At 47.7% G+C, this 69,061-nt stretch overlaps 6 protein-coding genes across 6 annotated transcripts; all 6 read right to left on the reverse strand.

Annotated features, from left to right (window-relative positions):
* Positions 1-11,639: 11,639 nt before the first annotated feature.
* Positions 11,640-13,498, reverse strand: HOXA5 (homeobox A5). Its single transcript, XM_009946185.2, has 2 exons — positions 12,937-13,498; positions 11,640-11,890 (listed from the first exon to the last, which is right to left on the reverse strand). Exons 1-2 carry the CDS (start codon positions 13,496-13,498, stop codon positions 11,640-11,642), a joined length of 813 nt encoding a protein of 270 aa, XP_009944487.1.
* A 2,163-nt stretch (positions 13,499-15,661) lies between these two features.
* HOXA6 (homeobox A6) lies at positions 15,662-17,702 on the reverse strand. Its single transcript, XM_086467799.1, has 2 exons — positions 17,267-17,702; positions 15,662-15,921 (listed from the first exon to the last, which is right to left on the reverse strand). The coding sequence occupies exons 1-2, from the start codon at positions 17,700-17,702 to the stop codon at positions 15,662-15,664; spliced, it is 696 nt and encodes a 231-aa protein (XP_086323925.1).
* Positions 17,703-24,711: 7,009 nt separating this feature from the next.
* HOXA7 (homeobox A7) lies at positions 24,712-26,453 on the reverse strand. Its single transcript, XM_086468127.1, has 2 exons — positions 26,078-26,453; positions 24,712-24,995 (listed from the first exon to the last, which is right to left on the reverse strand). Exons 1-2 carry the CDS (start codon positions 26,451-26,453, stop codon positions 24,712-24,714), a joined length of 660 nt encoding a protein of 219 aa, XP_086324253.1.
* A 7,095-nt stretch (positions 26,454-33,548) lies between these two features.
* HOXA9 (homeobox A9) lies at positions 33,549-35,454 on the reverse strand. The gene is made up of 2 exons (XM_086468114.1): positions 34,908-35,454; positions 33,549-33,787 (listed from the first exon to the last, which is right to left on the reverse strand). The coding sequence occupies exons 1-2, from the start codon at positions 35,452-35,454 to the stop codon at positions 33,549-33,551; spliced, it is 786 nt and encodes a 261-aa protein (XP_086324240.1).
* Positions 35,455-42,101: 6,647 nt separating this feature from the next.
* Positions 42,102-44,634, reverse strand: HOXA10 (homeobox A10). Its single transcript, XM_086468195.1, has 2 exons — positions 43,821-44,634; positions 42,102-42,376 (listed from the first exon to the last, which is right to left on the reverse strand). Exons 1-2 carry the CDS (start codon positions 44,632-44,634, stop codon positions 42,102-42,104), a joined length of 1,089 nt encoding a protein of 362 aa, XP_086324321.1.
* Positions 44,635-54,272: 9,638 nt separating this feature from the next.
* HOXA11 (homeobox A11) lies at positions 54,273-56,680 on the reverse strand. The gene is made up of 2 exons (XM_086468101.1): positions 56,020-56,680; positions 54,273-54,505 (listed from the first exon to the last, which is right to left on the reverse strand). Exons 1-2 carry the CDS (start codon positions 56,678-56,680, stop codon positions 54,273-54,275), a joined length of 894 nt encoding a protein of 297 aa, XP_086324227.1.
* Positions 56,681-69,061: the final 12,381 nt, after the last annotated feature.

Here is a 69,061-nt window from a genome sequence, read left to right on the forward strand (position 1 = left end):
CCGGATCAGGAAATGGAAGGAGGGCGAGCGGCCGCGGGGCAGGTCCGCGCCCGCGGACCCACCGCGGGGGCCACTCCCGGGAGCCCCTGCCACCATGCCTCCTCCCCCGGGCCCGCCGAGAGAGCGCCCCGCCGGGGGCTGCCGAACGCCCCTGCCCCGTGGCCGCTCCTCACCAGCATCCCCGGCTCCTCCGGGCCGCGTCCGGCAGTCGCGGTGTCAAGCGAGATAAAACTAATCCGGCTCTGACAGTCTTTCTCCCCCCCGCCGCCCCCCCCCCTCCCCCCCCCCACCCCCCAGCACTTTTTGTTCCTGCGTTCCCCCGCGGGAGAGCGTAGGAAGCGGGGCGAGGAAGCGGCGCGCAGCCCAGCTGCGCGGTCCGGAGGGAGGCAGGCGTTGCACAAGGCGTTGCACAATCCTTTTGAACAAGCCCCATCTCCAAACGCCTGGAGTCCGGGCTGAGCGCAGGCAGAGGGCGGCAGCGGCTGCCGGGCACAGGCCACCGGCAGCCCTCCGGGGTTGGCCACCGGCAGCCCTCACGGGGGTCTGGCCCCAACGCCCCGCCGCTGCGGACCGCGGGCGGCCGGGAGCCCTGGGGCTAGCGCTTCGCGCCCCCGAAGCCCTGCTAATTGGAGGAGTAGATGCAAAAGTTAGTACGACGGTGGAGGAGAGGCCGAGGAGAATCCTTGAGTGGCTTGGGGGGTGTGAGGGTTATAGCGAGGCTGAAAATAACGGGGGGGGGGGGGGGAGGGGGGAAGGGAGAGAGGGGAAAGCGGACACGAACGGTATCGAATACTTCCTACCCGGCGGTCGCAGGGCTCGCTGCGAGCATCCCTCCCCGCGGAGGAGCGGTTTCCAAACTACGAATTTAAGTGCCTCGGTTTGATATGCCTCATCTTGGGTTTATTTCTGACTTTTCTGTTCCACGAGGAATGGCTTAGCACCTTCGTAGAAGTAACTCGCAGACCCTGGCGTAGGAGGGAGAGGGCACTCGGCCGCTTCTGCGTTGCTAAAACTGAGAGTGTTAAAGTTATTTGAGGCTCAGAGAGAAAAGAAGCAACCGCCCTGACCTTAGGTAATTGAAATTTGATGGTTAAACTAATTACGCTCGTATTCTAAGGAGAAAAAATTACTTATCGAAAGTCAGCTAGTCTGGTAGATTCGGAGTTAGAAGCGAACTTCTCGGATTTTTTTTCCCTCCTTTTCAGGAAAGCATATAAACACAGAAATGTTTACCGCACCCTTCGAGAATATAATTGCTGAGCGGGTAATCTCATCTTCTGGTATGGGAAAATACATCTAATATATCAAGCGTAAATATGATACGTTTTAGATCTTGCCCTCCTAAAGATATTACATTAACAGTTACCCTGGTTTAAATTCAGATTATTGTCCTTTGCTGTTTTATAGATAATGGATACATGCAATAAAATTCTATTTGAATATATATCCTATCTAACAAGACACACATTGTATCGATTTATATTTTATCCACACACACACGCACGCACATTGCAGGAGACTTGTAATATGTTAGAACATTTCCAGCACTTGGGTATACTGGGGTACTTATCTAAACAATCACTCATTTCCTCCTCCTATCGAATGTCTAATTTGTAAAGAGAGTTAAAACACATTTACTTACTCATTTCCAACAGCACATCTATGGAACTCTTTAACTGGGGTAATAGATAAGTTTCTCTATTTACTGTGCATGGAGAGGAAATGCGGTTACACACACGAACACAGAGACAGCCGCAACTGTTCAACAACACACGTTTGACAGGAAATGGGAGATTGTTTTATTTATATTTAAAAAAAAATCAAAAACCAACAGCAACCCACGTTGTAAAAGAATAAAGCTCCCACCTACACGACTGTAAAAAATAAAAGACTGCCAAAGCGCACCGCAAGCAGACAGCATTTTCCCGGCGTGAAAAGATACATGCACACATATAGATACACACGTACAAATACCTGCTGACCAGCACCAGATGAATTACACTGGGTTATCGCAAATATTATCCTCGGCATAAGTCCTGAGACACTGTGGCCAGAGCACTACAGCAGGCTGCTGTGCTCCCAAGCCGCGTTAAAACACAACGAAAAGTGGTGTCTCGGTTTGTAAGCTGAGCGATATATTGAGCGAGCTGACCGGGCTCTGTTTAGTATTATTTACCGTGATTAGATCTCAAAGTATACTTGTTTCACTGCGCCTCTTTCTACCGTGGGGCTCTGGCGCTCAGTTACAGAGAGAAGGATGCAATTTTGTATACGACTGTAAATCTGCAAGGTGACCTGAGCTGCTCAGCTGAAGTCTGTTTTTTTCGTGTGGTTCTATTAGTCTGCGAAGATGTGCTGAGGCAGGACCTCCAAAAGGCCTGTTCCATGTCTTTGTGGTTTTGTTATCATAAACAAGAACCCAGCCAAGACCACCAAGTGTTATCTTGCACACGGCCATTTCGACATTTTACTGCAAGATTTATGGCTGTAATAAACAATCTCAGAAACACTTTTTTTCCCCGGTACTTCCCTTTAACAAACTTGTAGCATCATCCTAAACTCTCAAAGAAAGAAAAGGAGAGGAAAAAATAGGCCAGCTCCTTTATTTTTCCAGAAGGACTAAGGCTCGGTTTCACTGACGAAGGAGACTTTAATCAGTTAATAAAGGAGCGAGAGTTTCCTGGCCGAGGCTAGCCGAGGAGGAGATGGGGTCCCCACCGGAATTAAGTTGAGAAGGAGAGAGTCAATTTTCATGCACCAAGAAGAGGCAACCTCATACATACCCAAAGAGGGGGAAAAGGGGGATCCCCCTTTTCCTTGTGAAACAGGCAAGCGCTCCTGCTACCCTCCACGTGCGCGGCTAAAACGTAATTACGCCAAAAGATAAAATAATAAGAACAGCAAGAATACTAATAGCAGTAGCAATAATAATAATAACAATAATAATAGTAATAGTAATAAGTCAAGTCAACCTTTCGCCGTGCCCGGGCATCCTCCACCGAGAGCGGTAGGAGGAGGAAGAATCGCACTAGCAGCCTGGTTTGAATTTGATTTGAACCATTTTGAATATATTTAGCCTCAGCTTTCCCCTCTTGAATGCGAGGCTGTCCCAAGTTTCAAAGTGACCGAAAAGTGACACCGTGTGCATTTTGTTTCTTATTAATCTTACACATTGACAGTCTTTGTTAAATAACAAGGCGTGCCCTTCACCAGGCGACATTTTCATATTTGTTAGACGCGGTGACCTGAAGTTCACCTCGGCCTTGGACTTAGTTTTTCTAAAAGGTCTATAACAGTGTCTTTTAGATAGCAGGGTGCTTTGCCCAGGTCACTACTTCTAAGGGAAAATTAAGAAAAAATCGCGGGAAAATGTAAACGTTATGGAATGTATCGACTGTATTCCATCCTTTGTTCCTGGGAACGATACAGCCCCCGAGGCTACTCGTGCCTCCGCGGGCGGGAGCGCTCCTTCCCTACGCTCGCTGCCGGGGCAATGCTCGCAGCTTTGCCCCAAGTTCAGCATTTGGGAAAAGCGGGGACTTTTCCGGCACCGGGGCTCCTCTGAACAACGTGATGGTTGGCGGGTTTTGCTCGCTCTGTCCTGGCGCGGTTAAATAAACACACGTAAAATGTGATTTGTGCCCGGATTTTAAATGAATGGTCTTTTGAGCAGACCTTCCACGCCAGAGAGCAGTGTGCTGAATGCAGAGAATGAAAGGACAGAAAGGGTTCGTCTCAAATTATTAACTGTTCTGCTCCAGGTTGCCTTTTTTTTTTTTTTTTTTTTTTAAGGAACAATTTAAATAAGAGTTCTGAAGAGTCAATATTTATTGAAGACGCAGCTTCAACTTCTTTGAAAACATTCTCACTGATATTTTTATTCTAAGCCAGACTGAAAATACGGAATTCGAGCCACTAATTGTTGTGGTGAGGAAACAAACGGATTCCAGTCACCTACTCTTGAGTAAGCCAGTTATAGTAACAGCTTTCGTTCTGGGTATATCAAGGACGCATTGTTATTCTTGGAAACAATCCGTCTGCTATTCTCTAACAAAATAGATATTTGGCTACGGTTTTTAGCTTGTTATCAGGCTTCGCCGTTACACCAAATAAATACTCTTGATGTGAAAGGTTATATACTATCTCCAGCGAGGACAGGCTCCCCAAATGTGTAATGCCAGGGCTCGCTACAAGTGAGCAACAGCAGCAACTTGCGAACAACATCTGCACGCCGAGCAATCACTTGCGTTACACATTTCCCAGGCTTCAGCAGGTACTTTAGGCAAAATCTCCAAGAATCACTTTGGCTAATCTGAAATCTAACCTCTGGCATACTTGTTCCCAAGAAGTAGCGCTCGCTTGCCATGATCCAGCTGTGTCTCTGGCAGATAATTCACGCGTACCAGCTACACAGAGGCCGGTGTAGCCTCCTGCCTTGGGGGTGGAAAGACAGCAGTGCGTGGGTGGGGGTAAGGTGCGCTCGTTCTCGGACTTCCTCGTCGCCCTGTCCCTCCTCCACACCTTTCGTATCTGCCTACGAATATCTGGGAATACCTTTCTTTCTTCCATCGACCCCTCATCCTCACCAATTCAGCCCAAATCCGTTTGCAGTGATATCCCCCAGAATGAAATTCCCCGTGCAATATTAACCAGTCCCTACAGACCCGCCTAACCGAGGAGCTAGAACTTCGGCACTGAGGCAGCACTGGGAACAAAAAATCCCAGCAATGTGAGAATAACCCTCTGCGCAAAGAAATTCCACTAAACTTTTTCTTTGGGGGGGAGGTGGGGGGTGGAATGGAGGGAGGGAGGGAAAACAACACCAACCCTCCCTGCTCCCCGTTTCGCTGGGAACTGCTGCCTGGGGTAATTCCGGAGGGCTGTGACAACCCTCCAAGTCACGGAGCGGCACAGGGCGCCAGCTTCTCCGCAACATTTTCCATCGCTAGCTCAACACGGCCCCACCGCTCCGCATTTCAAACGAGCTCCTTCGTATACAACATATAGCCCGTATTATCTCCAGCATGTCCTGTTTAAGAGCAGTTTAGCGGTCGCTACAGAAATGAGAGGAAAAACAAAGATGCGACTAGGATCGATACACGCGTTAATAGCTTCTCCCCTATCTTATCTTCCTGCCATTTTGCAAAGTGAGAAGGCGTAACATTAAACCTCTTAAAGCAGGTTATTATATAATAAACAAGGGTGAAACACTTTGCTACCTGACTTTCGGAGGAGGCAGCGTCGGCGGCTGCTGTGAGGGTAACACGCGTGTTTACCTGCCGCGGCTGAACCCGAGATATTCAGACACAAATGTGGCCGATAATTCAAGATGAAATACAACGTGTATTACTCTTGAAAAGAGGAATTTTCTATCCTTTCCTCGGTAATTGAGGTCATTCAGCCAGTAGGGTTCACCTGGAGTCCATACTGTGATACACACGTAACTCAAAGCTATTTTATCTTTTGTGCTGATAGTCAAGATCTCGGCTATAACATTGACATCAAACTCTGTCTGGGCGAATGACTAAGAGTGGTGCAAAACGTAAACTTTTGACCCTCAACTTTTTGACCTGCAGTTGTAACGCCCTTAACCACAAAGATATACAAAAGCTATGCAGCTTCTTTTAGGAGTAAGAGACTCGCACTGTTTGTTTCAATAGTTCTGCCGTTTCCCCCAGCTTTCTAAGGGCTTTTTTTTTTTTTTTTTTTCTTTTTCCTTCTTCTTGCTGTTGAGAAATCGGATACTTTTGCATTTTTAATTATTGCTTTTTTTTTTTTTTTTTCCTTTTCTTTAATCTCGCAGCTTTGTAAAGTGCTGTTAGATCAGTTCGCACAGCCTTTCGGCAGCGTTGGAGGGAAGGCTGTTACTCAAAGGCGCTATATGGTTACAATTGCAGGTGAAATGCTGGGTAAGTTCTGGGCGTGAGGTTGGAAGGAATGTAGCGACGAGCGTTGGGGGAAAAGCTGCAGCTCTCTGCTGCGAGAGTCTTAGTCATTTCTCCTTGATTTAAACATAAAGAAACGACTCTAATTGTTTGCGAAGCCTTGTCTAGGCAAACGAGTTGACTGTGAACTTGGTCTAAAGCGAGCTCTGCTGGTGATTCCTAGGGTGTGCAGATTTATCTTTTCTGCATTTACTTAACCTGGCAGTGAACTGCACGGGCTGCCATTTGTTATCCAGAGACAGACTTCACCTCAAGCAAGGACTGCTCCACAAAATTGCAATAATTACCCAATAACCTTCATAGCAAATATTATTATTGAAAAGACATTTTTTTGAGGAGGGGATATAGGAAAGATTCCTTATGCGTGCTATAAGGCAAAATCCTTGCAAATTTTACATGCTCTCTGTGTCAGATTTGATATTGTTTGTTTGTGTAGCTACAGGAACATGTGACCGTGATGGTCCATGAGTATTTGCCTTCCAGAGAGACATTAGTGAGGATGCTTTAATTTGAAAGGGATAGTATTTTCAAAGATGACCAGGTGGCTGTGGGAGCTGTTTTTGCGCTCTGGCTAGCAACTCTAGCAACAAATCGAGGAGATTTTAAGGACAGGAAAGAGAAAGAACTAGGAAAGTAAAGCGATGTCTTAACTTGGTCAGGAGATTTACTTACGTCTGCATTTAATGCGTTAAATCTGTATTTGCGGGGAGGGAAAAGGCATTGCTCCAGTATCCAGGGTTTGAAATCGAAACCTCCTGATCCGCCCCTCATGATCTGTTCCATTCAATTTCCCATGGAGCAGATTGCAAACCCCTCTATTGTCGCCCTTCCACAGATACTCACTTATTAAATGTAAGGAAATGGCAGAATAATAATTTCCCCGTAATGTTCTGCAATTAGGGCGTTTGCAGGGTTTAGACAAGGCTGAAGAGCTGTAATTTACGGATGATTTTCCATCGGATTGTTGTACTTCTGGTTTGGAGAAAGTAGTTATGCCTTGCGAAGTCACTAGTTACACACATTAAGAGAGTTGCTTAATCTTTAATTGGCTTTACGCTTAGACATGACACACTACACTCAAGTATTTCTTTCAAAGGATTAGGTAAACTATATTTCAAATCGCAGAACGCCACTTGCCATGCCTAAAGTAAAACAAACTCGCACGCATTAATCCCCCAAACACAGCAGAAAAATAATGTGCGCAGATAAGACCTCTCTCCTGATTCCCAGCGATTATTCTCCATGACATTTTCCCTCGGAAAACAATTAGGACCTGGGAATATTTTGGTAGAGCTCGGCAGTCTGGGGGTTGTTTGAATTACAAATTTCAAAGCGGATTAGAAAATCTTAATGCGTTTCTGGATTTGAATGGTTTAAACTGTCCTGCTTAGGACAGGACAGGGCCAGAAATATGGAGAAGTTGTCACTTCTAGCTAACTTTCTTTTGTTGCTAGAGAGTTTCTTGCAGTACGGGCAGATTTATGTGCTTGTGGGATTGAGGATATTTTTCTTTTCCGTAGTTCTTGAATCTCTGTACTGCTTTATGTGGTGCATGCTCCAGAGCCACATTCAAAAATGTGAAAACATATAGTAGCAAAACTTTTCGCTGTAGACAATGAAAAATTACAATTCACAATGATATCCAGGTTCCTAAAATATTAGTTGAACGGGTGTGCGTCTGTGCTTGTATGTTCAGCAGATAATTCAAATAACGCAGTGTTGTTGAATATTGAATAATCGCGAACGGTTTGTGTCTGGTATCATTCTCGTTTATAAGAGAAGGATTTTCCTTAGAAAAGGACCCGTATATAAACGAAGCCCAAACTTTTAAAGGGCTTTCATGCCTTTGCCTCAAACTATAAAATTTTATGGCATTTAATATAACATAATACACGCCTATCATATTTAACTTTCTGGTATTCCTATTGACAAAAATGTGACAGCTAGTGTACTATAAAATCTCCAGCTGTTTATTACGGAAATGCTTTTCAAACGTGCATTCAGATATGCACTTTTAAAGCCTTTCCCATTTTTTTAAATATAAAGTATATGTATATGTGTTTATTTAGTGCTCATAGGAAGCATACGCAGACACAAAGGCTTCGTACTCCATTTAGCTTATACAGGGGGTTGACTCAAAATAGTAAGTATTTGTAAAACTCTGAGATTTTTTGACCTGAGCCAACCTTACATACTACAGTTTCTTTAACATTAAAGGCAAATAAATTTTAAATAGGGATCTATCAGCAATGTGCAGACCTTGCAGAGGTACACAACAACCTTACCCTCCTCTACCCGTGTGCCTTTCTCTCATTTTTGCTCACAGCAGCAGACAGCCTAAACCGCAATATTCAAACAGGATAGCACCAGCAAAATAAAACAAAGCCGATCCCCCAGCTCGCATCAAAGCACCCTGTTCTTTTGCAAACCCGACTTTATGACACATGAAGGAAAACAACGCAATCAGCTGAATCTCTGCTACTCCAGACCTAAGCAGAGAGATACTCACAGCTAGTTTGTATGTGTGTGTATACATATATATATATATATATATATATATATATATTTCGGAGGCAATTCTCAAATTTCTTCCCTAGCCTCCAACTACTTGGTCTGCACCCCCGAGATCACTTGCCTAAGTAACAGCTCTGAGGGTAAGGATCAGGCTTTAATGCTACCCAGAGAAAGACAGAGTTCCTTTCACCCTTTCATTCAAGTCCTGGAAATTCAAAGACTAAAGTTAAATCCGGCCATAAAGTTTATTGCTGAGTAATCACACTCTAGTGAGAACAGTCCACTTAAATAAAAAGAATGTTGAAGTAAACACGCAGCTGGGGCCTACCCCACAATGGCAGCCAGCAATATAAGGCAGAGAGGGAGAGAGCAGAGCTAGGGGGATATTTACAATCTTCAATAAACCAAGCCCGTATTTCATAATTTGCAGCACTCTAATGACCTGTAGTCTCTTGTATTAATGCTACAAGTTACAGTCAATTGGTTCACTTAAAAAAAATAGTCACAAGAACGTATATATGTATACACACGTACACATCCTTTGTATACATAAATACACCGATATTAGACCCACATATGCATGTGCACGGCTTTATACAGGCATACACATAGATTTGTACATGCATGCACACACACACATATTTAAATATATTTATATTTTTGCCATTACATATAGGATCTGGAAAAAGTTATACCAACATTATAAATGCACATCCCCAAAACACAGTACACGCTCGCAGATGGACACATATACGTAGCTAAAGCTTTCTGCACAACTCAGTGCAGAAAATAGGAACCTTAAGCGCGCCAGTACAGTCCGTGCCATTTTAATACTAGCTCTGATGTGCAACATATTTCACCAATCCAAAGATTATTACCGTATCAGCACGCCTCCAACTCTATCATGCCTACAGAAGACACTGCCCAGATAATATCAAGCCCTATCTATTTTGTTTCCCCTTTTTTTTAATCGCCTGCAGTAACTACTCTTTGCTAAACAAAACCTCTCCAAACTTGGAGAGTCTATTGGAGCAAAGGAAGTAATTATTTTCTGCGGTAGTCAAAGTGATTAAAGCTAGGCCCCAAAATCCATCTCTGCCAAAGTCGCTTATTGTGGTTTACTTTGATTTGATCATTAAAATAAGAGAGCTAGCTGCTGCGAGTGAAGGGATGGGGGGGTTTTGCAGCGCAACCTGGATCATTAGTGGTTGATCCTGCCTCTCGGGCTCGGTGGGACTGTCCTGAAAAGCTCCAGGCGAGAGGAAGGGAAAGAGAAAGAGAAAGAAAGAGAGAGGCGAGAGGCAGCGAGAGCAAGCGGGAGTCTCGGCTTCCCCACTGTACAAATAAACTTTAAGGAACTTGTGCACAAAACTTACCTTTGACTTGCAAGGAGCCATTTTTCATACAGTATTGAGAACTTGTGGTTTGGATACTTCTGTCCCTAACCCTGACAATTTGAATGGCCAGGAGGCACACGTAGCCTGCAAAAGAGTCAAATGAAGTCCAGCGTCAGTGAGATTATATGTTATGTGGTATATAATGTTGGATGTCAACTCCCCAAAACCATAAAACTTACTTTAATGGCACCACGTGACTTTTTATAGCCAGTGAGCCTATCTGTCTGTGCTATGGATGATTTTACGATCTAATTCATAGACAAAACCCTATTCATTTGGCACCCAAATGTCATATAGCCGGAACTGGGGCTTATAAAGTTTACTGTTTTATAACTTTTAAGGGAAGGCATCAATGTAACCAGTCAGTAAATGTGCAAATCTTTAGTTGCTCTTAGAAGCTCAGAAGAGTTAACCATTCAAGCTCTGATGGGGTAAGTAACATTACATTTATAGCAAACTAATTGTAGTGAAGAAAACCAAAAATCTTTAAAGGGCAAAAACTGGGAATGTGGCTAGCGAGGGTTACTGATAGATGCAGAGGGCTCGGACGTGGCTGTCCTGCAAATATACTTAATGAAACCACAGGAGGAATTCTAGAGCGATGCAAACACGTCTTGGAGTTAGCAGCGTGTTTTAACAAAGCACATGGGTGGTGGGTTTTTTTTCCCCAACCATCAGCAAACAGCTAACAGTTGATTCACCCACAAAGGGTGTTGATTGTGGTCCTGCGATAGCAGCTTTCCACCTAGCGAGAAACCAGTAAGGAAGAACTTATTGTCAAACTTTCAATTAAAAATACTGATAGCGGACAATCGTATCATCTACTATTTGCAATGTGCAGCAGGAGCCAGGTAAAATATTATTACGAACTCTGTACGGGTTAATTTTTTTTTTTTTCATAGGCAAATCAGGAAGCACAACTTCTTGCTTTGCACAAACCAGATCACGAAAACTTTACAATAGAAAGTTTATTTTTTTTTTGATTTCCAGTCAGTTTTTTTTAAAAACAAATACAAAAAAAAAAAAAAAAAAAAAAAAAGCTGATCACAGTTTGCTCAAACAGCCAGACTTTGACTATATTTGTAACTTTGTTCACAAAAAACATACATCACAGAAGCTGCGCTTAATAAGAGCCACTTCTAAGAGTTCGTGCAAAGAGTCATATACAAAGGCACAGCAAGGACATACTGCTTGGAATCACAGTTTTCGTCACAGATTCACTATTCACTACACGTAGGACAAGTTCAGTTGATTTCATCATTTCACCTCTACAACAGCATTAATTACACAGGAATTATATAGGTAGTTTGAATAAAAATATTTTTAACAGCTTGGAGCTATACAGACATTAACACTTGACCACACATGCACAGTTAAGCAGGTTGAGTGCAACACATAACATTTGTACTAAACCGGGGGAGGGTTTCTTTCTCTCTCTCCTTTTTTTTTAACTTCTTTTTTTTTTGTTCTTTTTTGTTTAGTTTTGTTTTGTTTTAACAGTTACTTCAAGTAACACAGCTCGCTTCATATAAATAAGTTAAAACATCTATTATTTTTTCAAGACAAAGCCATTCAAGACAAAGAAATGTACGATAAAAGCAGATCTACTTATACACGCGAGAGAATGGTAATAAACAGGCTCATGATTAAAAGATGAATAAGGGCGACAAGAACAGGGTTTCTTCACAGAAGTAACACAAGGAAGTTTTAGAAAGTCAACTTAGTACTGACATGAGACGCAGGGTCAGCTAATACTGCTCAGTACTTTTAATTGATCAAATGCTTAGGGACGGAATGCCCCTCCTGCAGCTGCCATGCTCATACTTTTCAGCTTATTATCCTTTTTCCATTTCATTCTCCTGTTTTGGAACCAGATCTTTATTTGTCTCTCTGAGAGGCAAAGAGCATGTGCTATTTCAATCCTTCTTCTGCGGGTCAGGTATCTATTGAAGTGAAATTCCTTTTCCAGCTCCAAGGTCTGATAGCGGGTGTAAGCAGTCCGAGCCCTTTTCCCTTCTGGTCCCCCTATGTTGTCTGGAAGAGAAAAGTACATGATTTAGATTCTCAGCAGCCACTCGGAGCCTTCGTGTCTTATTGCAGCTACCAGCGACCAGGACCGTTATGCTCAGTCCTGCCTGGTTTTGTTTCTGGTTTGGATAAACGCTCAACAAGTTTCCCCCTCCAGCCCCTTTTAGGAAAGGCTTGGGGGAGGGGGATTTGGTGGTCTTGGTAAGTTTTCGCCTAGATTTGGGGTTCGATTTTTTTTTTTTAATTGAATTTTATTTTTTGTTTTGAAGACTAATCCACCCCCACCACCACCACCCACCCACCCCCACACGCACGCCTCCCCCAGATAAGCTGGTTTGGAGGATGCCTCTGCTACTGGCTGGGTTTGCGGGGCTGGGAGAGCAAAGCTGAAGCGTGCAGCCCTTTCCCACGGCTGAACCGGGGAAGGTTCTGGGAGGCAGCGAGCCCCCGGCTGCTCCCCCAGCAGCGAGGGCAGGGCAGGTACCCGGGGCTGAAAGTTGCTCCGCTTCCCCGCGCCCCTCAAGCCCTCTCTCTCCCGAGTTTGGGGCGACTCACCCCCCCCTCCCCCACGGCTTCTCAGCAGTGAAAACTGCCCTCCTCGCCCTCTCCTATTCTCTTTTTGATATGGCTCGGCAAAATAAATGGGGTCAGCCGCGCCGTTCCCACTGGAGGATCCCCCTGCCAGAGGAGAGCCGGGAGCAGCCTCTGCTCCCGATCCCCCTTCGGGAAGGCGCTTTCTGCTCTCCCGCTGCCCGCCGGGGCCGGCGCTGGGGGCCGGGCGGGCTGTGTTTTTGGGGCCAGGCGGTATTTTTTTCCTTTTCTTTTCTTTTTTTTTTTTTTCTTTTTTTCTTTTTTTTTTTTTTTTGGAGGGGATTCGCCCAGAGAAGGGAACGGGCTTCCCGGCGAGCAGAGTTGTGCTGTGCGCGGAGGCTGCCCGTTCTCACGCCCTCCTCTCCCCCTCTCCCCGACCTTGCTCGGCGCAGCCACCCGGTTTACATTAAATCCTCCTTTTCCTCCAGAGAAATAAAGAAAGAACAGGGTATTTGCTTTACCATGACTTATGTGCAGTTTTCGCATCCAGGGGTAGATCTGGGGCTGTGAAGGCTGGGCTGTGCTTTGGTCGGTCGGGGCACTTGCCTGCTCGCTGCTTGCTGGAGTGTCTTCCTCAGTCCCAGACGAGGTGCCAACCCCGTCTCTGCTGATGTGCGTGTTGCTGCTGGAATTGGACGAAGTGCTGGTGGAGTTGGCGAGGGAGTTTTTCACCCCGTGGTGACTCTCGCTGACAGGCGAACCGGCCACGGCGGTGCAGGGCAGAGGGTCAGGGGGAGGCGAGTGGGAAGACGTCGCGGGCTGGTTGTACCTGGGCTCTGTCGAGGCAGAGGTGGTGTTGGCCGGGTAACTGCGGGGTCTCTCATTGGCACCAAAGTGGGTGGAAGCAGAGCGCCCGACGCTGAGGTCCATGCCATTGTAGCCGTATCCGTACCTGCCGGAGTGCATGCTGGCGGAGTCCCTGTATTGCTCGCTCACCGAGCTGTGATCTCCATAATTATGTAACTGGTAGTCCGGGCCATTTGGATAGCGACCGCAAAATGAGTTTACAAAATAAGAGCTCATTTGTTTTTTGATATGTGTGCTTGATTTGTGGCTCTTGGTCGTTTTGTGCGTCTATAGCACCCTTGCACAATTTATGATGAATTATGGAAATGACTGGGACATGTACTTGGTTCCCTCCTACGTAGGCACCCAAATATGGGGTACGGCTTCACATCACGTGCTTTTGTTGTCCAGTCGTAAATCCTGCCTGATGACCTCTAGAGGTAAACTCGTGCACTGGTGGGGGAGCTGGGAGGGCGCGGGCGGCCCGGGGCGCGCCGCCGCTGCGCGCCGCCGCCGCCGCCGCCCGCCCGTCCGCCGGCCTCCAGCGCCACCCGCTGGCGGCGCGGGGGATGGCGGCGGCTCCGCGGGGTCGGCCCGGGGTGACGGCCCCCGACGGCGGCGCGGAGCGGCGCGGAGAGGCGCGGAGCGGAGCGGGGCACGCCGACACCGCGCCCGCCGTCGCCAGCGGCACCGGGAGCGGACGACAGGGCCGGCGGGGCTCGATCCCGGCCCCGGCCGCCGGAGAACCCTGGTGCGGGGAGAGCTCCGCTTTGTGCCTGCCGTTCTCCTCCCTGCGAGTCTTATTTGCACCGGTTCACAAACCCTGTACGATCCATCCTCGGGTGGTGGCAACGCTTATCTCCCTGCCCTTTCTATTTTTTTATCCTTTTTTTTTTTTTTGCCCCCCGCTTTTTTCCGTGCCGGAGCTTTCAAGAGGCACCCGGGTCCTGCCGCTGTGAAATGGCAGGTACCTATGAAAGATAAATACCGTGCAGCGTTTTACCAACTAGGGGGTCAAATTCCAGGCGGCTTTACGGCCGCCGTTATTTTTCCGTCTCTCGGGGAAAAAAAAAAAAAAAAAAAAACCACGACAAACTCTAAATGCAGCGGTGGCCATTTTGCATTAGTATTTTTCAGATTTGGCTTTTTAAATATTTAGGGCGGTAGCCCAAATTGCGCTGCCTTCCAAACAAAAGAGCCTCGATGCGTATACAAGTGTATTTGTACTCGGCTTCACACTCACACTCACGTTCACACACAATATAATATGTATAGATACAACGTATATATTAGTATTTCGCTGCGCTTATTTTAATATATAGAACTCGAAGTGGAAGCATTTTATGGCAGCTATTTTTCTTTAGAGTATCTATTTATTTTTTCCAGTGCAAAGAAATGCGAATGTGAATTAAGATACCACAAAAGCGGGGAAGAAGATCCCCGAGTTAATGACAAACGCTTTTCTTTTAATAATTAAAAAAAAAAAAAAAAAAAAAAAAAAAAAAAAAAGGAAAGAAAGAAAAGAAAGATCGACCCAAGCCCAAGAAGCTCCAAGAAATGTAGCCCATAATTCAAAGCCTGTTCAGCGTAGAGCTGAGCTCACTGAAACCTCAGTGTAAGCTCAACGGGAACCACAGAAATTCTCCCTCTTCGAAACCTTTTCCCTCTCTTCCCCTGAAGTTTAACGCCGAGTTTTTGCTTTAATACCAGTAGTGCAGATTAGGCAGTTTAGCGGCATTTTAAAAAATCTCCCTGCAATTCATCTTCGCTTTAACTGGAAGTTTATACCCACGGTCTTACACAACGATTTTTTAAAAGGCTTTTTCTTCTTTTTGCTATTTAAATATCTTATACATGCGTAAAACTTTTTTTTCTCCCCTGCAGACCATAAGCTCCCAAACACAGCATAACGAGACGACCCGACGTAGCGGGAGTTCACAAAAACATAAACCCAAGATTTTCTAAAATCTCTCGTATTTCTACAATATGAACATTTCAAATTTAAAAAAAAAAAAAAAAAAAAGGAAAAAAAAAAACCTAAACAAAAACAATCACTCGCTTATCTCTTCTCACACAGCCACGCCAGGGACACTCACCCATACACAGATGCTCACCTCAAAGATTCAAAAATCTGGGCCACTTCTCTAATACTTTAAGCAATGCCATCTACGTTTTGGAAAGGTGGTTATATACATACATGCCTGTAGCTTAAAAGCTAGGACTTCCTCATATATTAAAGTCACAGATGATTGCAAGTGTACATCTTTTAACCAAGCCTTTTGGGAATTAATAGACTGTGACAAACCTACAGGATTTCAGTAGCAGAAGGAACACAAGGTAAATAATAATAGCAATAGTAAGCGCTAAGGAAAGGCCTGGTAGAGTTTATTAAACGTGGTTCTACTCCCCTGACTTTTCCTCTGTTTCTTCGCTGCTGGGCTGTGTGGAATTTATGAATTTGTTTTCCTTTTTCCATTTCATTCGCCTGTTTTGAAACCATATTTTAATCTGGCGTTCAGTAAGGCAGAGAGCGTTTGCAATCTCAATACGGCGTCTTCGGGTTAAGTATCTGTTAAAATGAAATTCCTTCTCTAACTCTAGCGTTTGGTATCTGGTGTAAGTTTGCCTCCCTCGTCTCCCATGAGTTCCATATACTGTACCTGTAGAAGTAAAGACAAAACGATCGCATTGGACAGGGCCCAGTGATTTCAGACCAGAAGAGCGGTTAGTCTATTCTGCCTCCTTTTGCAGGCACAATCACGGGGCGGGGAGGGGGTGGGGGGGCTGCTCTGGTTTCCTGAAGGCTTCTTTTTTTGTCCCTCTTTTCCTTTTCTCCTGCCTGACCAGCTGTAAATGCGGATATGCAGCGTGCTTACGGCGGTGGGGTAACTGGGATACAAAGAGGCTTTAAGGCGGACCTAGGGAAAGTGGGGTAGGTAGCACCCGTGTGAATCGCTGAGCAGCGTCTACCCTCTGCGTGTGGAGAGCCTGTGTGCACACACACACGCACATGCAGACACACACGTGTGCGATCAGGGGAGCTGCACACGTGTGTGTGTGCGTGTGCACGCATACGCGGCTGTGTTTACACAAACACACTCTATCGCCATGGCTGTGACTACAGAGGGTCTGTAATTTCGGTATAATTATAGACATCAGCTAAAGATCATAGAAGAGCCTTTGCCATTTGCTCCGGAATTTATTGCCCTCGAATGCAATGCAGCATCAGAATGGCCTTGCTAAAAGTTTAACTTTCCAAAAGGAAATGCGACCCATAGTCCAGCAAACGTAAACTCGGGAGGAGGGGAGTCATTAGCAAACATTGGAAGTAAACGTCTTAATATGGGACTATTAAAAATAAGTGCTACCCCAGTACAACCCTCCCCGCCAGCACCACTCCTGGACAGAATAGTTCAATTACGTGAAGTTCACTTGTAAGTCAGAGAAAATCCGCGATGCCATGGAAGTGCGCCCACGGCCCCAGAAACGTGCTCTCAATATCCAATACTTACAGGCTAATGAGCTGGGGGAGGGGGGCGAGGAGGAATGTGCCACAAATGCATTGGATCCTCGGTGCAGAGGGCATATTCCCTGCATCGCTCTCTGACAATGAAGAAGCAGAGCAGAGGCTTTGGGGTGGCTTTAGGAGAGTGATAAAACTGCTCTGTCCCTTTTCTCTCTCTCTCTTTTTTTTTTTTTTTTTTTTTTTTTTTTTTTTTTTCCCTGCTCGCTAAGGATTCCCCAGTAACTTTCACCAGTGAGCCCACAAGCTGGGCTCTCAGCCACCGTTCCCAGGGTGCCAACGTGCCAGGTCTAAAATAACCTGGGAAGGTTTCATGTTACACATTGCCCTGCAGGAATCGTGTCTCTCCAGCAGTCTGGACTTTATCTAAGAACCACCAACAACCAAAAAAAAATCTTGGGGAAAGAAACTTTTCCTTCCTCCTCCCCCCCCCCCCCCCCCCCCCTTCCCCTCCCGCCCTTGATTGCTCCGAAATGCCTTACCAGCGCAGGAGTTCATCCGCTGCATCCAGGGGTAAACAGGGCTCGTGTACTTCCGGTCGGTGCCTTCGTCATTTACAATTTTGGCTTGGACGCCGCTGGATTTGTACTGTTGGTCGGGAGAAAAGTGCAGGTAGTCCCCGGGCCCCCTCTGTTTGCCACTGCCGGAGGGAGAGGAGCTACTAATTTCCTTGTCCGAATAAAAACAAGAGGCTCCGTACTCATAGGAAGCCCGATTGCAAGCAATGACGGTGTTGGACTGTTGGTAGAAACAAGGTGAGGTGTAAGTCTTGTCCTGCAGGCTGCTTGCCCCGTACGAAGCCGGAAAATGCCTGAGAGCATCATAACCCGCCGGGTAGAGGGGGATCTGCCCGAGGAAAGAGTCCTGGCCCCCGGGCAGGCTCCCCGGGAAAGTGGGATTCACGAAATAGGAACTCATTTGCTCTCCCCCTCTCCCGGACCGTGATTTGTTGTGTATTAGTACATCTGGCGATAACTATTAGGAGTCATCGAAGTGGTTTGTTTCTGGATGGCCGAGCGCCAAAAGCGACAGCAGAAAATAGGAGCAGCTGACGGCGGGGCGGCCAATGGGAGCGCGCGCGGCGCCCGCTCCCCCGGGGCCGCCGCCACCGCGCCGCCAACTTACCGGCAGCCCCGGCCCCGCCGCGCCGCCCCGCGCACCGCCGCGCAGCGCCGCGGGGACCGGCCGCGCCCCCGGGGCGGCACCGCCCCTCCCGAGGAGAAATATCCCGGTAGCAGTAATAATAATAATAACAAGCGCAATAATAATTCCCGGCAGGAGCAGATAGCGCGACAGCCGCGGATGGGGACACCCCCCCACACCCACCCCCCCCGGCGGCTGGAGGGGTGGGTGTAGGGGAGCGCCCTTAAAAGTTGGTGGCTCCACGACAGGCGCATCGCCCCCGAGGGAGCTGCGCAGCCCCGCGGGCAGGGTGGGCGAGGAGCCCCCGGCTCTCCGGAGGAGGTGGATGCTGCGAAGGGAAAGTTTGGAGCGGAGCCCCGCGGAGCGCCGCGCAGCGCGGGGGGGCCGGGCCGGCCTCTCTCTATTTTCCCATCGAGATGCCACAACCGCGTCCAGGAGTTTTTAGGCGATTTTTAGGCGATTTTTTTTTTTCTTTTTCTTTTTCTTTTTTTTTTTTTTTTTGGAAATCGCCCCTGCGCTCAGGCTTCCCTTCGGAGCTCGGGGAGCCCGCGCTAGGGCCGAAAGCAGCTTTGTGAGAGAGGCTAACGCGTCCTGCGTGGAAGAGGTCTCGTATCTTAATGAACACCCCCATAATTAACGCGGAGGTTGTGGATGGGGCAGGAATCGGTGGCCTTCTGGGGAGGGGGATTTTTGGTTTGCACCAAGTGCCCGAGAAGGCCCCGGTAAGGGCTGGGCGGGCTCCCGGCGCCCACCAAGCAGCCCAGATAAAGTTCCACGTGTCTCTTCTCCCCGAGTGCCCCCCGCCAGATTCGAGCTGGGGGAACCAAACATTCAAATTCAAAAACGAGCCAGTAGGACTATTCCTAATTAATACAGCCCCGCTAATGAGTCAGCAGAAGCCAATCGGTTTCGTCGTTGCTCCGAATAATTTAATTAAACGCGGATGTGTGTCTTTAAGAGGGAAAAAAAATAATACACGAAACAAACAATTCCACATTCATTTTTCAACATGGCAGTTACCCCATAGCGGAAATATAATTCTTGGCCCAGGGCAGGGACAGTAACAGTGCTGATGAAATTCGCTGAGGCGCTTTTAATTCAGCCGTAACCCTGCAGTTGCTGGACATAACATGAGGTTGTTCATTCCAAGCTGTGTTTACTCATAATCCGTGCCCATTACAACAGATTGAATAGCCTAATTTTAAACGCGCTCTGACGGAAAGTGACATTCGTACGAGCCCCGTTTCCTGAAGTTGCTTTCAAAGGAGAGTTTTGTTGTTGTTAGGAGACTATTTGTCTCATTTCCGGGGGCAGATTACGATACCTATAAAACAGTAGTGAGTTAAACCATCGCTCCACAATAGTTTGTATTGTTCACAGTCTCAGCTGGACTTTCACATTCAGATGTTGATTGCCTCCAATTTATTTTTTTTTTCAACTTGCTTAACCGCTTCAGCCCGGATAATCCATAAACACACCTGGTAGAATTACGGCTCACTAGCTGTGTGCTTTTGGAGGTCATTTCAGAAACGTGTATTTCCTGAAAACCAGGCTTCTCCAGAAAGTTTTTTTTACTCAGTGCGAATAGAGTTTAAAAAGGAGGGAACACCAGCAAACAAGGGCACAGCACGCCAAATACAAAGAGGTTTTTAAAAGAGCAGATTTTCGCCAGCATAGTTCAGAACGAAAAAGCATCGTGGAAAAATGAATACTCGGGGCAAGTGAAACCCACCGGCCTTACTTTAAAAAGTTGTGGACAGACGGTCTTTTGTTTGAATCCATCACACAGAAACCGAAATAAAAAACATCGCGCCAGGCTTAGTTATATTTACATTTTATAGCATCGGTTACGGAGTGATTTCTCTTTTTTCTCTCTTTTTCTTTTTGTTTCTTTCCCTTTTTTCAAGTTATTGTTTGCGTCGAAAACAAACTGTCGAAAGCCCGACCGCAAGCAGCGAAAACATTTCTTCGTTGATCCCATAATATTGAAAGGAATGAAATGTGCCCGTTTGCCCGGCTGGGTCGTGTTAGAGTAGTTACAGTGACAGCTAAACAATCTGCACTGCAATCTCCGCTTCAGTCACATTCAGGCGTCCTCTCCGCTCCTCCCCCTACCCCCAGAAAACCCCGAATTACAATAATCTGTTACCCCCTAGCTCTGCCGGGGAAATGCCCTGCCCGGACACGTTTCGCAGCAGTTTCCCTCCACCATTTCCCATCCCACACACCCCCTCCCGCTCTAGAAAGCAGAAAGCCAGCCGCTGCATTTTGCCACCGCAACAAAGTCACACTTTGCGATACCCGGGTATTTCATTCGCCTTTTATTTGTTTTCGGAATTCCCTGCACCCCCAGCACCTCCTCCACCAAACACTTCGCCGAAAACCCGGCCGGCAACCCCAGACACCCTCGGATACAGGTGCGGGGGTAGCTACCCTCTTAATCTTAAAAGCCTCCTTCTCCTCGTATATAAAACCACTTACAAATCCTTCTCGTGCTCGGCAGCGTCACCAGAACCAACCTTTAACTAATAGCTCTTAATCCAAACAGTTTGGGCAAGGCGAACCGTTGTTTAGACTGGCGGGGGACCGGGAGCCTGGCCGGGGGGACGCGGGCGGGTCCTCCCCAGCCAGCTCCCACTGTGATATTTTACAGTTGACACACACCGAGGGGAAGGGGAGGGGGCAGAGCCGGTCCTGCGGAATATCTTGCCCGGGGGCGAGCTCCGATGCTTCTCTAGAAAAAAAGGTAGGCCGGATTTCTTTTCTTTTTTTTTTTTTTTTTTTTTTCTTTTATTTGGGTTTCCCCCGAGCAGCGCAGGCTCCCAGCGCTGCCCTTCCCAGGGGCTGCGGGGGCCGCTCCGCGCCCGCCTCCGCCATTCCGCCACGCCGTGGCAGCACTGAGCACCCGCGGCCCCGCAATAAATAATGCGGCGCTCGCTGCAGCCCCAGTCCGGCGGATACCGCAATGCAATGCAAATGCAACGCTTTATCAGCCCGGCGGCACAAGCAGAGCCGCGGCCGACCCTTAACGCGCTCCGAGCCGTGAGGAGGCGGGAGCGGAGCGCGGCGGCGGCGGATCTCGGGGGCGTCGTCCTCGGGGCCCCCGAGATCCGCCGGCACATACTGCGGGGCACCGGCCCGCCGGCTGCCGCTCCCCCCGCCCCAGCGCCGCACCGTAACAGTCACAACAAGGAAAGAAGGGGGGGGGGGGGAGAAAGGCAAAAAAAAGCAGCTCCGTCTCCGGCGCTGAAATCGGTTCAGCCGCTGCAAAGCCCGCTCCGCGCAGCCGAGGCGCGCAAGCTGCCCGCGCCGAAGAGCGCCGGGAACGCCGTTCCGACGGACCCACGGCGGGGCACGGGGGTTTTGCAGGCGGCGCTTGATCTGATAAAGAAAATCAAAGACACATTCGCGCTGTTTCCCCTGTCTAGAAATAACCTTTCTCCTGGGCATGCCAGGGGAGCCAGGAGACATTGCGCTGACTGGTGGTTTGGTTTTGGGTTTTTTGGGGTTTTAGGTTTTGTTTTTTTTTTTTCTGAAATAGTAAAAAAGAAATTGCATCTAAATTTCATCTGCCGCAAATGAACCTCACGTTAATGCTGCGAAACAAACAAACAAATGTTTGGGGTTTAATTTTTTTTCCCTCATGCTGGAAAAAAAATCCCCTCCGATTGACGCTGTGAATCTGAATTCTTAGAAAATAACCTCAATGTCACAGCAACCCCCCGGGCAAATGCAAACAGATATAAACTCCCTGAAAAACAAAATAAAACAATCCACGGCTTCCTTGCTAAATAATAGAAAGTAGACATTTTATTTAGGCATATATTTGCATGCACTGGTTAAGTCGAAATCAACTGAGCTGCAGCCACCTCTATTTTTGGCTGGTAACATTTCCATCCGGTTTAATTGCACATGTCTAATATTTAAACGTATTAAACCATGTTTCCCTGCTTACGGTAGTGTCATATACATTTCTCACCTTTTAGGTTCTGGCTCACAGGAGCCCCTGCGACTTTGACAGCTGTCGCTTTGGCTGCACAGGAGACGAATCGCCCTCCTTTTGGTGCCAGAAGAAGCAGGAAATTAGCCAGGTTGCAAGTTGAAAATCTGCCACGCCAGTGCTTTGAATCCAATATGCCACACCTTCCAGCGGGGGAACTGGAAATTGCCATCCCGGATCTGTGTTCTAGGCGGCTGCTTATGCCGAACCTCCGCACACTTTGTTCACTATTGCCTTACAAAGAACAAATGAAATGGGGATTGAAAGCCAGAGAGATCCGAAGCAGGACAGAGCTCAGCAAAAGAATGCGGCTCTATTCTCGCAAGGGAAATTATAAAAAAGTTCATGTTCACGGTTACCATCCACATGACCGACAACGACCAATGGAAAAACCGAACAACTCATAAAGTTGTATTGCAAAGTTGTAAATTTTCATAAACAACAACGGATTTATGGCCTTTTCCTCATCACTAAGAAGAGGCAGGTCTTAGAGAGGCGCCATCTTACCACAGAGGCAGCCCTGGAGTTTTTTAAAAGACCTGGAGTTTGTACTAATTTTATTAAAATTACAATTAGTACGTTGACCAGGAACGGAGTGCAGTAGAAAAAGGGAACTTCTGAGCAAATGATGCTCTGGTTCTACCTGTATTTACTCGGCCGAATAAAGGGACTTTTCGGACGAGGTTTTTTTGTGATTTTTTTTTTTTCCTAAAAGATTGAAAATATTAGACCTCCTTGACATTACGTAGTACCTGGGAAAAATTACACATTTTTATAAAGCGGGGAGATTTTTCCCTTTTTTAATGTCACCCTGGTGCCCCCCGCCCCTCGAAAGCCGCAAGCACAAACCACACACGTACCCGACCAGATCATTTACACTTGGAAGTTTCGCACCGCACTTTCTGTTCATTATACAATATTATTTCACCGCCTGCGATTTCGACTTGATCGCCGGCCGCCTGGACTGGGGTTACGATTGCAAGAGGACACGGGAACACGGTGGAAGGAAGCCCTCCCATAAAAAAGGCTTTCCGCTTTATTAATCAACTGCGCTAGGGAAAAAAAAAAAAAAATCACGAAGTCTAGATAGAGAAATTGACTGATTCCTATCAATTCATCACCTCGGATTTTTTTTCCCCCTTCTGATTACGGAAAAACAAAAGAGATTTATATGGTCTAATTTCTTTATTTGTCTGTGTAAATTATTTTTTGATGCTTCCTTCGAACCGTTTCCCTAATAAAGAAACACATTTCATTGTCAACAAGCATATTTATTTTCTGTGTAACATAAAACACATTTATCGTGGGAGATACTTGTACACGGTATCACTTCCAAAGAGAGTTCACAGACATTTTTTTTTCCACTTCCAATACTTACACGGCATATCCAAATGTTCACAACGAACACATCGAAACACATTGTAACGTACAATTGTTGAATAAACTTTAGCCAAACCTTCAAGACGGATTTATACAGAGTTCTTAACAATACATCATGCTACAAAGTTTCCAAATTAATTACATACTTCCCAATTTATGACATGATCTTACAAATGAGCTCCAAGACGAATATAAATGACAAAAAAAAAATCGTTCAAATATACAGTATCTGCTATTGTAGGAAAATTCACGGTATTACATATTAACACGTTTGGATACTCAGGACAAACAGGTTTTTTTTTTTTTAAAGGTGGTTACATGGTCATTTAAATCCACTTTTCAAAGAACACTTTCCGCTATATTAAGTAAGATCAACCTAGAATAAGAAAACGGCCTTTAGCAGAGGCAGCCGAAGGTAAAAGCCAAAGGGAAATATTAAACCGCTTTGTACAATATTGGCATGTTTGCTTCCTCACTCGGAATAGTAAAGAATCGAGAACAAAGATATATTGCAGCATATGGTTTTCATTTATAATTGCTTTGGAATAAATATATTATTTTAAATTTAAATATATTCAGCCTTTCCGGTACCAAATTCTATACCAAAGCTATTGATGCGTGCTTTTGAACGACTACACTTACATTTCTAAAAGCATTTTGCGATTCACATTAGTAATGTTATCTTCTTTTGACTACTAAAATACAGCATACTTTCGAAGATAGGTAGGCGGAGCAAGATATATAGGTAGTCTGGAAAATAGGTAGTACAAATCATTGCTGTAGATTGTAGTGGTTTGTGGAAGATCTTTTTTTTTCCCCTTTACTTGCTGTTTAACCTTTTGTTAGTGTAGCTGTTAGTTATGATACTTTTCTAACAATAATTAAAAAAAAAAGAAAAAAAAAAAAGAGAAGTGCAGAGCTACTTATTCAAAATTAGGTAGTTTTTCTTAATGCGAGCCTAATGCACTTTTCCCCTTACACATGATTGGGACTACTGAGTCAGGTAGTTACTTCGGAAGGTCACGGATTACAATCTGTGCAAGCAGCAGCTCTCCCACTGAAATGTCCCCTGGACAAACCCACCCAGGTTTGGGTGAACGAAAAAACAGATGATTGTAGGATGCTCTTAGGAGATATTACAGAAAGGTTCGGCACAGGGAAGGTTTGGGGAGTACGGGAGAATGGAGAGAAGGCTGGAAAACCACCCCAAGAAACGTTTTCATGTTTGCAAACGCTTGCTTGCAAGATGATTATTAAAGGGAACTGATTTTTTTTTTTTAAATAAAAACAGTGAGTCTTTCTTTTTCTTTTTCTTTTTTTTTTTTTTTTCCCCTTTAAAGGGAGCTTTTCCAACTGTCATGTGCATACATTATACTAAGAGATTGCTTCCTCGAGTGGGACTCCTTAGTCCTCCTCCTCTTCGTCTTCTTCCACTTTCTCCACAGAGGCTGCTGCTGACGTGGGCTCGTTGGGAGCCGGGGTGCTAGAGCTCTCTTCCTTGTGCTCCTTCTTCCACTTCATCCTCCGGTTTTGGAACCAGATTTTGATCTGCCTCTCCGTCAAGCAGAGAGCATGGGCGATCTCTATCCTCCGCCGCCGAGTCAGATAACGATTGAAGTGGAATTCCTTCTCCAGCTCCAGGGTCTGGTAGCGGGTGTAGGTCTGGCGCCCTCGCTTCCTATCTGGACCTGAAAACAGGCACACACGGCCAGAAGTTAGGCAAGAAGAGAGATGGAAAGATTTCTCTGGGTTTTTTTTTTTTTTAATTATTAATATTTTTTGAATAAACAAACAAACAAAAAAGCGGCCGAGTGAGAGTGAAAGGTCCCCTTCTCTCACTTCCACCCGCCCCCCCCCCACACACACACACTTTGCCCTAACAAAGACATTTCAGCCACACGACCTGCCCTGCTCAGGCAGGGCGAAAATTAAGTTCCTCGAGACCTAGCAAAAGTGGAGAGAAAGCATTCAGGAGAGGAGGTGGGGGAGGAAATTGCTTTTGGGAGGAGGAACTTTCCCCCCAGGCGATGGATTTCCCTAAAACCTTCCAGACTTCCATGTTTCGCAAGGGGAAATAAAAAGCTGGAAGGCTGGGCTGTATTTATTTTATTTTAATGTCGGGAGATCCCTCCACCCCCCCCACCCCACCCCGCCTGGATCGTAAACAATACATCGCATTTAGCTCCAAAAGAGAGCTCTCCTTTTTCACACACTGTCGCCCCCACCCCACACCCCGCACACCCCCACCCCCCACCCCCCCCCGTTTTCCTGTTTAGTACATTTCTATAGATCCTTATCTCCGTGGAAAGGGCAGAGGGGGGGAAACGAGAGGGGCACGTCTCGGCAGCGTGGGCTGGCAAAGTCCTCAGCAGCCCGTCCCCCGCTCCTGAGCGCCCCTCTCCCCTCCGCCTTCCCCAGCCAGCGAGGCTTTTTTTTTTTTTTGCCCAACTTCGGCAGAGGGCAGGGGAGACGGTTACCCGTGGGGGCTCTGGGTGCCCGCAGCCAACTGTCCACATTTCTATAGCAAACAGCGCAAATCAACTCAATGCTAAAATTCCATAGCAAATGGAGTTAAATAAATTTACGAGGCTAGAACCCATTAATTGGGCAATAAAAAGTTTTATGATACTCATTTACATACAATGCCACGGGCTTTCTACGCAATGGCGCCTCGGCTATAATTAAAACCATAAAGGCTGTGCTGACAGTAATTCTGGCGACACGCTTTGCCTGGCTGCCACGGCTCCGAGCCCTCTCCGCTCGCCCCTACCTGAAGACCTCATCCAGGGGTATATCCGGAAATTAGGCTCAGCCTGGTTGTGCAGGTTGCTTTCCTCCGCTTTCTCACAGCTGGGTTTGGTTAGCTCATTGCAGAGGACGGGAATGTTCTGATCAAAAGAGGAACAATGCAGGTTGTAGGCATCAGAGCCCAGGCTGTATCCGGAAGAGAACGGGCTTTGATATATGGTACTGTTCACATTGTACAAGCCGGGCATGGAGGAGGCGAAGGCACCCGCGCCTGGTCCATAGCCGCTTCTCTGGGAGTTGCTTGCAAAGGAGCAAGAAGTAGGCTCTGCATTTTGGAAAAGAGAAGCCCCCGCCGTATATTTGCTAAAAAGCGCATTCACATAATACGAAGAGCTCATAATTTTGACCTGTGATTTGTTGTCCGGCAGGCTTCAGTGTCGGTTTTACGAGGTAGCGTGATATATGATAACATTACACCCCCAGATTTACACCAAACCCCATTTTCTTTTGGACTGAGCTGCCTCGAGCACGTGACCGGTCATATGACGCCGCCCGCCAATCCCCGCCCGCCTCACAGGTGGTGCCGGCCGCGGCCCGCCGGTGCCCGGCCATGGACGGGCCGGGGACGCCGCCGCCGCCGCCGCCCGGCAGCGCCCTCCAGCCGCCGCCGTCCCCTCGGCCCCCGACGGCGCCGCCGCGGGGAGGGGGGGGGGCTGGCGCGCTCAGCCCCCCGGGGAGGGGGGACAGGCACACACCATGCGGTCCTTTAGACGGACTGGTGGGGGGGGGTGTGTTGGAAAAATAAAATAAAATAGAAACTCTGAAGGAGGTTGCTCGTCACCCTCGCGTTGTTTTTTTCCGCAGCGGGGGGGGGGGGAGGGAAACCGGCAGCGGGGTTTTGTGGGGGTACCCCGGCCACCGGGCCTGGCCTCGCCGGCCCCCGCCGCACCGCCGGCGGCCCTAAAGGGCTGCCCGAGCCTTGAAAATTAAAGCGTCCCCCCTGGAGTGGGCCCCGCTGACTTATCCCCCCAGGAAAAAATACGGTCACTCTCCCCGGAAAAACAAAACAAAACAAAACAACCCACCCTCACACACACACACAAAAAAAAACCCACAACAAACCAAAAAAACCCCCACCAACCCACAACAGGAAAAAAAAAAAAAAAAAAAAAAAAAAAAAAAAAAAAAGAATGCGAGGACTCAACTTTCTGAACGCTTCAAAAAAAGGAAAAAAAAACCCACCACAACAAAATAACCCCAAACCCCCAGAGTTGAAGAAATCGCCTACAAATGGCTTCAAAGCCCAGCCGCCTGTTTAATGTCCCTTTTACCTTTCTGTCCTACCTACCTTACAGTCCTAAGCGTGAGGAGGCAGCGGTACGCCCAGATGACGGGGAGCGTTGCTGCTTTTCTAAACACTGGGCTCCCCAACAATGCGAATGGCTCTTCATTGAGGATGCTGCACCGTGCCCTTCCTTTAAACGGATCGTAAAATGAGTTTCCTTCCCTCAGACAGGCAGTCCTGGTAAAGACAGCTTTTACTGCCTGCCTGTATTGCACATCATAAACTGGAAGGAGCACAATGGAATTGCCCCGGAAATTCTCCTTTCAATTATAGTTTGGTGCCCCGTGTACAAAGACTTTCTCACCAGTTAAAATTGTTCTTGGCGATATTTCGCACGGACCCTAAACTTTACGTTTTATAAACGTGGGACACCCTCTCCCCCCACACACACCTCCAACACACACACACGCACGCACCCTTTGGGACCCTTTATGCACGGTTATTGCAGCCCCGTGAATATAGGTTACTGACAGAAGCAAGTAAATTCTCTAAAGCCGGATCCCTGAGATATTGGTGCTTCAGAGCACGCAAATGTGGCGGCTGTGCGTAGATATTTGCCAAGTGTTAAGTACGTGAAAATGCAGTTGTTATTCACAGGCGCCAGGGAGAAGCTGGGGAAAGATCCCCTTTCGGTTATTTCCTCAAATTCGCCAATATTAGACAATATCCCTGCGGTCGCAATCGTGATGTAGGAACACACGAAAGGCAGAAAAGGCTGCTGGAAGGGAATAAAGGCCCAAGAAGTTAAACGAGTGCGATGCAAAGAAGACGACGACCAAGAAGATCAAAGAGGCTGAAGTAGATGACATTAGACCAATAAATTGCTTCTCTGGTGACAACATACCAAGATGCAAGAAGAAAGAAACAGCAAATATAACCAATGTCTAGACTTAAATATGGATAGCATAGGACCGAATAGATGAACTGGGTGGCTGTATTTCGAGATCTCAGATTCTATACAATTTGCACGTTTATATATTTTTCTTTGTGTGTGTGTGTTTACTGCCGCCACCTTCCTTTTTAAATTTTACTTTCAGCCTTTTTTTCCTGCTAACCCTTAAGATTTCTCAAAAAGTCTTCACTGAATAAATCTTAAAAAGACCCTCAGACATGGATCCCAGCCACTTTATTTATTCTCCCCACCCTCTGCGTGTTAGGCATAACGCTGCCTCTGAAATCTCTCGTTTTGTCGGTCACAAAACCAGGCTGGATCCGCGCGCCTGAAAACTCACTTTTCATTTGAATTTTTTTTTTTTTTTTTTTTTTTTTTCCAGTAGAGGAAACGGCGAACGGGCGCAGATCGCAGTGTATCGGTCACCGCAATATTCTCACACGCTTTAAAAATAATCCCCTAGGCGGGATTGACTGTATTTATTTTTTTCATCTGAGCTCTGGACTACCTCTCTTTGCCGTCTGAGCTTTTCCGGGAAGTAAAAGGTAGTGATAAAACGGTGCTCATAAGTTATAAGCGACCTGGGAGCACTACATGATTATGGCTTGTGTATTAAGCCGTATCTTGATGTGGTTCGTACTAGAGAAGATTTTGTTGGTTTGGAATCTGTTCTCCTCGTAATTTATCCACGATTACAATGGAGCGCACTGTGCCAAGTTATTACTTAGTATGACGACTCATAAACACTTTTTAATTTCAATATAATTTTACTGCCCTAGGAAAAAAATAATTAATCATAATAAGTTTAGCAATGCCATTGTAGACAAATATTTGATAGGAAGCCTCTTGTTAGAAAGCAGGGAGTGGCTGCTACTCTTTATCCCTAGAAAGAATTAAATCTTTGAAACAGTGCAGGGAAAAAATAGTTCAGTGCTCACATTCCTTCCCGATGCTGAATTTCGATATAAAGAGATTGGCTCTGATTTAAGGAAATGTAAATAAAACACAGAGAAAGTAGTTCTGTTACGGAATACTATGCAGAGATTTGCTTACTTGTCTGGCTTAAACTTGAAAAATACAACGTTCGTACTTCAGCCCACATTTTATGCTTCCTTTTCTCCTGCCTTTATTTTCCTTCCAATTACTTTTTCCCTCTCTCGTTTGGCAACTGCCATCCGAAAATACTTCACTATTCCCCGCTAAGCCTCATTCTCAAGACGCGAAAGCCAACAAAAGCAAAAGGGGAAAAAAATACGAAAACGACTCGAGGAAATCCAAACAGAAGGCGAGGAGAAGTTAGGAATGACTTTGAGAGACACGTCAAGTTTGCAGAGCATCAGCCTGCTCGCATCTGCATCGTATAACTACGACGGGTCCCATAGAGCTGAAATTGCAGGGGACACAAGCAAGGCTTTTTATTTGTATCAAAGACAGCTGTTGAGGAATTTCACTCGCCGGTAAATAATTTTCAAAAGAGATGTTTGCGGCGCTGCCGCTTCCTCGCACGGCTGTCTCTCCAGCACGGCGGAGCGGAGAAGGGCATTGGAAAATCCTTCGCTTCGCCGCCCCCCCCGCCCCTGGCTCCGAGGGCGAAGCTTTTCGGGGACTCTCCTTCCGGGGAGAACCTCCTCCATCCTGCCCGAACCCTTCAATTTCCTTTTTTCTCCAAATATTTCCTTTCTCACCAGCCCTTCGGGAGATCAGGACACCCTGTTTTCAGGCTCAGGGCTTCGCCAGAGAAAGGCGAAGATTTGGGGCAAGGGAAAGAGGAGCTGGCAGGCCGGTGCCAGGGCTCCATCCGCCTCTGTTAGCTAATAGGAAATGTGTTTTGAGAATAGTAAAGGTATGTCCTTGGTGCGGAGCAACCCTTAGTTTAGCCATGAAAGCCCGGAGCGTGGCTGGGCGGTAAACGCCACCCTAACGGCGCCCGGTGGCAGCGGGCCACCCCTCACCGTGCTCCTGGGAGAAGGGGTAAAACCCCCCCTCAAACCTATCGGCCTCTGTTAAAACCGAACCAGCGGCTCCAACCCCAGTTATGCTCCCATAAAGTCGACATTTTAGGAGCTTTCGGGGAGGTGGCCGAGTGCTTGATGGCGGGCGGGCGCGCGCTCTTTCGCGGGCGCACAGCGCCACCTGCCGCCGCCTGCCCGCCACTGCCGCCGCAGCCGCCGCCGCGCCGCGCCGGCCCCACGGAGCCAGCGCCTCTGCCCGCCAGCGCACGGGAAGATAAATGTCCACCGCCCAGCCTGGATTTAAGCAGGGGAAGGCCAATAAAAGGTTGTTATTTCCGCTCGCCCGCTTTATCTAAAACAGCCAGACAAAACAAATGAAAAGGCTTTTGTAGAAAATCTTAATTGTGGCTGGACAGTTGTAAACTCATTAAGAGCCGAATTCCAGACAGTTTGCAGACCCGTCATTTATTACACACTCTTAATGCTGATTCTTTGAAGTTGCCTCTGTCTGCAACAACAGAGGGCGTCCCAGCATCCCCAAATACTGGCTCAGGGATCAATTAGGGGCTTTTTGTGTGTGTGCACACCAGAACGAGCTCCCTTTTGCTAATTGGAACTCATCAAATCTTACCCCGGATTTCTTTTTTTTTTCTTTTTCCTTTTTTCTTTTTTAAGGTGAAGCCAAAAGCATTCTTTTTTTTTTTTTTTTTTTTTTTTTTTTTTTTTTTTCTCCCGCAGTTCTGCACATCTGTAAATTTCTTGCCGGCTCCCTAAGTTTTGTCTTTAGCCCTGCAGCGTTTTACACCCCATAAACGGTTACAGCAGTCATTTTCTTTTATTGCACTGTATGGCTCTGAATTTTCCTAACAACAACTTCTGCCAAGGCCATAACTGTGTTCCGTCTTATTTTGCCTTAAACACATACAAATATGTAAGTGTACCTCCGCAAAACAAGAAGGCTTTTATTGTTATTCTACATATTTGCAAACAAGGGTCGGCGTGGCGCAGAAGTGTGCTGCGGCTCATATTATGGAGGATATCTACTCTGAGCAGTAAGATGTCCGCCCCAAAAAAAAAAAAAAAAAGGGTACATTTCAGCAAGCTCACAGACTTCGCTATTTTCTTTTGTTGCTGAGCTTGGTTTGGCTTGGGGCGGCGGGGGAGGGGTGGGTGCAATGGGGGTGTGTGTGAAAATCTTCCACTCCAAAGAAACCTTCTTTCTGTTTTTTAAAAAATAAATCCTATTTTGTCTTCTCTGCTCTAGCCTCCTGCCAGCCCAGCTCTTTCCTTCGGCTAAATCAGTGAGTAAAATTGACACCATAAATTCTACTATAATTGTCAGTAAAATTTTATCTGTATCTGTATCTATCTATACATACATATATAATGCGAGGCGCTAGTAAAATGCAACGGGTTGTTTTTATTTGCCACGGGACATTTAAAAGGGAGAAAAAAAATCCCAAACATGAACGCAATGAAGGAAAAAAAATGGGTGACGTTTGAAATAACATATTTTGCATGCGCAATTGTCTCCAGAAGGGAATTTAAAATGAACGCGCTGGTACGGCGAGCCTTCTGACAGAGCTTGTAGAAGAACACTGGACATTTTCTGGTGGAGGCTAATTAACCATCTCAACTTAAATGTCGCTGTCTGACCTGATTTACATTATTGTCCGCACTAAAGAACGTCGGACATTTTGGGTTGGTCTTAAATCCCCCCGCCCCGCCAAGCGAATTTATTAAAACCGCGTTAACTGGGCGCTGTGGCCCCGCTGCCATCCGAAGGGGCTCCCTCCTCGCACTGCTAAGCACCAGTTTACCAATTTCTATCCAGGAGGGGGGAACTGTGCCTCCTCTCAGCGAAGCAATGGCATCTAGGACCTGAATTTGCCCATTTAGGGCGAAAATAAGCCCAAATTTTCATCACCTGGTGTCTGCGTCTATAGAACCGTGGGTTTGCCTGGGCTGAGAAATAATACTGCTGCTGGCTTCGCCTCTGCAGCTGCCCCCAGCCCTGCCCCGTCTGCTGGAGAGGTTCGGTGTGCCGTGGAAGAACCCCTCCTTAAAAATCTTAAAACATCACAAAATATAAAAGAATCAATATATTTTATTTGGCAAAAAGTTAAATATCATTTCAACACAACGATTTGGTCAGTAGGCCATGAGGTAACTATTTCAAAATAGACAGTGTACGTTCTGCATCAACATAACTTCCCAGATTTATTATTTTAAATTGATACAAATTTACAATAACCAAATGTAGGTTTTTATAGTGTATAATTTATTATCAATAAAATTCACCTTCATTACAATAACCATCAAATCATTCGATTAAAATTAAAACGTAAACCATAGGTAGTTACCCTTTTCACATATACGTATAGCTCCGAAATCTGATAACTGCTCACTGGTGCAAAAACAATATTTAAGCTAGTCTGTTTATTTACTTTTTTTAATATATAGATTATATATACAACCGACGAAGACAGTACTATATATATATCAACTGTGCATACTAAAATGACTTGCTTCAATATTTTGAGAACCGTAATTCCTAGACATCCCGGACGAACTTTTTTTTCTACTTTTTTTTTTTTTTTTTGCGTTGGGATATATATATAATATATATTTTACAATCAAAGGTTAACTGTCTAATTATACAGAAAAGACTTAATACACTACAGAGCTATACTCTATGCAATTTTTATAATAAACAACCTGAGTTCAAATTGAATTCTAGCTTACACCATTACATCCGGTACAGCACCCAAGCACATAAATTGAGTCACAAACATAATTACCACAATAAAACACAGTGTTCAAGTATTAGAGCAGAGATCTCTCTGCCGCGCAAAAAGCGAATAAAATTAACTACGTAGACTAAACTATACAGTCCGTAAATACTTGTGCATTATGAAAAGGTAGTTTTTTTCTTTTTTCTTTTTTTTTCTTTTTTCTTTTTTCTTTCCATAAGTGAAGAAACAGGTAGATTTATACAAGCCAGCTAAACAGCCTTTTCGTGCTAATGCCCCCTTTTTCTTTCCTATTAGAATATTAAGAGTCTCACTGTACCTCTCCTGGCAAACTGGCCTCTGTGACAATCAAGGTACAATCATAATCAAAATTTGCCAAGGGAAAAAAAAATGAGGCCTGGACCCAGACTCATTGCATGGCAGGGCTCGAGGGGAGGATTTTTTGTTTGTTTTGTTTTTTAACTCTTTTATCTTTTTTTCTTTTTTCTTTTTCTTTTTTTTTTTTTTTTTTTTTTGCTTTATGCATTTTCAATTTAACCCGCGCGTCACCATCATTCGTCCTTCGCTCGATCTTTGTTGATTTTCTTCATTTTCATCCTCCTGTTCTGAAACCAGATTTTCACTTGTCTCTCAGTTAAATTGAGGAGTCTGGCCACCTCGTATCTGCGGTCCCTAGTGAGATACATGTTGAACAGAAATTCCTTCTCCAGTTCCAGCGTCTGGTGCTTGGTGTAAGGGCATCGCTTTTTCCTGGTGGACCTTGCGTGGAGCCAGTTTGCAGCTGGATTATCTGCAATGAAAACAACAGGAGAAGTTCAGGCTCGGGGGGAGGGGGGCGGGGGGGGGGGGGGGGGCGAGGAGGGGGCTAGGGAGGGAGATCCACGCAGAACCAGCCGCGTATGTGTCCCGATATTGGGGTTTAGGACGTGGCTCTCGTTTCCTCGGGCACAGAGGATGGCGAGGCACAATGGACTCCAAAATACAGACACATGCAGAGGTCACACGCAACCACACGCGGCAAAGCCCCGCCGCCCCCGCCTCCCCTCGCCTTTTTTATTGTTTGTAGGATGCAATTTTAAAATACTCTTTCTCCTCCTCTCTCTCTCTCTCTGCTAGTTCCCTCCCTCCTTCCTGGCCTCCCCACACACATCCCCCTCAAACTGCCAGCCCGAGGAGTGACCCGCCAGACCAACGTGTCATCGGAATTTTTTCACTTTTCATTTCGACCTTCTCCCGTGTCATCACCGGCCAGACCCAGGGATCTGGCGAGTCAGTCTACAGCTGGCATAATTAAAACCTCGCCCGTTTAGCACCCTTGTTCGCACGGCGTTAATCGCGATAGCAATCCCGAGGCGCTCTGCCACCAGTCCCGCAGCCCTGGGAGCATCCAGCTCGGGGTTTTCCACCGAGGAGACGGTGGGTGGGGGGTGGGGACACCAAGTCAACGGCGAGGTTTCTGCTCTCGGCCCCGCAACAGCCGCCCCGGCCTGCGAGCCGTCTCGAAAAGATCAGATTCACATCCAATGCTTTCCAGGCACACTCTGCCCGGCATTTGCCCACGCCTGGGAGCGCGGCGAGGCAGGAGGATGCGAGCAAGTCCTGCGGAGTTTGCTGGGGTGGCTGGGGCGGGGGCGGTCAGCTTTTGCCTTTCTTTTTGGTTTTGTTTTGCTTAAGTTGCAGTTGTAGGGTGGGGTTTTTGTTTTCCTTTCAGCCTGGAAAGCCCGAGCCATCCTAGATCCCGTTCGAGCCTGCGAAAGGCAGTGCTGGCTTGTGCAGATCGCAGACCCCGGCGAGCTGGAGCAGCGGCGGCAGCAGCCGGTGCTCGGCCGCGTCATTAGCCCCAGCGCCTCGGCACCTCCCCGCGGCCGGCGCAGCGCCCTGAAGTCCATTACCCTCGCAGTCCCACTTACTTGGATCGATCTGTGGTTTCTCTCCGTTTGCCTCACTTTCTCCATTGCTTTCAGAGAATGCGCCTTCGTGGCTTTGCTTATCCCTATCAACTGGAGGAGAACCACAAGCATAATCAGAGAGAGACAAAGTGTGAGTGTCAAACGTGGTACAGTCAGCCCTCCTGGCCGCCAGCGGTTCAGGTTTAATGCCGTAATGCCTGCCGGTAGGTAACCCGGGGAAGGACAAGGAGCCCGGCACAGGCTCAAGCCACGAACGCATGTACCTGCCGTCGGGCGGTGCCACGGGCGCCTGGTGGTGCGCGTAGGGGTGGTAGACGGCGGGGACGCCGCTGGCGCCGGCGGGGTGCGCGGGGCTCCAGGGGGGGCCGAAGACGGGCGCCTTGGGCTGGAAGCTGCAGGGGGCCAGCTCGGGGTGCTCGGCCAGCGCCGCCGGCCGCGGCGGCGGCCCCAGCGGAGCGGGGGCGTAGCGGGGAGCCGCCAGCTCGTCCCCCTCCGGCACCAGGAAGGAGTCCACGTAGTAATTGCTGAGGGTCCCGGGAGCCGACATGGCGGGCGCGGGCGGCGGACCCGCCGCGGTTCGGGGCTGCGGGTTTCACGTAACAACTTGGTGCTGGCGGAGAAGTAGAGTCAGTAATAAGTTGAGGGCAGCCCGGGCGCCCATTGGCTGCCCCGGTCACGTGGCGGGGGAGCAGAACAATAAAGTATAAATCAGTCCGCGGGCTATTAATGGGTCAGTGTTTTCCAGCCATAATTTTTATAGCGAGGCCATATGTTTTTATGCAAAGGGATATTTGAGTTATACGGCGGGGTTTGTTTTAATTGCGGCCAACTGAGATTAAAAGATCAGATTCCGTATTACAGCCCCCCCTTCCCTCTTTCTTTCTCTCTCTCTCTCTCTCCCCTCTTTTTTTTTTTTTTTCCTTTTCGTTTAAGCGGACTATTTTATATCATAATTAATCATCCCATCAGTGGGTCGTGTTCCCCGCGAAAAAAAAAAAAAAAAAACACCACCCTTGTGATCGGAGACCTTCACATAAAATTATACAATAATTGAAGCAATAAAAAAAGCAAAATAGCAGTTGCGGTATACTGTATTTAAATATATATTTATTATATTTCATAAGGAGTTATTGTTTCGGGAGCCACGGGGTTGTTATTAAGTCAGTAACTATGAGCGCGCTCATTTGCATCGCTGTGTTTCACAGCAATAAAAATTTACGAGTGCTTGGAAAGGTTAAATTATACTATTGTGTTTAGTTTGGGAACTCACTGTAAATAATACCGTTCCGTTCGGTTCAGAGCTGGCAGCGGGAAGTCAAATTCAACGTATCCCCTTTCCGAAACCGCGCTGCCGAGCCGGCCCTCCCCGCCCGGCCAGAGGAGGACCGGGGCAGGCGCTGGCTCGGTATTTATGTTGGCCGGCATCAAACTGCACTTCACCACCCCACCCCGCCGGGCAGAGTGCGGCAGTGACCGAAACACCTTCCTCGTCCTCCCCGCCGCACCGCCGCGCCTGCCCGCCCCTGCCCTTGGACGGGGCCGCCGCGGCCGGGGACCCCCCTCGCCGGGCCGGGAAGAGGAGCCGGGGCTGGGCGGTGCGGAGCGGAGCGGAGCGGAGCCGCCGTCCTGGCCGGGAGGGACGGAGCGCGGGCAGAGCCCAGCGGCGGTATTTATCACGACGATTAATTCTTTAACTATGCAGGGAAGCAGCGGGGGGAAAGGGGAGAAAAAGCCCCGTCTCCCCGCTGCCGAAAGGCACCCTGCTTCTCAGGGCGGCTATCAAAGGGGCGCTCGCAGCCGGCCGTCCCGCGTTCTGGTGAATCAAATTTATGTGCAAATATAGTTATTTATTTGCTGGCACCTCATTTGACTGCAGGACACACGCTAGCGGCATCGGAAACCGAGCGGAGGGTTACAGTCCTCCGCAGAAGGAGGGGAGGGTGCGCGGGGGGAAAGTAAGAGGCGGCCAGATCCAAGTCCAGTGTTAGGAATTAAAGTCGTGGCTGAGCGCCTTGCAAATATGCCTGGGATTCCCTGTTTTTTCTCCAGCGGACGCTCACGCTGTTTATCCCCGTGGCTGACGAAGGAGCGCGGTCAATGGGATGCAGGGGGCACAAAAAATCTCCGCGAGAGGCTCAATTTACTCGAAATATCTTTTATTGAAAATAGAGCCCAGCAAATGGTAGGGACGGCTGAGTAGTAATTAAAATCACGTGTAAATATTGTGCATGCGAAAGTGTGGTTCTAATTAGTTTTACATCGCTATGTGGGCTGTCTCTCTCCCTCTCTCTCCCCCCCTCTCTCCTTCTCTCTTTTTCTTTTCATGTTTTCCCAACAGTTTAATCCGAAATCTTACAGAGATCCTATTTTAACAACGCGCTCTCCCCCCATTCAGGATTACAAAGGCCCATAATGAAACTATTATCTCCCATTAGAGTTCGAAAATTACGGAACAGTTGCAAGATCTCCACAAACAAGGAGCCCGTTATTTTCTAACAATTTAAAAAATGCAAATAAAGCTCTCCTCTGCTACTTTTTGTGGCCATTGTATAGACACTCCGTAATAGAAAAAAATAATTGTATTTCTTTCCTGGAAAGACGGAACTCGACGTCACTTGTATTTATTATTGAGAGTCAGCTGTGGTGAAATGTGATTGTAGAACTTCCTTTTTCCATTCAGAAAAAATAATCTTAGCTGCAGGAGTCCTGGATGTTTATATTCGAATTTGGGTTCTCAACTTGCAGCGGGTTTCATTTTTTTGGTTCCTCACCAAAAATAATAGCAAATGAGTAACAATAACAATAACGTTTAAAAGAACGTGCCTGCATTTTTATTTCCCTGTAAAATCCTGCGTTTGTTCACTGCCAGCATCCAAGCGGCAGGAGAGGATATACAGAAAGCAAGAGATAAAATATAGCAAATAATTACAGACATTTTTCACGCGGTCACGTTGCTGATAATAACGCTGGGGTATTCGCCTCTCTTTTAGTCCTTTTAGACCCATTTCCCCAAAAAGTACATTTTACAAAAGAGCCACGAAGGCTAGTTGGGGCAGCTTGGACTTTGTACGATTTGCGTTGCAAATTACTGAAGGTTTTGGTGGCTTACACTGTCGGAGGCAAAAGACCCCCCAAACGGGGCAGAACCAGACGTTCACTTTGAACTGCGATAAAAAATCGTAATTCCCAGGAACGAAGCACCGCTGGAGCGATCGTGCCCGAATAAAAACGCTCCCTGCTCTCCATCCCGCTCTAACCAAATTAGCAGAGCTCCCATTCCGCTAGGTCTCACCCCCGGCTGCAGCAGGAAGGACCTCGTCCGTTTTAGAGCGAGGGACATCTGCAAGCCCTGCTTCGTTAGCCACGCACCGCGGAGGTGCGGAGTGGACGCGAAAGCGGGGCAGGAATCCGCGGGCGTTGGCGATCTCTCCTGAACGGGAAGTTCAGGATAGCCTTTCCCCAGGGTTTCCTGCCACTGCAAACCTCTCTCACGGAGCCACCAGTGCTACGAATGCACGAAGGTGTTTTGGCACAGCGGAGAGAAAAAATGATTCAGAATTTGGGGGAAGCAGTTCAAAATCAGGAGAATGCGATTCAAATAGGAAATAAAGGGCAGATGCAAACGCATATACAAACGGCATACAGCATGCACGGATATATACACTGTAAGTACGCGCCCCGTATGTGCACAGACCCAGCAGATAGCCCCTCAGGCGCACACTGTGTGTAGCGACAGACACAAGCACTTAAATCTCATTGCAATGTAGAGCTCTGCTTCTGCCCCAGCCGAGGACGTCTCCTTCTCTAAGGGAACCAGCTAGGATGGGTCTAGCTAAAATCCTCTAGTCAAACGCCTCTGAGTTCCTGCAACCCAGCCTGGAGTTTCGAAAAAGTTTACCTTGTATTATTATACCTTGTATTATTATTGTTATTATTGTTATTGTTATTGTTATTGTTATTGTTGTTATTGTTATTATTATTTAGGCAAAATTAATCACGGTCACTAAAAAATATTGACAGAAATACCCCCCGAAGGGGTGAGTTTCCTGCCCTCTCCCCCGCCGGCCTTTCCGCTGCGCAGGGTGCCCTGCTCCGCCGCCGTGCCGGCGCTGGCTGCCGGACGGAGGGCCCGCCGGGAGGCCGCCCCTGCCCGCGGTCGCGCTGCGGACACAAAAGGCGGCGGCGGCGGCGGGCCCGGAGAGGTCGCTGTTGCCCGTTCCGCCGCCGCGGAGAGCGCCCGCGCCCGCGCCGCAATCGTGATCGTAACCGAGGCCTTGCGGGCCGCGGGGCAGCCCCGGGGGAGCGGGCCATACAGGCGGCGGAGGGGGGCCGGCGGAGCCCTGCGACAGGCCCCGGCGGGCACCAGGCACCCCCTCCCATGGGGGGCAAGAGCCGCCGGCGGGGCCAGGCACCCCCGCCGCCAGTGGGGTCCGCTCGGCCACGGGCTCTGCGCTCCGGGGCCCTGGTTTTGATGGTGCGCGGAGTGGGGCCGGCAGACTTGATCTTTCCCCAACCCCTCCCCCAGGCAGGCTTTTGGCGTTCTGGTTTTTAATAAATCCAGACAGAAAAATAAAACCAGCCCACCCCCCACCCCACCCCCCGTCCCCCGAGCTCGACCCACGCTGAGCAGAATGCAAAAACGCACCTGACCTTGAATGCAGCCTACCAGATATATTAAAATCCCGCAAGCAGGCAGGGACTCGCTTAGGAGCTAGCTAACCTTGAAGAACTTGTCAAGCTTCCCCCCTCGGCTGCCGTGTTTATCTGAGGAATCAAAGGAAGCTCCGATGCAGATGGGGAACAATGGCATTGGGACTTGACGCCTACAGATCACTTCAGCGCTAAGATTTCTTCGGGCAGAAAGGACCCTCGCACCAAGCATACCTGGTGATGATATCAACTGAAGTAATTAAGGCAGTTTCGTGCTGTAGAGAGAAAGGTGGAGCCCCAACAACATGAAACTACCTAAACCACAGAGCAGTTCTCAGGCGCTAATTATTACTTTCCCCATTGCCGTGGTCCTTAACGCAAGGATCCCGCTACGAAAATAAAACCAGAAACGTGACTAAAACATCCCTCTCGCCCGCCCGCCCGCCCGCCCCGCCGGCGCCCCTCCACGCCTCCCGGCCAGCCTTGGGTGGGTTAATGAAAACAAGAGAAAAATATAATAACACACACACACACACGGGCAGCTTTCGCCTCTCCATGCAGATGCAATCGAGAAGAAAAAGGCCGCTCACGACAACGTTACATCATGAAAAGCTAACGGCTCCCAGTAAGCCCGGGTTCAAAGTCTGTCCCCCCTCCTCCCGGCATACATACACCCTGCAAGGAAGCATTAGTCGTCGCTCTTCTCCCAGACCTCCTTTTGCCTTCCCTTTGTGCAAGACTCTATTAGCTAAACATGCAGCAAGGAAGGGAGGATGCGGGGGAAAAAAAAAAAAAAAGCAGACTGGGTGAAACAAGCTCTTCCACATGCAGCCAGGTAGGAAATAGCCTTGCCTGGAGGGGCCCGCAGGCTCGGTCCCCCCCTCCCCATGCGCTCACCTTTATGATTTCTTCTCAGCCCTGAGATAAAGCTAGAATTTTGTCACCGTCCTCTGGAGTTAAAGATCTCTGCACACTTTTAGGTGTTTGATTAAAAAAAAAAAAAAAAAAATCGTTTCCCTACCCTCAAGAAACAGTAATTTGCTTCCTCAGTCTATGCAGCTCCTCAGTCAACTGAAACCACTCGTTCAAGACAGCAACAATCCAGATATACTAGCAAGTCATAAAACTGAACAAAAGCCGACAAACCTTAGAGCACCATCGCTATATGGCCCAGACAAATTACGACCGTCTAGGTAATATTTAAATAGATTCCTAAAGTAATTGCAGGGGGTTTAGGCAACTATTCCTGTTGTAAAAGTTCTCGAAGACATAAAGTAGAACCTGAGGATAAACAGTCACAAAAAGAGGTAAAATTAAAAGGATTCATTCCATGGTTTTTTATTCTTCTATGAGAACATAAACATCGTCTTTTTCACGCACAGCAGCATTACAATATTAATTTATTCCGATTTAAGGTAAGAACTAGATATAGCTAGAACTAACATTTATAATAACGATAGAATGCATTTGCTTAAAACAGTATCGGCATTTTAATAATAATAGACATTTATACATATCTGTATTTATAGCTTTTCCCCTTCTTTTTTTTTTTTTCTTTTTGATTTTTTTCACCTATATGTTTGACCCTTTAATGCATGTAACTTCACAGTATAAAGGAAGACGAACATATTCTCCCTCGCAATCTCAGACTCTGGCTCAGAAAGTCCTTCTGATGTTCAGGATATATACTTTTCAGTGAAATTAGTGAGGAAAAAGTGACTACTTTCTTCTCAAGGGGGAATTTCTGTGTGCTTGTCATGTGTTACCAACGGTAACGTTATTTATAGACAAAAAAAGTCACTAATTCCACATATTTAAGCAAAACTACATGAAGTAAATATCTACAACCAGAAAGAGCGAGAGAAATCCAGAGGTAAGTGTCATAATTTAGTCCATGAGCAACACGAACTCTTTTATACCTTTAAAGAGAAGAGATTTCATTTTCCTGGACAATTTTAAAGCTGTAATATTGACTTTTAAGGTAAAGCAAAAAAAAAAAGAATCCTTTTAAACACCCGTTCCTATGAAGCCATTTTAAAGGATGCCTGCATTTCATTATTGTAAGTCCTGCTTTTCGAAGGAAAAAGGGGGGAGGGGGGAGAAAAGGAAAACAGAGGGGAGGAAAGCTCCAAATATATAGAAATATAGCAAGGCTTAAATTCTTCATTCTGCAGCTACGTGCAGTCCAAGTTACACCGTTTATAATTTAAAAGAATGTGCCTTTAACCAAGCTTGGTTACTTTTCAGAGAGAGATACGGGGGGGAAGATATTTGCAGCTCCTGTAACGGTATTTCTGTGTTTCAAAGCTTAAAGGAACAAACCGCTCCCGGGGAAGGCTGAAGGAAGCGGGGAGGTTCATGCACGGCATTTTGTGCATTTAGCGTGGCTTTAGTCTGCCCCCTCACCCCACACCAAAGTAGCTCTTAAGAGGTTAAGGACATATTGAGAACATCTAAAATCATTAATCCATACAGGTGCGGATGACTACAGCCTAGGAAAATGATACTGGCTCTTTAAACCATAAAGATGTGTTTATAGGTTCATCAAGAGAAATTAAAGTTGGCTGTGAGCTCCCGAATCCTATTCTCTCTGTTCATTTTCTTCAGTTTCATTCTGCGGTTCTGAAACCAGATTTTAACTTGTCTGTCTGTGAGGTGGACTGTGCGGCTGATCTCTAGGCGACGCTCACGAGTCAGGTACATATTGAATAGAAACTCCTTTTCCAGCTCGAGAGTTTGATGCTTGGTATAGGGGCACCGTTTCTTTCTGCCACTTTTTGCCGTGAGCCAGTTTGCTGCATTTTCTCCTTTTGAATTGCCTAGTTTTGAGAAAGTAAAAAAGGGACATTACCAGCGGGTAAGAGGCAAAGAGCTGGGAGGGGAGAGGGTGGAAGGAGCATCTGCGTGTGTGTCTGTGCGGGGGGCTCGCTCCGCCAGCTGCGGGGAGCTGGAATGTTGGGTGTCCTTGTGGGAACGGAGAGCTTCAAAGCGGTTCCCCAAAGGTCCTGGATCCGCCCGGCAAAATCTGCCTCTTCTCAAAAAGCTCCGGGCATCCTCCGGTGGGGCAGCGTGCCCCGCTGGGTAGTTCATCTCCGACCCCCCAAAACAGGCTTCTACCCGCTTCCCCTCGGCCTCTCCGAGCCCACTCTTACTGGGAGACGGCTTGGTGAATGGCCTGGATTCTTATTTGCCCCCCCTCACCCCACCCCCCCCCTCCCCGGCACCTGCTTCCAAATAAACCCCAAAACCTGCGGAGCTGAACTTTGTAAGTGTGCTCTGGAGGTGGACAACAAGGTGAGCTGACGAGCCAGAGCCTCCCCGCCTCCAGCCCCTGCCTTCCCGGGGAGCTTCGCCCCGGCCTTTTCTTTTCCAACCATTACAGGGGAGGAAAAAAAAAAAAAAATTCCCCCGTTGCAGGGTGTTTATTCCTATCAGTAGAACCGTCTGGGAAAGAGGTAACACCGATCCCGCGATGGCTCGGAGTGGTTCGTGGTTTGGGGTTGGCTCTAGTAGTTTTCCGCTCTCTTTTTTTGTCTTGATCTTATTACTTTCCAACGGGGCGCCTGAAGGAATAATAGGGCGTCTGAAATGCGGCCGGAGAGAAGCGCCTGAAAAGTCTCTCGCCCAGGGAAAGGGAGGTTTTTTTTGGTTTTTGGTTTTGGGTTTTTTTTTTTTTTTTTTTTTTTTTTTTTTTGCCATGAGGACCCGAAAGGGAAATAAAGAAGCAAATGAATAAATAACAACCCTGTTATCTAGTGTAGACGCTGAAGGATATTCGCGGAGCATTCATCAGTCTAATTTGATAGCAGTTCATAGATGGCACATTTCAGCGCGGCTGTTATTCCGAAAAGCATTCTGGATCGTAAAATATAACTTACCGCGCTAATAGGTTTATTTATTGGCACTGCCTATTGCTTATTTTGGATGCTTTACAAACATCTCTGTTATCTGGTAGGCACCTTCACATCACAGGGGAAAGATTGATCTTGTTTTTCTATATGTTTAAGCAGCATGCAGGCTAAAGCTGCCTAGAGTGGAGGCTCTACGGGTTTTAAACTATAGGATGGACATTAATTTTTACGGCAACCCCGTGCCCGAATATTACAAAGTTCAGAAGGTCAGTCTGAGCAGCGCTTCTTGGCAGCCCCGCGGGGCAGCTGGGATCCTCCTTTCGCATCGCGATGCCACTATGATCCTCAACAGCTCTTTTTTTTTTTTTTTTTTTAATCATCACCACCACCATCACCATCATTATTCGCTTACCTACGGGCTCTTTCTCGGGAGAGGCTTTGCTGCTCTCTGACGGAGCCGGAGAGAGCTCCTCCGCGGTGGAAGATGAAGCCTGAGTCTCGTCCTCCCTCTGGGAGACACACGCCAAGGGGCTGGGGGAGCGCTCCTCGTCCTCCTTCCTCCCCGCGTCCGGGACGGGAGGCAAAGATGGAGGCGACTGGAAGCGGCCGGGGGGCTGCGGAGGGAAGGGGGCAGCCCCGGCCGACCCCGCGCCGTAGCTCTTGGAGGTGCCATAAGCCTGGGAGAGGCGGAAGTAGCCCGGGACCGGCACCCCGCCGCTGCCGCCGGCCGGGCTGACCTCGGCGCTCAGCCGGGGGAAGGGAGCGAGGTCTGTGGCGGCCGAGCCCTTGGGGCATTTCTCTGAGTCATAGAGGCAGTAGGAGCTCTCCTCCTTAATGCTTGGAGCGAAGGAGCACGAGGTGGCCTGCTGGCTCTCCGGCTCTTCCATGCGACAGGACCGGGGGGGGTCTAGCCACACTTCCATCCCTGACACGTAGGGGTGCGAGCTGGGGACCATGCTTTGAGAAGTACCTTCATTGCGTTTGCTCAGAACGGGGAAAAGTCCGCAGCTTTGCAGCCCGTAGGACAGATCGGACGCTTGTGGCAGGTAGATACCACTGTTGGGATAGTAGCCGCCTCCGCCTCCGCCTCCTGCTCCCGCCGCTTCCCCTCTGCCCGAGCTGATCAGGGAGTCTACCAAAAAAGAGTTTGCAGCCGGGCTCTCGGAGCATGACATTGTTGTGGAATAATTTGGCGAAGGGAGCAGATAGCCCTTTCTGGCTGACATTTCTTGTGCAAAACATGCTGAATATGATTAGAGATACCCCCGCACCACGGCAGACGCCTGCAGCCAATGGAAGCCCGGGCCTCCCCAGCAACCCCTCCCCGTCTGGTTTCGTATGCACCGAGCTGCTCTCAGGTCGACCTCTGAATTTGGGAGATAGATGTATATTAATGTGTAATATGGATTTCCATACACACAGGCGCGCACGCTTTGCCCACATGGGCGAGTGCCTGCGTCTGGGCGGGAGCCGCGCTCCCGGGAAGGGGAAGGAGCGGGCTTTGCTAGTCCTGGCTCCAAGTTTTGCTCCCCTCTTATCACACGCACTGCTATAAAATAGCCCGGCGGTCCTGATGTTTATTATACCTAGGCTGAAGCTGTGTCCAGATGAAGCTTTTACTATCACTCTCCTCTCCCCGCGGTTGGGCTTTCCGGCAGGAATGCCTGCTCACCTCCCTGCACAGCCTATGTGTCTCACGAAATTAATAAAGCCACGGCTCGCCCGGTGTTTTATGCTCAGGCTTTGCTCATTTTATTTGATTGTCTCGGTTTTTTAAGAAATAAAAGACGTGTTATTGTTTATCACGGATCATTGGAAACCGTAAAGGGGCCTGGTGCCTCTCGCGTTAAACTACCGAGGAAGGGGGCTGCTTCCAGCCTAACATCACCTCCACGACGCCAAGCTGGGCTTAAATTTCCTGGAGATAAAATGCTCGCTGCTGCGCTGAAGAATCTCTTAGGGAGCAAAGCCACTCTGGGAGGATTGATTGTGCGGTTGCAACTCCTAATGCTTTAGTTAACGCTGGATTCTTCCCGAGCTCTGATTACCATTTAAAATATAAAGCCAGACATATGCCACAGAAAGAATCCAGACGCGAGTAGTTCAAATGGATCCTCGCAGGATGCTGCGCACCCTGTTTATTGATGTGTTTATATTTGGACGATCATTTTTATATCTCCCCCCTCCCCTCCTCCCCCTCCATTTGGGTCATTCACTTTTTGCCTCTTCAAAAGCACCGTCTCTTTCACAAGCAATGTACTAAATAATAGAAAGAAGAGCAAGTAGATGAATCCTGAGATACTAGACAGCCCTGGCCAGTCAATATGTAATTGTGGCGGAGGTAGCAGACACATAGCAGACAGACAAGGACGCAGACAGAGACACAGATAGATTTTCTAATGAATCGCTTAATGATGGCTTGCTTTCACTTCCATAATCTCTCGCTTATGCCATTTTGAAGTCGCCTCGCTGCCTGGCCCGCGAAACTAAGGGCTCTTTAGTTCAGGGGGAGCCTGGGGCTGCCCGGCACTCGTTGCCCATCCCCGAGGCTCCGGGCTCGCTCCGCTCTTCCGCACGCTGCCCGGGGAAGCGGCGCCCGACCGGGCTCCTCTTCCAGCAGGGCGGACGGGGGAGACCGGCTGCCGGCCGGGCGTCAGAGCGCCGTCCCGGGCGGGAGCTGCTGCCTGGCACCCGCCTGCCGTGCCCGGGAGGGCGCTGGCGGCGGCGCGGGTGCGGCGCCCCCCATCTCCCGGCACCCCCATCCCCCGGTACCTCTGTCTCCCGGCGCCCCGCAACCCCCGGCACCTCCATCCCCCGGCGCCCCGCATCCCCCGGTACCCCAACCTTCTGTGCCTACCCTTGGCGCTCAACCCCCCCCCCCCCTCGCGGAGCGGCGTGGGGCAGGGGCTGGGGCGGCCCTTTCCCCCCCGCCCCACGGATCTGTCAAGCCCCACGTGGTCTCGTCCCGCAGCCTTTGCCTGCCACGGGGAAAGGCTTTTTCCACAGCGTGACATTCCCCCGGAGGAGTCCCTCCCTGCGGCGGGAGGCAAGTGGCCCTTCCCGCGGGCGCGCCGGGCCGGCGGGGCCCTCCCCAGGCTCCCTCCGCGCCCGCTGGAAGCTCCGGGGCAGGCAGAGGCTGCCGCAACTTTGCGGTACCCCTACAAGCTTTATGGAAAGTCGTCTGATTTCTCCAGTGCGATGGGGCGAGCATCACAGCACGGCTTCTGACCGACCCTCGGGATGCGGTGACAGGGGTAGATCCCCCAGCCTACAGAAACCCTTCCAATTTAGGTTTTGTGGGGGTTTTGTTGTTGTTGTTGGGTTTTTTCCCCCCGCATTTCCTCCGGTAATATTGTTTGTATTTCCCCAACCCGACTAACCCCGCGATGTGTCAATGTGCGATGAACAAACTCTTATCAGATTCCTATGAGGGCCATATCACTGCTAACAAAATTAATACCATGTAAGGCACCGGTTTATTGGCTGGTGTACAGGAAGGCTATTATCAATAGGCTTAGCGTTATAAATACATATCTAAATAAAACAAAACGTGAACCCCAACGCCGCCTTCCGAATACATTTCTCTACACAAGACAGGTATAAAAATTACTCCGGGGAAGTCCGCTCTTGCGGTGTGTTTATTTTGCATTTGCCAAATTAAATAGAAATGGTTTGCAAACCTAAAAGCCATACGGAACCGAGGAGTAACACTTGAAATCCTTCCAAAGCTGTTTTAAAAATAAGCAGCTCCCTTTAAAAAATTGGATTAAAGGGGAGGAAAAGCCTATAAAAGTACGTTGCAATCCTGGTCAGCCGGAATAAAACGACTTGAAATGCATAGAAGAAACACGGGTTGGCTTCTTCTCCCTCTCTGCAAGCTAATGCGGGTAAATCGGGCGAAAGACACGGAGGCCAGGGACAATTTGGAAGGTTTTAACTTTTCTTGAGCCTCCCTTCCTAGGTTTTGTGGCAAAGGGCTGGGGTTTGCCCCCCGTGTCAGGTCCTGCGGGAGCTGCCGTCGGTAAGGCCGTGTGGTGTTGTGTCGATTGCGGTGAACGGTGCCGGTTTGATGGTCAAGGCACTGACTGCCTCCGTCTAGATCATGAACTCAGCTCGGCATTGCATTATCTCCGCTTTCTTTAATCGCTAACAAGGCCAAGGCAAATAGTAACTAGCATCATCAAACCCAGCGAAGTAAAACTAATAATGTTCACTTGATTCGTAACTATAAAAGATAATGGTCAATTCTGACTAAACTGAGCTAATTTGGCATGCGTTGGGTGTAGCTACTGCATTTCCAGCCCTTAACAATGCGTCCCTTGGAGCTTAACCCCACTTTAAAAGAAATTTTAAAGAATATTGTGGACGCCAGGGGACGAGAAATACTTTCTTTTTAATTCTACTTCTGTAAGTAAAGCTATCCGAGGGTCTATAAAACCAAGCAAATAAAATTCTGATAAATATCAAAACCAGCGAGAAGGTGCTTTCGTGGGGAATCTAAATTCACGGCGTACATAGACAACACTATCAAAATAAAACTTTATTGATCTAAGAAAAATATAATAGATGCATTAATAGCGTCGTTAAGCCGTTTTATTGGTTGGACTAAAATTAAAAACAAAAAGGGAATAAATAAAACCCGACAGCTCAGCCTAAGCAAACTCTGACTGGAAATTTCAAAATGTATCGTGTTAAACCGTGATTTATCTTTTTATTATTGGCCCGTATAACCCGAAAGATCAGCACTGTTAATCCAGAGACGCATTTTGCGAGCTAATTAAAATATGCTTTTATTTGTAGACACGGGCAAACTGCAATTTGTGAAAACGTAGATGGCCTCGCAGTTTGTTGCAGGAGTGCATGCGCCGCCTATCTGAGAATATAGCCGTGGATTACATTTTATACAGCTCCAAAAATTAATGCAATCAGGGTATAGTTATTTAATATTGGAACTGTCAGTTGTCAGGAACGTGCCTGTGTGCCAGATTTTTTTTATTTTTTTTCTCCCTGGATTTGCTCCAAAGAAGGCGGATTTCAAACAGGAGGTTTAGGAACTGCGTCTGTGCCAAGTTAGGTGACAAATGACGGCCCCACTAATTTTATCTTTACTAGAAATTCTTTTACGCTGGGGGGGGGGGGGGGGGGGGGGGCGGGGACGGGTGGGAAGGATGGCTTGTTTTGGCGGATTATCCTGTTAAAAATTAGGCTGAGATTTAATTTTATTCCAGCCGTCCGGAGGCTTGGCCTCCTAACTATACTTTGTAGTATCTGTGTATCGGCTTACTCATTTGGATTAGGAACATATTTTGCAAGTAATTCTGACGAGCTCCGAATTCTAGTGTGCGGCAGGACAAAATACACCCAAACCAATTCATTAGGGCTTTATCTCCTCGCCATTCCTCCGACACTGGCGAGAACAACGGGTCTTTCTATTGTCCGGAGAGCCCCAAACATCGTGCAGAAGCAACAACGGTATCGGGTTATAGATGTATCGGGAAAATCTTACGTACCCAAGTCCGTCTTTTAAGTGTACCCCTTCTATTGCGAGAGATGGGCCGCACAGCTGTATTAAGCATTTGAAACTCTATCCCTTCTCCCCTTTTTGTAGCTGTCTTTTCTTTAAATAAGATCTGGGCGCATATACAGATATCTTTTTTGGTTGCGGTATAGCTTGGCTTTCAGACACATACGTTGGCCTGAAGTTTCGATTTCAGAGCATTTAATGAAAAGATTGTGACCAAAAAAAAAAAAAAAAAAGAAGACAACAAAACACAAACCCAAAGAGCTTATGAAAAAGCCTCCCAGGGGTTTGGATGTGGTATGTGAGCTGAAGTTGAGTACACGATTAATTAAACACAGTGTAGACACTGAGTTGGCTTCGCCTCTTCCCTCCAAAACATGCAAACCCAAATCATGTGAAATAATAAACAGTTATTGTAAGAAACAAGCTTGTTTTTTTTAAATATTATCCTATGACCGCGGCCGTCAGTAAACAATTCGTAACCAGAGGGCGCTTTAACTGCTGCTGGGGTCTCTTTGATTTATTCAGCCGAGTATTGAATGGGGCAGGGAAACAACAAGGGGAAAAATAAATATTTGATCATATATGCTGAGTTTAACTCGACTGGTATAAAATGAAATGCTGCAAAGGGACTCTCAAATCGCCCTGCTCCTTCCCGAGAAGTGGCTTCTCACGTCCTGGCGTTTCAGAGAGGAGGTCAAAAGAGATCAACATTCCCGAGCTTTTAATGGAGCATCTTTGATGAAATCGATAGGTTCCGATAATCATCTAAAAACTGCTCTCTGCCGACGGAGCATGTGCTTTTAACTACGTTTGCAACAGTTCCCTGGAAGCACAACTTTAAAGGGCGCGTTCTTAAAAAATACTACAGGCAAGATGCATTACTTTACACACGAGAGCAAGGACAAAATTATTTCCTCCCCCCTCCTTTTTTTTTTTTTTTTTTTTTTTTCCCAGACAGATATTTGAAAATTGTATATACTCTCCTAAGAAACACGTGGATTAAAATATGTAGCCAAACCAGTATCTCCTCCATATAATACCACCTTCCCTCCTGCCCTTCTGAAATGGAGACATAACAAAAATATGTGAAACTTTTATGGGCGAGAAAAGTAACCTGGAGTTAGAGATACTCGTAGAGAGGATAGAGTTTCAAAGCTACAACCCAGAGCAGCCCTGAGCACATGAGAATGTGTGACTATTGTTTGTTTACAGCACATGTGCTGGTTTAGAAAGATAGATAGATAGATAGATAGATAGACAGACAGACAGACAGATAGATAGACAGATGAAATCCAAATCTGGTCTTGCATGAACATTGACTTAGTATGCAATCACATGAATAGTTTTTAGCATAAGTGTGACAAAACTTGTTTACCACAATTCGTGTCCAGCTGCAAGGAAGCAGACTACAATTTAAAGTTACCAAACGACCCTAACTAAACTACAGTTCAAGTCCAATAAGATCTTCAGAATTGTCTGTCATTTGCAGTCTGTGTTGCCATAGATCTATTTGATTGAAGACACCTACTGTTCCACACATAAATGTCAAGTTTCATAATATTTCCAGTGCTACATTTTTTTTATAACTGGAAGAAAGCTACAATTTACTCTGAAAAAACATTTCCAGATAACGTGGATTTTCCACGTGGCTGGCCAAAACTTTACGAAGAGAATATAAAAGGTCAACTGCAACTTAGAAATTCCCTTCTATATATTATTTCACATCGTAACCACCGACTTTTTGCATCGCTTCCCCTCCCTACGGTTCTTTTCCGCCGTGCTCAGTGGTCGGGGCAGGGGCCACCCCGGTTCGCAAGGTACCACTCCGCTCCCCCGCACACTCCACGCAGGGTAGATGTAGAAAACACTTACCTTCACGCATTTCCTAATTTTTTAGGAAACTTTAACTCCACCGAGAAGCCCCAGCGGCTCCCCCCGCCTCTCGGCATCCCGAGCGGCTTTTTGTAACGCGGAGCCCGGTAAGTGCAATAATTACCCGTGCGGCTCCAGGGATGCAAAATGAACAAAGGCCAAGATTTTTTTTTTATTTTTTTTTTTTTTTTCCTTCCCAGGGCTGCTCCCCTCGCCCTGGGCGGCTTTGACATTGATCTGAAGATCGCCATCTCGTGGCAAAGCAGCCCCCAAACCGCCACCGTCCGCCCGTCCGCCCGCCCGCCGTCCTGCCGCGGGGCCCCGCGGCAGGACGGCGGACGGGCGGACGGTGGCGGCGGAGGGCAGTGGCCACTCACCTCCCGGTGTTATAGCAACCTCCGGGGCCAACCTCCGCTGCCTTTATAGCGCTGCGTTTCGTGCAGGCGAGCGGACAACTCACGGACACTTTTTTTTTTCTTTTTTTTTTTTTTTTTTTATGGCCGCATTGTCACAGCAACACAGAGGATGCGATTTTATTGGGCTAGGAAATCAAAACCCCGACCAGAGAAACTCCATGGTTTAACTGTCTCTGGGATTGGCTATGGATGCCAGTTAATTTTTAACCAGGAAAGGAAGCTTGCTGACTTAACTTTCATTGTCATTCAGCTCTCCGTCCGTCCCTCTGTCCCTCTCCCACCACTCGTCCATCTGTCCGTCTCCGTTTAACTGGCATCCCCCCTTGCATACTAGACAAACAAACAAACAAACCAGGTCCCCTTTTCCCCCCCTCACTTTTTAACATTTCCCTTCGGTAGATGTTGCCTGGCTGGGTGGCGGTTATCAACAAAGGCCCAAAGTCAGTAAGTCCTTCACCTCAAGGTTATGGGTGATGTCCAAGCAATACAGAAGTTCAAAGCCAGTAAACAATGTGAAAACAGAATGTACTTTCTTCTCCTCGTTAGGATTGGGGTCAACATTAAAGATTCGAACACTTTTCCCAAAACACATTCCTATCTCAGCTATTGTTTGGGGTTTTCTCCCCCCCACTCCCCCCCAACTTTCTCCCTCCAGCCCTCCTCCCCCTCGCCCCCCCCCCCCCCCCCCCCCCCCGCCTCAGTCCACCTCCTCCCTGTCCTGGAGATCAAGGACAATTTCAAACAGTCCATTTCCACTACACTGCCATGCGGAATTTTTTTTTTTTTTTTTTTTTTTTTTTTTTTTTTTTTTTCCCCGAAGACAACCATTTTCTTAGGGCTCTCAGGCTTCTGGCCACATCCATCGGCCGGCTTGGACCTTCCCTTTGGTGCCGGGCTTATAAAATCTGCCCAAAAAGCTACTGACATTGCAAATGTTTCCTGAGCGGTTCTCCTGGACACATGTGGCAGGGAGCAAACAGTAGTGTCACATCAGACCCCCCAGCACAGGACCTTGCCCTGCCAGTGTAGGCAGGATGAGAAAAAGGCCTAACATGTAGCCAGCTATTAACATACTTCATTTTCCTTTTCCTGTGACCACTGAAACGATGCTTGAACAAGCCTAGGTTCACTTGTTAGCTCCGGAGTAGAAGATTTAACGGCGAAGTTCACAAAAGAAGAATAATTCGCCCCAAATGACTGAACAAGGTCATGAGGAATTTTGGTTAACATGGGATAAAAGAACATGCAGTAACGTAACACCAGAGTAAAAATATAAAGTTTCCATTTTTTTATTGTCCTTGTGCGCTGTTCCACTGTATACATGCAACCAAATACTTTCGCATATTAAAAGAAAACGGTATATACATATAGATGATACATATTGAAAACAGTGATGTCGTACAAAGATATTGCATTTTGTGAACGTGTCGAAGAAATTACATCCATTTGGTAAATTTATTACTCAAAAAACATTCTTATCACCACTTTGTTGCACACGTAAAGAAATCCCACACCCTTTAGCCCCAAAGGAACAAAAAAAAAGGGGGGAAAAAAAAAAGCATTGGAACAAAATAGGTCATGGGTTCTTTTTTTCTTATTTACAAGTCTTGTAAAACACTGTTCCTGTATGAAATATACATTCAGATATTCTCGACAGCAAATTACCTTAATGATAGAACACCGTATCCTTTGTAAACTGATATAGAATTTTAAATATTTTCCTTTTTTTCTCTTTTATTTTTTAAATTGCATTTTTTTCTACGCTTTGGTTCCTGCAGGGAAATATATATATTTATAGATATTTAAAATAACTCCGAACAACTCTCCATTCTTTGCATATGTCGACTGGGCGACAAAGTAGAGCTCATGACATTTAAAGTAGACAACAACAAAATCACCATATTTACATTGTTTGGCTTCTGTTTAAACTCTTCACTAGTCACCTTTAAGCTAACATGCGATCGAGTTATTTTAATGATCCAATGTCAGTGCATTGCACAACTCCAAGTTTCAATTAAGTGTTGTGTGGTATTTGCTAAACTGTCGTTCTCCACAGGTATTTCCTGAAGAAAGTTTGCGAGCCAGAAGCCAGAAGGTTAGTTTCCTTTATGGAGCTGTTTCTTTTAAAACGTTGAAATTCACACTTTTTTTTTCTTCCCCATTTTATTTTTAGTATTTAAATATGATTTGTCTCTAAAAAGATGGCAACGCATAGTCAGTTGTCATAAATAAAACGAGAGCTAATTAAAATTTGCTAAATTTTTTTAATTGATTGTTTCTTTACGATATATGGCGAATTTATACCTGATTTTAAAATGTAAATAATTCTTTCATTTAGTTCTCTCTCTTCCCCTTACCCACTCCCTCCCCACAGCCCCAAAGGAAACACTATCATACCCATCACTACATCCATATTACAACTGCTCGCGGTTGGCCTCATGAAGGTGTAGGCATGTCATCCCCCCTCCCTTTAATTCTGTGTGTGTGTGTCCCCCTTATATTCTCCTTTCAAAGCCATGGGCAGTGGAGCACTGCCTCTAACCTAGCCATTTTCCGCTAAGGAAGGACAAAAGATGATTCCTCAGAGTTTCTATTCTGCAGTGGTCCTGGTTGGGTGAGCTCGACCTGGCCATCTCCAGACAGCTGTTCCGCAGCAGCACAGGGGCGAAAGAGGGCCGGGGGTGGGCGAGTCCGGGGACGGAGAGGTGCCGTCCCCGCCTGTGCCTGCCGAAAGTGGTAGCAGGGTGAGCCGCAGTGCCTGGAAAGGTAAGAGGTATGGATTTTGCACTCAGAGGTGGCGTGCACGTTTAGAAATGGATGCCATGTGTGTCAAAATCAAATCGATTCCAGTTGGTATGTAAATATATATATATATATATATATATATATAAAAATCATCAGTGGAGTTCCAAGTAGATTTTACATGTATGTAAACCCTTGGATTCTTCTAGTCCCGTCAGATACACACCTCCTTCCTCCATGTAACCCCGTGGCTTGACCTTGTCAAGGGCGAAATCTGAATTTAATCTCGTCTTGAAAAACGCTATGAGTTTTAAAGTAGTGGATTAGCTGAGTAATATTGTAATCGGTCCCTGTTAATTTTTTTTTCTTTCATTCTTCTGTTCTGAAACCATATTTTCACTTGGCGGTCGGTCAGATTGAGCATTCGGGAGAGCTGGAGGCGTTTCTCTTTGTTTATGTAGACACTGAAGAAGAATTCCCTTTCTAACTCTCTAATCTGATATTTGGTGTATGGGCATCTCTTTTTACGGGTACGTTGTCCACCTGTGGAGCGAAAAAAGGCAGAAGCGTTTGAGACTCGGCGGTGGCCGGCGGCGGGGGCTGAGGAGGGGGACACACACACTCGGGAAAAAAAAAAAAAAACACATTAATATGGAAAAGACGCGTTTTGCACGCTCCGGGGCCGGCGTTGGCAGGTCCGAGGCTGGGCGCCAGCACTCTGCCTTGGCGGGTGCGGGCAGCCTGGGACCGGCACCCGCCGGGACCGGCCGGGACCCGCCGGCTCCCGCAGCGCCGCGGCCCCGGGCAGGGCGAAACCCCCGCCGAGACGCGGGGATCCGGCCTCGCTGCCTGCGCGGGGAGGGCGGCCGGAGGAAGGGGGTGGTGGCGGGGGGTTCCTGTGGATTTCACGAGCGGGAGGAAAGTCTTTGTAGGCTGCTCCGGCCGGGCGCCACGCACACGGAGCTGCCCGGGGAGCAGCCGTCACCTGGCTGCCTGCAGCAGGCAGCGCGGCATCGGGCAGGGGGACCCCGCGCCCAGCCCTCCCCGAGCCCGGCCCCGCACGGATCTGCCCTCATTCCCGAGGCTAATCCCGGCTCTGCGTCCCCAGCAGAGGGAAAGCCCCTGAGCCCAGGGCTGCGGCGCCTCATTCTCCCCCAGCCGGCATCTTTAAAGTGCGCTCCCCACAGCATCGTGGTATTCTCCTCTCGATTAGCCATTACGGTTTTAAAGTTCATTAAGCAGAATATAAAAGGTTTCAAGGTTCAGGAGATCTTTATACTAAACGTAGCTGCTATCCCTTTAAAAACTTCCTTTTCTGGTACAGTTCATTGTCGAGGTATTTTTTCCCCGAGCCGCATACTAGCTTTGCCTTTTAAAAAGCCCACATAAAAAAATCAGACTTTGACAGATTGAATAACAATTGTAAGTAACAAACTGTTGGACAGAAGGCAACACGTAATTGCCACAGTGCCTTAGTAAAATGGCTTCCTTTAGACAAAAAGGCCAGCTTTAGGTTAATTTGTTTCTTTTAATATATTGCTACAGTTCAGGCGGCTACTTTATCTGTTAAACGTTATTCTAGTGCAATCGTTAAAACGGCGAAGGCTTTGAATTCAGCTCCTAACTAGACTTCTGGTGCAACACATGGCTTTTATAAAATCACTGGATTACATTGATATCAAAGGAGTCAGGATCTCTATTTTTTTTTTTTTTTTTGCCGAATTTACAGGCACCGAACGTACGTTATTATATTTTCGAGAGTTGACCACAGAGCTCTTTTTTATTATTATTTAAAAAAAAAAAAAAAAAAAAAAAAAGAGGAAGGAGAAAGAAAAAAATTTTTTAAGGCATCCATTGCCCGGTGGGTATTTCACGGCCAATTTCAGCACTAAACACGTGATCTCGCCTTTTATAACAAAGTTTTGTTGGGGGAAATCTAAAGGCCCTTCATAAACCTTATATGCTTATAAAACAGCATATAAAAATTTAACAGCGGCGGTGCGCTAGATTTCAAGCTGCCTTTCCGAAAAGCGCTCGGGCGCTGCCTTTATACGTACTGGAGCTGCCGGATTTCTCCTCATTGTTGCCGGAAGATGACTCGGGGCTGCTGCTGCTCTCCGGCCGCCTCCGCCTCTCCTTCTCCGCCGCCGCCGCCGCCCTGCCGCAGCCGCCCTCCGAACTTGAAGTTGCCGCCGCCGCCGCCCCGGCGGCCGCGGGCGCCTTCTCGCCACTCTTGTCTACCGGGTAGTCCGCCGAGGCCAGGTTTTCCGCCGTGCCATAAGCCGTCTCGAAAAACTGGTCGAAAGCCTGGGGTAGGACCCCGTTCCGGCCCACCGTGCTATAGAAATTGGAGGAGACGTTGGTGGTGGGGTGGTAGACGTTCGCTGTGTTTTTGCCGAACATCTCGCCCATGCTAGCAGTGTTGGTGGCAGGCAGGCAGTCTCTGTGCATGATCTCCTCTGCGGAGTAGCAGTGGGGCAGATTGTTCCTGGGGTGCCATTTACTGGAGGGATCAATGGCATATTCCCTGAAGGTAACTTCTCTCACAGGTTGGACCTGGGGTAGGTTGGAGGAGTAGGAGTATGTCATAGGGCGAGAAGACGGGGTCTGGGGCAAAAAAGAAGGGAGGCTGGAAAAATCAGGACCCGAGACGTAGTAAGTACAACTTGGCAAATACATGTTAGAGGAACAAGGAACACGCTCATCAAAATCCATCATTAGGGCTACCTCGGCTTCTCCGCATTAGCTGAGCTTAACATGATTCTCTAACGCAGCTGCCTCTTTGAAGCAGATCCGTGAAGTAAGAGATGGGGAGACGTAAGCTGACGTGGAAAGCTCTCCCCGGCGGCGGCAGGGAGGTGCGGTCACGTGGCCCGACGTTGACATTGACGAGCGGCGGGTCCGGGCCCCGCTCCCTTTGTGGCCATCGCGGGGGGAAGCAACAGCTCGTCGCCAGCGCCTAAGGGCGAGCCGAGCGCAGGTTGGCCGGGGGGTAGCCCGGGGCGGGGGGGGACACACACACACAAAGCCGCCTCGCCACAGCCCCGCACTGAGCCGCCCGGCCCGTGGCACCCAATGGCTCTGGAGTAGAGAGGCTTAGCCACCCCCCAGGGTTAGGTGAGACCTTTCCGTTTGTTCGTGGGCTCGCTGGGGCGGTCGGCGGCTCGCTGGCAGGCTCCGAGAAGGAGGGCACAGGAGAGATGCAGGCACGGTTTCTTCTGGGAAGCTGCTTCCGAGCAGGAAACGCTCCTGAAGAAACTGGCCGGGGTTTGATTTTTTTTGGTGTGTTTAATTTTTTTTTTTTTTTTTTTTTTTTTTTAGTTTGTTTTGGTTCGGATTGGGCTTTCCCCCCTCCCCGGGAAAAAAAAGAAAAAAGGGGGGGGGGGGCAAAAAAAAAAACAACAAAAAATGCGCCCTCGCCCCGCAGGGTTTTTCTGGAAACGCTACTAGGAAGAATGTGCCAGGGTCAAGTCTGTACTGATTTTCATGGTGAATAGATTACATGCTTGCATTCATGTTCACTTCCGAAGCGCTTAGTGTCTTCCTTCCCTTACTTACATATTAACCTCAAATACCCCGTGCGGCTTCAGCCAAGCTTTACTGGAGGTAGTTAACAACGTCGAGTTCCCAGGACGCAGGTTCTCCCTCCTCACCCCCTCCAAACCGTCCCTTGCCTCATTCGCAACGCCAGAAAGCCCTTTAAATTGCAGACCACGGAGCTAAAGGGGGTTTGCTGATCTCTCCGCCTCAACGCTGCCGCTAAATACTTGGAAAACCAGTGGATGTTGGGCTACTCCGGCTTGACAAATACTCCGAGTTTAATTGCCAGAAGCCTAGTTAAAATTATTTGACATACTGTTAACCCCTAGGAACAAACTTGCCGTACCGAGATACTTTCCTTTTTGCCTCGTACCGTCGCTGAAGGCTGAGACCCAGGGAGACCTATTTTAAAAACGTGGTTAAACTTTTACTATTGTTGCATGAAAGGGATGATATAGAAAGCGGATTGTACAGGGCAGAGACTAAAAAATACTTCTCTGCCAATAAAAATGCACACCCCACCGAATGAGCAGAGCCAAAGAAAACAGAGAAATACGCCAAAGAATACAGCACCTTTTGAGGCACGGACATCCCAAGGCTCTCGGAAAAAATATTTTTTTGCTATTCTGATGCTCAATTTCAGAAAAGAAATATTTGGGTTCCGGCTGGATTTCATCAAAATAGAAAAACAGAACGGCAAAAGAGTATTGTGAAGTCGGTGCTCTTAGGAAATCAGACGTAGTTCAAGATCCGTGCCCCCGTGGACTTTGGAGGCTAATGGGAGGGAAACGTAAATGTTAGGGAAAGAATATTTGGATTTTCCCCCCTTTTCCTCTGCGGTGCTGTGGAAGTATTTATATATCCGGAGAAAGTTCTCTAGTAAATTCTGGAGATCTTCCGTATTTAAATGTCAACATCGATTTGTTTATTTATTGCTTAGCTTATCGTAACTGACTCAATAACAAATCTAATCATGTTGCGCACAGAGAAAATATTCTCATTATGTATTTTCCCTACATTATAGTTAACTATTGCGTTTGAATTCAAGCTGTAAATTCAATATTATCAAGTAATTACTTTGTAGTGGAGTAAACTAATTTATTAGCATTAATGTTTATATGCCTTTTTCTTATTTTACAAGGGTTACCGTTCACAAATCAAATGCTCTGGACGTATCCCTGTAATGAACTCTTTATTTTGGTTTGCTGCAAGAACTTCTTACGCTTATTGCATGTCTGAGAGCTGAACTTGAAATTAATGAATTAATCTTCCAGCTTGACATATTTGCTAGAAAGTGGATGGAAGGAGATTGCATGTCGTCAAAACCGCTAGCAGAAGACTGCAGTGTCGTTTAGGGATTGTAAAAGGGTTTGGGGGTTTTCCGTCTCTCTTTTTTTTTTTTTTTTACTCTTTTTTTTTTTAAAATTTTTATTTTTATTTTTAATTTGGGGTTGGGAGTGCAAAAGCTCTGGTTGGCTTTTTCCTTAAAGCTATACTTTTTCTAGCATTTACCTTCCCCGCTAGCTTTTGCGGGGGGTGGGGTTGGGGGGTCGGAAGCCCTCTTTTGGTATCTGAGCCCTGTTTATTTTCCCTGTGTCCGCCCCCCCCCTTCAATTCCGTCGACGAAAAACCTCTCCCCACACCCTGCACACATGCAGACACCCCTCCCTTCAAACAAAAAGGAATGTATAAGGATTTCAGTGACTTTGAGATAACAAAGGCGCCACCATTGCAGAGCCTCGCCCCGCCTCTGTGTGATGGCAAACAAATTCTTGCACTTGTATTAGGGCTTTTAAGGCTATAATTGAACACGGCGCGTCTAGGAGAACCGAAAACAGTTCTAGACTGACCTGCGGTTTTATAGCACTTTGGCAGTCAACTTCAGCTTGTGTCAGAGCAGACATGACAGAGCTGCCCAGCGCTTAATCGCGAGACGCTACCTTCTCGGACTCACTACAGCCCCCCTCTTGCATTTCAATAAATTTCAAACCTTGGGGCTAGAAATGGGGAGCAGAGCTGACACAGGTTTGTATGGGGTCCTTTCCCGTTCCTCTCTGCAGCCGCGGCTCTGGCGCCGTGCGAGGCTCCGCCGTGCCAGAGGTCGGGGCTGCCTCTGGGAAACAAAGGGAAATTAAGGCAAGAAGGGCGAGAAGGCAACTGGAAATAGGCGTGTGTGTGCCTGTGCGTGGGTGTGCGTGTGGCTGGGCGTATGTGTGCTTGCACAGCGCGCACACGTGCAGCCCCGATGCCTACTTTCGAATCGCTCGACCTGTCATACCCCCTCCCCCGGCTCCCCAAACCAAGCAGCCTGTTTCTTCAAGCGGGTTTGCAAAGCAAGGGGACCCCAAACCGCCTCCCGGTTCCTCCTGCAGAACAAGCGGGGAGGGCGATGGGGAAGGCTGCGAGGGGCGCAGCTCGTCTGGGAGCGAGTAGACACCCAAGGCACAGACTGTTCTCTGCTTTATTTGCTGCTAAGTGAAACAGAGATAATGTACGCTTAAAGCCCCGGAATCTGTGGGTAATTGCAGGGAGCCTGCTGTTAAGTTGCTGTGTTCAGCACAATTATCAATGTTGATTATTTGGTCTAACGTTGAATTGCTCTTTTAATACAGTAATTGGGACTTCCGCGTTGAGGAAGGGGGAAAATCGAGCCTTCCCCTCTCTAACCTCGCTGAAAACAACATAAACAAAGGCAGGCATTTCGTTTGGAGAAGCAAAATGCATTCGTTACGCCTTCCCATGTATTTCGGCCGGATTAGAGAGGGTAAAACCGCCCTGAATTTGGGAGCTCTGGCTGCAGGACATTTTTGCAAAGGACAAGCGTGGCCAAGAGGTGGGGAGACTGTGAGCACATTTACCCATAGCTAAGCTAAACAAAGCAAGGAAAAAAAGCTACATCTCTTCTTTGGAGGAATATAAACAAAGCTGAGACGCCTCGATAGCCTAGCTTTTATATATACAGATGGCGTGCAAAGGGAACTGTTTAACTTACTACCGCTCGTCTCCAAAAGGTCAAGTTCTATAGTATCTAAACTGTTGTCTTTTTGTACCGGGTTTTGCTTGAAAAAAAAAGTAAAGTCGACCATTTACCTTGCCAGTAGGGTGGGTGCCTGTAATTAACAGGAGAAACGTGTGCTAAAAGGAATTTGCGTCAAGAGGAGCTAATTAAAATATTACACGGTCTCTCCCTTCAGTCGCTGCTACTCCTCTCGCATAAGAAGGGTGAGGGGTGTTATGGCTGGGGCGGGAGAAAATGTCTCAGGAATTGGGACAGTGTTTTGTAAATTTGCGGGATGATTACAGGCTACAAAGGCTTATTAGAAAAACGTAATATTAGGGAATTCTCTACGTTGTTGCCAACGAAAAGCGCAACCCCTTCCCACCTTTTCCAATGAAAATAAGGCCAGAAGGCGATAATTCTTCGCAAAATTTGCCAGGAATGCAGCTTCAGAAAAGCGTGCTTCTTGTTTGGATTTAAAATATTTCGGGCTCAGAAGTTCTTAACTGGGACCTCTTCTTTTCTGTTTGCCTTTTTGTCCGTTACGGAGAGGAGCTATACATAGAGCATTTTTTTTCTTTTCTTTTTTTTTGGTCTTTTTTTTTTTTGAAAAAAAATAAAAACAAACCACCAAACAACCTAGGTATGTTCTTTTAACATTACAACAGAAGGTAGCGTTACAATAGTTAGCTAAGACCTTTTCACACAATTTAAATAACAGGTTAATTTTTGTGTCGGCGAGATGGAAGCCCCGTGCTGTAATATCAGACAGACTATTTGTTGTCCAAAACCTGAAGCGGTATGGTTGTGATTTTGCTAGGTAACTGCAGAATACGTGTAAAAACAAAGGGCAGTTGTAATCAGGAATCAAGTCAAGGTTATTCTGACATTTTTTGCTGTTGCATTTAACCGGACTACGTTATTTCAGAGGCTTGAACATCTAGAAAGGCTGCGCTCGTCTGGGCATAAAATATTTTAGACTGATTTTCAATATCAATTACAGAAATCCTTTCTTCTGTCGCCCTCTCTGTCTTTTTAAGTCGCGGAGATGGAAAAGCTTTAGGGGGTGGCTGGTCTTTTCCCCCTGGCAACCCTCCCGTTTAGTTTGACCATTAGGATTAAACGGCTACGGACCTACAGAGAACTACCCGTCGTTAGCGACCAACTATGATATTTTGAATCCCTTTGCGCTGATGAACATTCGAAGGCTCTGTCTGAAGGCAGACCCTGACTCCGAAAGCTGCAACAAAACCCAAATATCGAGGACTTTTTTTTCAAAACGGGAAGCTTCTTCTAGACAGATAACTTCTTTTTTTTTTTCGACAACTATTTTCTTGCCCTTTTGCAGCCGGATGATTTGTTGTTGTGACAGGCTCCCGGCGCCTTCACAAGCGCAGGGAGTTTCTCAGAACGCCGTGCCTCCTCACCCCCCGGTTCTTCAGCCCTGCGTACCCCTGGCTCCGGGGCGCTGAACCCCTCTAAAAATTTTGTTTATATTTACTGCTCGTAGCTCGCTCCTGAAAGAGAGTGGGGGCACGTTTGGCAATAAGGGGAACCTAAGGAGATATTTTCTCAGACGGCCGAATATATCAGAAATTGATTGACTGACGATGCTACCGTAAACGTCTCTTTTTCTCCCCTCGAACGCTCTGCGAGATTTTCCCAACACATGAAAATGCACATCCAGTCATTCAATTTTTTCCCTCGCCTATCCAGGTACAGGTGCAAGAGACTTGTGGCAAAAATAAGATGCGGGAGAAGGGTTTATAGACCAAGCGACGGGCTCTAAAACGAGTGCGAAAGCAAATTTCCCCGGTTATATTCCGCCGGTACAGAAAAGCAGGCACTTTCCACGGACTCCCACCCAGACCCACAAAGAACCGGGTCGTTAACGCCGTTTGTAGTAAGCAGGTAGCAGTCCCCTTTCATGTCGATGTATTTTATGTGGAATTAATCAGAGCGGTTTAGGGAACACCCCCAGCAATCCCTTGAAAGTGCGGTGCTATTAAACGACGCGGTTATCTCTATGGACGGCCACCTCTCAGGCGATGTTCCCATGCAAAGTTCACCCGCAGCCCGGTATGCCGCTCTGTCCTGCACGTTAAAAAAAAAAAAAAAAAAAAAAAAAAAAAGTCCGCCAAAACATTCCCATGTCGACTTACGTTTAAAAGCATTGCTACAACAGATGCCTTGAACTTGACCTTAGATTTGTTAATTCGGGAAATATATTCAGTGAGAGGAAAAAGAAATTCTACTGTGTTGCCTCTGACAAACGCGTATTTTTCTGCCTACCAAGTCACAACGCAAACAACACACCAGTTATAAGATACATAATGTGCCCTCTAGATTAAGAGCAGAAAGCTACAGAAAGTGAACTGCCTGAACGCCGAGTCAAGCTTGTCGTAGCTACACTGTTACTGTGATGCCAAGATCCACACAATGTGCCACAGAAATTCAAGTCAAAGTAATCGACTGGGATTCTCTGCTAAATTGAATTTTATAGGATATAAGGTTCTCTGTAATGCACGTTGAATTTTAACAGTGATTTATAAAGGTATTTCAATTTTTTATTATTATTATTTTGACCAACTCGCCAAGAAACACATCAGATTTTACTGTACCACACTGCTAACTTTATAGGAGAGTCTTTTTCACATATCGTGAAACCCTCCGAGTAAAGATATTTCTTCATCAAGGATTCTTTTAGGGGGCGGGTACAGGAAGTATCACTATACTGGGGCTGTCAAATCAATGACTTCAAAGCCCCAACTTCATATTTTGATGGACTTTTGGAATTGCATTTTAATGAAGGTACCTGTAGTTATGTAATCTTTATAGGGAGCTATTTGTCTAACACGAGCTTAAAATACGCGCTGCAATTGGGGATGCAACCGTATGTCCGTACAGCTCAGCCGGCTCTCCAAGGACTGCATCTTGTTTCTTCTCTCCTGTGTCACGCAAAGATACCCATAAAAACAGCTCTCCCTCTGAGCCCAATATGGCTGCTCTTGCCTTTGCCGGGGTGGAAACACGCTCACGGTCCCGCTTATTTCCCTTTCCCGACTGTTAAAAAAGGCCGGTACTAGTATCACTTCTTACAGAAATTGGGGCGCATCAGCACAACGAGTCCACACCGCAGGGGCCGGGGGAATTTGGGCAAAACCCCCCGAGTCACACCAGGCGGTGTGTGGGTTGCTCATCCTTTCTCTTTCGGTTTTATGTTCCCATCAAGTGTCCATACAGCACGGTATTTTCATTTTACAAACTCTCACATATTTAAACATAAACCAACCACTAGCTGCAGACGAAGCCCGTCCAAGCTCTCTTTGTATTAAAATCTATCATTTTTCATGCCTAGCCGAGGGCACGTCGAAGGCTAAAACCAGACATAAAATACCCCGCTTTTCTAATACTCCTCGCCCAAGCTGACTAGGGAGGCCGAATTGTACGATCGGGAATAAATAAAACCACTTTGTTCGGTGCGTTGCAATCAAGGCGATTACGACGAAGTTCAGATTAATTTCAACTGGCAGGTTACAACGCCCTGCTGGCGTTTTTCTCTCTGGGTACACACATGCAATGGCGAAAAGCAGACAGGTTAAACATCCTTCCCCTGCTTTCTTCCACACAGAGCCGTCCACCTTTCTCCCCGGCTCTTGAACGATTAAAACAATTGCAGGGACAAACACACGGGAATAAAACAACTGGGAATAAAACCCACGAGCCGCTTTTCGCAGGCAGCCTGACCCAACTTTGCAAGACAACCCGGCGCAGCACAGAGACAAACAACCCGCAGCTCTTTCTACAAGTCTGGCCGCGTCTTGGGCTCTGACCCCAGCCTCTCCTGGCCCACACCCCTGCCAAGAGCCTTCTTTGCTTTCCACCTATGCTAGAACGGGAAGCAGCATCTCTGGGAAAGGTGGAGCCAGCACCCAAGCTAGGAGAAGCACTCTTACTTTTCTCAACGGGCTCTTCGGCTCTATTAACATCAGCCCAGGCAGCATCCTTCACCCAGGTCCCTGCAGCAGAAGAGCCACTTCGGCCTCATACACCGTGGGAGAAAGCGAGCGGGGTGGGTGGGTGGGCTGGAGGGAGAGCGGGGGCCTGGGAAACCCTCCACAAAGGCCTTCCAAATGACTTTGCTCCAGTCATGCAGGGGGCTTTGCGGGGGGACCGAGTGGGTGTCTGTTGTTTGCTTAATTCACCACCGAGCAAGGGGAGAGGAGAAACATTCAGCGGCTTCCAGGAAGAGCATGAAAATCTTACCCCAGCATCCAGAAGTCTCTCGCCTGTGCAAAAATATATCCCCACGGAGACTGACAGCTAGGATCCCGCGCTGGGCTGTAGACCTCCAGATCAATGAGGATGGGTTGCACATTTTTAGGTTTCCTCCCTTACAGATTAAACATACCCGGTCCACAAAACATTCCTTCTTGATCTCTCAGTGACTCGGATTGCTGTTCATTTAGGGTTTTGTATATTTTTTTTGGTCTAGGTGTTGTTTTGCCTATAGACGGAGAGAAATCTAGCCACTAGGGCACATCGTCCTTCCTGCCAGCTTCAGGCAAAATGCCGCAATATCACAGGCAAAAGACGATTATTGCTGTTATTCTTACTACGATTATTGCTATTTATTTTTTCCTCTCTTTCTGTCTCTCCTGGTCCCCTAGGATTTCCGATGGCGATTTGCACACAAGGTGATTGCAGGAGGCTAAAATGCTGTCTAATTCCACAGATTCCCACCGCAAGAGAAGGAGAAAAAAAAAAAAAAGTCCCAGTGTTTTTGATCACGGGACACCCGTCCGTTCCTCCCCAGTACACCCCGGGTCACAGTACAGTAATGACCGTGGGTTGTGCGTTGTAGGACTTGACCTTTCCTACGTAGAAGAGGGCGCTTTCCTCTACGCTACGGGGAGGGAAGGGAGGGGGGAGCAGCGGGAGGAAGAGAGATGCTCTCTTTGGGGATGTTTAATCACAGTTCAGATCTAGGAACGGGCAAAGCTTCTGCCTTTCAGCACGCCATGTTGAAGCTATTCACTGGAGGAAAAAAAATTCCTTTTTTTTTTTTTTTTTTTTTTTGGATGGGGGGTGCGGAGGCGGGAGGGAGGCCGGAGGGAGGAGGGAGGGAGGAAAGACTTAATGAACATTTGCATTTCGTACCCTAGTTCATGAATCAACTGCATTCGAGGGGGAGGGGGCTCAGGGGGCAGGGAAGGGCTCACGGCGTGGTTAAAACACCCGCGGCCGGACCCCTGCGGCCCCGGCCGGGGCGTATCGGCCCAGCCGGCGCCCACGTCCCAGCCGGCCCACGCGGAAAAGTCACCCCCTGGTCCCCCCCCTATTCTTTTTAGACTCTTTTACCGGCCGAGAATGCGCAAGGGCATCTCTTCAAATCATCATTAAAGTGCATTAAAACGCATCTAAAAGTTATGAATGGCAAGGAACGGCCTTTTAGCGCCTGCCAATATTTTTTTTTGTATTAAACGCTGTCTTGGTTTTATTGCTAACGCTGCCCACGGAGAATGCTGAAATGCACCAGGAATGGGGTTTTATTTAAGCCATAGCCTATTTTTTTTTTTTAAATAACTTTAATTTATAGGCTAAAGGCCGAGATGCTTACCCGTTCGTTCAGACGAACACAGAATAAAGTCGCTGCTCTGCGAGCAATATGCAATTTTCATTTTCTGAGCATTTCGATATTGAGCACCATATTTTCCCGTTTGCTTCAGGGGCCATCTCAGCTAGCGAGGCTTTTTAAGCAGGAGTCTTTCTGAGCAAAATGCGGCCGAAAAAGATATAGCTCTGCAGTGCTACTTATAATTCTTTTTCGGAAATACGCTGCTGTCAAGGTTTATTTCCCATAGCAAACCACCTTCGCTACTGCCAAGATCTCGAGGCGGGGATAGATTAAAAACCGGATTATTCTTTTGGTGGGAAAAATACAAAACATTTGCTGTACCTGTCCGTTCGCATCAAAGACGTAAGGCCACTTTCTGCCCATTGGAATATCAAAACTGAGGGACCAAGTGCGCCCAGAATTAGGTGATTCTAAACCAACGTATCCAGACACTGCGAATTAAAGTATATGTCGCCGAATCCCTCAAGAGTTACTTGAAGTGAAACTGAACTAATCTCTTTTTTTTTTTTTTTTTTTTTTTTTTTTTTGTCTTAAATTATGTTTTGCGTTTTACACTGGGAATGAAATATCGCTCTGACGTTAAAGTTTCAATAAATACGCTATATATACAGTAATAACTGTCTCCCTCTGTCCCTTGCGTCCCTCTGCACATCCGCCAAAATGGTATACCTAACATTTTAATTTCTAGGTGAGCTGAGAAAGTAGAGACTCTACTTTGTTTGTGTACGTTTTGGTTTTTAATTTTGTATTTGTTTTCTCTTCAAATCCTTCTTCCGGGACATGTTTTTTGGCGTCTGCAAATTAAATTCCTCGCACACATAACTCTACACAACAAGGCAGGCACAATAAGTTCCCCACTACCATTTTAAAACGGTCTTGGTAACGCGGGGAATATAAATAATAATTATCTCCGAACCGTGTGCAGGGACGGACGTCGTGAAATAATGTATCACGTTGCTTAATTATTTTCGCCGGTGATATATTTACTTGTAAAACGTATTAGGGATGTATTTTAGGACGCTGGCGGCAGATTGGTGAGAAGGGAATATGTAATACAACAGCAATTTGTACTTGAAAATGTATGTGCCAACAGCTTTTGGACGGTAAATGAAGGTAATAAATAACACGAACACACACACCTACACCCCCGCTCTCCCGCACGCTCCGAGGCTACCTCTCCCCGGCGGAGGGAAGGAGGGATGGGGGCGCGGAGGGCTGCGTGGGTGCAGCCGTGGGGAGGCAGAGACGCGGGAGGACGGAGGTGGGGGCGGGCGGGCGCCTAAGACCCGCGGACAGGGAATCTTTCGCAACTCGGAAAACCGCAGACATCCACGTCTCGGTGCCCTTAATCGCCGCACAGCCGCGGCGCAGAGGGCTCCGCCGGGCACCGCCGCTCCCCGCAGCCCCCTCTCGAGGGGTGCCCCGGTGAGGAAGGTGCGGAGCTCCCGACCTTTACTCACCTGACCAAGCCACTCGTTCCCGGGGGACGTTTCCCGAGCGGGAGGCCTCGATGCGGGCCCGAGGAGAAGGCAGCGGGTCCAAGAGGAGCCGCCGGCCCCTCGGGACCGGGCGCGGAGCCGCCGTCGCGGCCGTCGCACGCCCGGGTGTGCGGGGGAGCCACCCCGGCGGGGAGGGGGAGCTCCGCCGCGGCCTGATCCTGCTCCCCCACCGGGGAGTCCCCTCGGCCGCAGGGCCTGGAAAGACGACCTGCTCCTCCCGCTGAAGCCTGCGAGAGCCTCGGCGCTGACTTACATGGTAGCAGGGGTCCGATCCAAAATGTTACCTTACTCCTGCCAGCGATCGCGAGTCGAACGCTCCCCTTTTTACTCTGTGAAATATATATGCGGCAGAGCTATTTGAACAGTAGTGGGAATTTAAATTCGCTAATCCACGGTCAGGCTAGAACCGCTTAGCAGATTTGAACGGCAGGTAGTTCAGTGTGAAAACAAAATCTTCAAACGCTATCTCCGACTAGAAGTTATGTTCTTCTTTTTTCCTTTTTTTTTTTTTTTTTTTTTTTTTTTTTTAAATCTGTTATTTTGCTAATGTCGGCCATATTCTCGCTGTGGGTTTCTTTCAAGGAGCGCCTGAATTATACCGCTCTGGGGCATGGCGTGAAAATAGAAGATCCTGCCTAAGATACAGAGGACTCGAATCCTGCCTATCACCCTCATCTCCGACCTAGAATACATGTAGTTTGCGGCGTTTCTCACGCAATAATTATACAGCTTGCGAAATACAACGGAATAAATAGAATTATTCACTCGGAGCAAGAACAAGTGTAACTCACAAGTGTCTTTCTCCAGGCAATTTAGCTCCTTCAGGAGAAAGCGTTGCACTGAGACGGAGGGAGGGCGGCTGGCCGGTGCCTGCAGCCGAGGCAGACCGGTGGGTGCCTGCCCGCGGACAGCAGGTACCGTCGGTGGGAGACAGGCCGCCGCAGCCAGCCCGCCGCCCCCGACCTCGGTGCAGGGTGTAACAGGGAAGAGCTGCTGCCCGCGGCTGCGGCAGACCCAGCGCGGGGGTTTGCTGCCTGCTCCAGGCCGCGGGGCTGCTGCGGGGGTCCTGGAGGCTGCTGGCTCCCGAGCGGCAAGGGGGGTCCCGCCCGGCTCCCCTAGCCCGTGGGCAGCCCAAGGCCCTGCACGTAAGGGATGGGCTCTTGCCCGCTCGGGCGATGTTGGGCCCGCGGGTCCTTGCCGGCGGTCCCTCGCGCGGCGTCGCAGGCCACAAGCAGGCCGGGTGGCTGTCATAGGGGCTGTCCCCCATCACCTCACAGGGACATGCTGTCACCCCAAAGCACAGCATGACCGCAAGGCCTGGAAACCGGCTGCCACTGATGTACCTCTCCCCGGCTCTTTTCGCAGTGGGACGGGGGAAATCTCCCTCAGAAAATCCCTGACCGGCCTCCGAAAGGATGCAGCTG

Source organism: Leptosomus discolor, chromosome 7, assembly GCF_034619465.1.
Source record: "Leptosomus discolor isolate bLepDis1 chromosome 7, bLepDis1.hap2, whole genome shotgun sequence".
NCBI classification, from domain to species: Eukaryota; Metazoa; Chordata; class Aves; order Leptosomiformes; family Leptosomidae; genus Leptosomus; species Leptosomus discolor.

What these genes read in the sequence shown, in the direction of transcription:
- HOXA5 (XM_009946185.2), bottom strand. Translation starts at nt 13,498, where the DNA reads ATGAGCTCTTATTTTGTAAACTCATTTTGCGGTCGCTATCCAAATGGC. An exon ending in AAAACTGCACATAAGTCATG is followed by an intron (nt 11,891 to 12,936) that starts GTAAAGCAAATA and finishes TTTCTCTTCCAG; the next exon opens with ACAACATAGGGGGACCAGAA.
- HOXA6 (XM_086467799.1), bottom strand. Translation starts at nt 17,702, where the DNA reads ATGAGTTCCTATTTCGTGAATCCCACTTTCCCGGGGAGCCTGCCCGGG. An exon ending in GCGGATGAACTCCTGCGCTG is followed by an intron (nt 15,922 to 17,266) that starts GTAAGGCATTTC and finishes TTACTTCTACAG; the next exon opens with GTACAGTATATGGAACTCAT.
- HOXA7 (XM_086468127.1), bottom strand. Translation starts at nt 26,453, where the DNA reads ATGAGCTCTTCGTATTATGTGAATGCGCTTTTTAGCAAATATACGGCG. An exon ending in CCCCTGGATGAGGTCTTCAG is followed by an intron (nt 24,996 to 26,077) that starts GTAGGGGCGAGC and finishes GCCTGTTTTCAG; the next exon opens with GTCCAGATAGGAAGCGAGGG.
- HOXA10 (XM_086468195.1), bottom strand. Translation starts at nt 44,634, where the DNA reads ATGTCAGCCAGAAAGGGCTATCTGCTCCCTTCGCCAAATTATTCCACA. An exon ending in TCCCGAGAAAGAGCCCGTAG is followed by an intron (nt 42,377 to 43,820) that starts GTAAGCGAATAA and finishes TCTCAAAACTAG; the next exon opens with GCAATTCAAAAGGAGAAAAT.
- HOXA11 (XM_086468101.1), bottom strand. Translation starts at nt 56,680, where the DNA reads ATGATGGATTTTGATGAGCGTGTTCCTTGTTCCTCTAACATGTATTTG. An exon ending in GGAGAAATCCGGCAGCTCCA is followed by an intron (nt 54,506 to 56,019) that starts GTACGTATAAAG and finishes TTCGCTCCACAG; the next exon opens with GTGGACAACGTACCCGTAAA.
- HOXA9 (XM_086468114.1), bottom strand. Translation starts at nt 35,454, where the DNA reads ATGTCGGCTCCCGGGACCCTCAGCAATTACTACGTGGACTCCTTCCTG. An exon ending in GAAACCACAGATCGATCCAA is followed by an intron (nt 33,788 to 34,907) that starts GTAAGTGGGACT and finishes TTTTCATTGCAG; the next exon opens with ATAATCCAGCTGCAAACTGG.